The sequence below is a fragment of the Bombina bombina genome, chromosome 8 (genome assembly GCF_027579735.1).
Source record: "Bombina bombina isolate aBomBom1 chromosome 8, aBomBom1.pri, whole genome shotgun sequence".
Lineage (NCBI taxonomy): Eukaryota > Metazoa > Chordata > Amphibia > Anura > Bombinatoridae > Bombina > Bombina bombina.
The window spans coordinates 259,805,663-259,877,751 of NC_069506.1; the positions used below are offsets into that span (position 1 = coordinate 259,805,663).

Genomic DNA, 72,089 nt, shown 5'->3' on the forward strand with positions numbered 1-72,089 from the left:
TGAGACACCGACCTGCAAAAGCTCAAAGGTTTGTGCATTAGTCTGGTGTAGGCAAAGGAACTGCAGCCCTAGGCCTTTTAAAAGTTTTAAGCACTCTTAGCAGCTGAGCCTGTTGAGTCTGTTAGTGTAAGACAGATCAAGTGCATTACTATATTAATAAAATGAAGCAGCAAGCCTATTTTACTAAAAAAAATTAAAAAAATTAAATGATATTAACTTGATAATTATGTACTTTATAATGGAATTATACTGTTTTTAAATGTAAGTGTCTGACAGTGCAGTAGTATAGTGTACTTAAATGTAAGTGTCTGACAGTGTAGTAGTATAGTGTACTTAAATGTAAGTGTCTGACAGTGTAATAGTATAGTGTACTTAAATGTAAGTGTCTGACAGTGCAGTAGTATAGTGTACTTAAATGTAAGTGTCTGACAGTGTAGTAGTATAGTGTACTTAAATGTAAGTGTCGTACAGTGTAGTAGTATAGTTTACTTAAATGTAAGTGTCTGACAGTGTAGTAGTATAGTTTACTTAAATGTAAGTGTCTGACAGTGTAGTTGTATAGTGTACTTAAATGTAAGTGTCTGACAGTGTAGTAGTATAGTGTACTTAAATGTAAGTGTCTGACAGTGTAGTTGTATAGTGTACTTAAATGTAAGTGTCTGACAGTGTAGTAGTAGTGTACTTAAATGTAAGTGTCTGACAGTGTAGTAGTATAGTGTACTTAAATGTAAGTGTCTGACAGTGTAGTAGTATAGTGTACTTAAATGTAAGTGTCTGACAGTGTAGTAGTATAGTGTACTTAAATGTAAGTGTCTGACAGTGTAGTAGTATAGTGTACTTAAATTTAGTAAAGTACATAATTATCAAGTTAATATCATTGAATTATTTTTTAGTAAAATATGCTTGCTGCTTCATTTTATTAATATAGTAATGCACTTGATCTATAACACAATTGACACAGTTCAATATACAAATGCTACTGACTGGGACAATATCTTGAATGTTTTTTTTTAAGTCAAGAAGTATAAAATATCTGTTAGAAGGCAGCAGTATTTACTATAATTTATTCCCCTCATATTAACTGCTGCCTATTGATTCAAGCAAATGTTGTTATGAAAGTAAATTAAGTAGAGCAATAAACTAGAACTTTCCACAGAAGGTGTAGAAAAAAATTAACTTCTCACAAAAACACCTAGAAAAGCACAACTTATTAAAAATATATAAATCTTTAAAATAAGTTTCTGAATTTGTTTCACTTACAAATAAATTATATTAATTAAAAATTGTGTTTAAGATTTTCAGTAAAATATGGTGCTCATAAACAGCTATAGGTTGTAATACAGTCTGCGGTTAAATGCTGCTCAATATCTCAAACACGGACATTATAGAGATTTTAGGAATCAAGAAAGAAAACACTAGGTGGAGATAGGTTGTTTATTATTATTTGTCTGAGTGTACTGTGTTAGCATGCCATTAGCAAGCAGATTATTTCATTGCTTAATAAAATTATTATAAAAGTAAAGCAGCCACCACTATATGGATATCAAAGGTTCATGCTGTGATGCTAGAATATCTCACATCACAGCATGAACTTTTGATATCCATATAGTGGTGTCTGATTTACTTATATAATTTTATTAAGCAATCTGCTAATGCTAACAGCTATTAATAGAGACCATAATTAAAATTTTAGAATATCTCACACAATGTGAGATATTCTTACATATGGTCTCTATTAATAGCTGTTAGCATACGCAGATTGGAAGGTGGAAGGCTGGAAGCAAAAATAAATACATAAATAAGTACTACTTTATCTCCTTGTGCAACAAAAAAAATCTCATCTTTTACTATAAAGCACAGTTAGCTAAGCTTTTATTTCTAGCAAGTGGCATGTTAGATAGTATCTGACAAATATGCTCTAAATACTATCCATAACCAATTTCCTATTTTACATTGAATTGTTGCAGGAGATGTAATGGGTGCCAGTTGCGTTGCCACTGCCAAGTCTCAACTTTAATTAATTATTTATTTATTTTTGCTTCCAGCCATCCACCTGTTAATAAGTGCAAACTGTGCTGTGCAACTGCATATTGAGGTATGCACTGGTTCAGTTATAATTAAAACCTGCCCTGTTGGGGGTACTTGCGGAACGCGGTATATGTGTTTCTCCAGCGTATCATATCTAGTGCCTCACCAGCCTCTGACCTCACCGCACGTCACTGTGCCACAGATGAAGTTAATGGGGCATATTTATCAAGCTCCGTACGGAGCTTGATGCCCCATGTTTCTGGTAAGCCTTCAGGCTCACCGGAAACACAAGTTATGAAGCAGTGGTCTAAAGACCACTGCTCCATAACCTGTCTGCCTGCTCTGATCGAAACACCCTGCTAGTGGCCGATTGGCCGCAAATCTGTAAGGGGCGGCATTGCACCAGCAGTTCATAAGAACTGTTGATGCAATTATAAATGTTGACAGCGTATGCTGTCGGCATTTATCGATGTGCAGCAGATATGATCCCCAATGTCGGATCATGTCCGCTCGCACAATGATAATTCGGCCCCAATGACTTTAACCCTATATTAGACAATCCTGAATCCTGTCATCCTGAGCTGTCACAGATCCCAACACATATCTTATCTTCTCTTGCATCTACTAAAGATATTGCAAATTTAGAAGACAAAATGGAGGATATAGAAAATAGAAGCTGCAGGAAAAAATTCAACATAAGAGGTGTGCCTGAAACTGTTCTACCTAGGGAGTTCCCAGTCTATCTACCTGCTCTATTTATACACCTGCTATGCATTGCTCACCTGCCGCAGGTAATATATTATGGGATTAAGTGCACTGAGCACTTCGGCCTAAACCTCCAGACAGTGCACCACCAAGAGACATTATTATAAAGTTTAAAAACTTTACAGAGAAGGAAGAACTAATAATGGCTTCAAGAAAGAACTAACCCACCAGATTTAGAGGCACAGTTCTACAATTTTATGCTGACTTATCCCAGCGTACGCTTCAGAGAAGAAAAGAGCTATCTCCACTGACAACGATGTTAAGAAATTAGAACATTTCTTATAGCTGGGGCTTTCCTTTTCATCTCACAGTAATCCATAAAAAAAGATGTCTCATTTCCTTGGATACATCAGAAATTCACACTTTCTGCGAATCACTAGGCCTGGATACCCCAGACCTTCCCTCCTCATCAAATTCTACTCCATGCTCAGCCAGAATCTCCATGGAAAAGTAAAAATGGAGTTGGGAGTCAATCCCCCTGAAAATACCTTAAAATACCTACTTCATCGACTACCTTCGACAAGAGGGTCATACAAAGTGCTCCCAGCACTAATCCACCTGCGGCCTCACTGATCTTGGCGAGTCCAATCTTCACAGGACGTTAAATGGTATCCTTTTCCTGTTAATGGTTTGCTAAACCATAAAAGTCAGTTAAGGCTCTAGGCCTTCTACAGTAGATTTACGTTACTTATCTGTCATTTACCCTTACCATGTAAACTGTTGTAGTTTATTGATGTTATGTCAAATGTGTCATGGCTAACCTGGTTATACAAAACTACTCACCACTAAGCATAATGTTTTCAATGCATTTAGTGTATACTGTTATAATTTTAGTGGGCAAAATGGCCATAAGGCTTAACTTACGTTCCCTATTTCCCCCCCACATGCTTAGATAGACACCCTATATAGTATCTATTATCCTTAACCTGTCACTATGACATGCTTACAGTATGGATTTATTTGTAGGGACGCTAGAATTAGCATACTGAACCCAACCTATTTACGGTGACAGTTTTTATAATTTTCATATTTGTTAATGTTTTTTGGTTCAACGTTTTTAATGCTAAGATCTCCTATACATTGGCTACTACAGTATTACTCCAATTTCATGAATACACTGAATAAGCAATATATTACATTTATCTCTCAAAATGTTAAAGGGTTAAACTCCCCACAAAAAAAAGAATTACTGCCCTAGTTGACTTAAACAACAGAAATGCTGATATACTCCTACTTCAAGAAACCCATTTCAGGCCCAACAAAGAACCTAGATATTTTAGTTCCACATACCCCACCCACTACCATTATCATGGGCGGAGACTTTAATTTCCCTTTCAACCCACTAATGGATTTGTCCACCTTCCACATTCCACATAAAACCCTGAAACATATATGGCAATCTTTTACTAACCACCTGCTACACAACACATGGAGATATTTACACCCAACAACAAGAGATTATTCATTTTTCTTGTTTCTTCCCAAATAAAACATACTCAAGCCTAGATTACTTTTTTACAAACTAAACTGGTTTACAATACATCTCTAAATCCTCCATTAGCCACACCGCTTGGTCAGACCACTCAGCGGTAACCTTAACCATATCTTGGCCCACTAAACCAGACTCTCCCTTCCTGTGGTGCCTAGATGATTCATTAATGTCAAACTCAACTACAGTTAAAACAATAACAAACTCTCTATCAGAATTATTTGCCATAAATAACACACCTGGGGGCCCATTTATCAAAGGGCTTGCGGACCTGATCCGATACTGCGGATCAGGTCCGCAAGACCTCGCTAAATGCGGAGAGCAATACGCTCTCCGCATTTAACATTGCACCAGCAGCTCACAAGAGCTGCTGGTGCAACGCCGCCCCCTGCTGACTCGCGGCCAATTGGCCGCCAGCAGGGAGGTGTCAATCAACCCGATCGTATTCGATCGGGTTGATTTCCGGCGATTCCTGTCCGCCTGCTCAGAGCAGGCGGACAGGGTTATGAAGCAGCGGTCTTTAGACCGCTGCTTCATAAGTTGTGTTTCTGGCGAGTCTGAAGACTCGCCAGAAACACGGCCCTTCAAGCTCCGTATGGAGCTTGATAAATGGGCCTGCTGACATCAACCCTTACACCATTTGGAAAACTCATAAATGCTTCATCAGATGGCACTTCATTAAATTAAAGTTGCAACTAATCAAGCAAAAAAAGAAAAATACAACCAATTATCTACTTTACCTTCCAAGCTTAAACACCTACATCAATTCTACCCAACAGATGATCAAACTCTCATTAACTAACTAATAATAGATCCATTTTTACAAGATCTCCTCCACCAACAAGCACAACAATATAACCTATACCTGAATAGGAAATTTCTTCATGGAAAGTAATAAAGCAGGTAAATTGCTAGCACGGCCCTCAGAAAAAAAAACACTATCCACATTTGTGCAAAAACTAAAACACCCAAATTTTCAATGACTACTACATGAAAACATATAACCTACCCAATAGTCATTCTGATCCACACTTTTTAGATCAATGCCACAACTATATTCAAGCAGCTGGCCTACCATCCTTATTCCAAGATATGGTTGACCAACTAGACCAACCCGTAACTAGGGAAGAACTACTAGAATTTATTAAAAATCTAAAAACAGGAAAGAGCCCAGGCCAAATATTTTAAAACATTTAGTCACATGCTGTGCCCCTATCTGCTATCCCTCTTTGATCACATAGATAACAAAGAAACTCTCCCTCCAACCATGTTGGAAGCAAGAATCATGGTCCTCCCAAAACCCGGTAAATCGCCAGACAACCGCACTAACTTTCGCCCAATCTCACTTTTAAATCTTGATATTTAAATAAATGCCAAACTCCTAGCCACCAGAATTAATACATTTCTACCACAACTCACTTAAACCAAGCTGGCTTCATCCCCGGTAGGGAGGCTCGCAATAATACCAACAAAGTTATACAAATATGCAAAGCAGGAGAAACTACAAGTGGTAATTATGGCCATGGATGCAGAAAAGACCTTTGACAGGTTATATTGGCTCTTCCTGTGCTCCACATTATCTAACTTTTCGCATTATATACAGACCCTTCGGCATCCATTAAATTCAAAAATACAATATCCCCAAACTTCCCAATCTGAAATGGCCCAAGACAGGGCTGTCCCTTATTCCCACTACTTGTTGCCTTGGCAATGGAGGTATTAGCCTCCCACATACGAAATAATACTCACATCAAGGGAATACCAATTGGAAACAAGCAATATAAAATCTCATTATATGCAGACAATGTTTTCTTCTCAATAACCTCCCCATTGACCTCAATCCCCACAATCATACACTCGTTAACACTATATGGCCACTACCATTCCAAATTGGAACTGTTAGGTATTGGGGTGGAAAATAAGACACTACAATTTCTCCATAAAACCTACTCTTTATCCATATAAAAAGAATCCATAAAATACCTGGTATCTTTTCATTAGCTGACCACACCATACTCCACAAACACAATTATGTTAGACTGATGTCAGAAATTAAACTCAAATTGACTAAATGGAGTCATAAATCCTTATCATGGTTGGGGCGCATTTCTGCAGTGAAAATGACAATTCTACCATACCTCTTATATCTAGTACACACCCTTCCAATCCCATTACCAAAGTCATATATTCCTAACCTTCAAAACATTTTAAACAAATACATTTGGTCTTGCAAACACGCCCAGAGTAGCCAAAACTACACTATATTGCCTTAAATTGAGCAGAGGTTTAGGGGGTCCCCTGTATAGCGAAAGATAGAATGGCAGCGATCCTTCAGAGAGTGGTAGATTGGTGCTGAAATGTACAAGTCAAAGAGTGCGTGCAGCTAGAACATAAGATCCTCCGAGATAATCAGTTAGGAGGTTTATGCTGGTTACCCAAAGCCACTTGGCCCAAGGTCTCTGAATCATATCCTATTATAGACAAGGTATACCAAACCTAGAACTTCATTCTTAAATCTATGCAACCAATTTCTACAATCCCCTCACCTTTAACCCCTTTTCTCTCGGACGCCTCCCTGCCCTTTGGGACTAGTACTATATTTACTGAAACACTCTCACTAAGAGAAAACATGCCTTACTTTTTTATTTTAAATGGCAATTCTCTTAAAGTGACAGTATACACTAATTTTCATATAACTGCATGTAATACACACTACTATAAAGAATAAGATGCACAGATACTGATATAAAAATGCAGAATAAAACTGTTTAAAAACTTACTTAGAAGCTCTCAGTTTAGCTCTGTTGTAAAGGCAGCTGGAAAGCCCACTGCAAGTGGGAAATAAGTAACTCCCCCCTCCCCCTTCTTTTGCATATGAAAAGACCCTTTACACAAACAGAAAGAAGCTGGAGTAGGTATCTGACAGTATTCTCCTAAAACTTTGGGGCTTGGTTAGGAGTTTTAAAATCAGTGCAATGTTATTTAAAAATAAGCAAAACTATGCATTTTTTTTTTTAAACTTTATGGGCTATATAAATAGATCATCTACAAAACATCTATACAAAGAAAAAAATGAGTGTATAATGTCCCTTTAAGGACATGGAGGATATGATAGAATATGGACAAGGACTATTCACATTGGTGTCCTTACGTTCAGTTCCGCCACATCCTCTCCTCATACCCTGACAAAACAAATATCTCTAGGCAGAGAACAACATTTAAATCTCTGTGTTCTGGAGATGCCCCCACAAGCGGTTCAACCTCCTTAATCTATAAAATACAAATTTCTCAACCCCCTAATCAGTTGCCCTCTTATACCAATAAATGGGACAATGACCTATATTCTCCCCCCTCCAGTAAGGAATGGAATTACATTTTTCTCCAGACTGCCAAAGTCTCAGTTTCAGCAAATATTTTAGAAACTAACTACAAAATTCTGATGCCCTGGTACTTAACCCCCATAGACTAAAATCAATATTTCCCAATGCATCAGATAGATGCTGGAGAGGGTGTTGCAAAGCAGGTACTCTAACACACAATTAGTGGTCTTGCCCCCTGTTAATGCCGTTTTGGTCACAAGTACTAACTGAAAACAATACATTACTCTCCACCAATTTCAGTTTTGACCCTACTTATATGTTGCTTCACAAGCCCATTCCTAAACTTACAAAGATACATGATAATGCCCTACTGATTCTATTAAATATCACAAAACAAGGTTATCCCTAGACATTGGAGCACCCCAGTGATACCCTCACTGCAGGAATGTCAACAACAGGTCCGCTCTCCTTTCTCTTTAGAAAAGTTTTACTATCAGATAACATATCACTTAGACATTTATTTTGGGATTGCCGAACTACTACATATTCAGTTATAAGGCGACCATGACACAATACCACCCTTTCATCGTCCTCTCTCCTTTATATCTGCCTGTGGTTATGTCTACATTCTTTAGCAGGATATAAGCTGTAAAATATCTTATATCTAATATCTAATATATAATATCTAATATATCCAAGAATAGAGATGTTTACTTGTTTATTTATTTATTATTTTTATTTGTATTAGTTTATTCTCTTTCAATGTTATTGCTCTCAATTTGTTGATGCGTTCTTTATGCTTTACTGTCTCACATCAATATGCTACACAGCAACTCTGGCGATGAACATTTTCTCCGGCACCACCATGAACATTATCTAGGACACTTGCCGGTATGTCACCTCATGGACATTGAAATATATTTATAATTTTGGATGTTGTTGCTCTGTATCCAATTATATTTTCAATAAAAAAATAAATAAATGGAAAAAAAGAAAAGAAAAAAATATCCTGTATAAAAAAGTCCACTCTATAGTATATGCAAAAAACATAAGTGTAAAAGTTAAAGATAAATAAAATAAAAATGATAATGGAAAAACATTTTTTGGGGTACTTGGTAATAAGATATAGGGGCCTATTTATCAAAGGTCTTGCAGAGCTGATCCGAAAGTGCGGATCAGGTCCGCAAGACCTCGCTGAATGCGGAGAGTAATACGCTCACAAGAGCTGCTGGTACAACGCCGCCCCCTACAGACTCGCGAGCAATCAGCTGCCAGCAGGGAGGTGTCAATCAACCCGATCGTACTCGATCGGGTTGAATTCTGGCGATTCCTGTCCGCCTCATCAAAGCAGGCGGACAGGGTTATGGAGCAGCGGTCTTTAGACCGCTGCTTCATAACTGCTGTTTCTGGCAAGTCTGAAGACTTGCCAGAAACACGGGCCCACAAGCTCCATTAGGAGCTTGATAAATGGGCCCCAAATTGGTTTTATCAAGTCATTTTAACAATTAAATCTGAAAAGTGAAAAAATGGCCTTATAATATTATGTGTTGGTAATTTTAAATAGAAGATTTTTTGCAACATACTTACATTAGCGTAATGCTTGTAGTAGACGTTATTACTTGTATGACACAAATTAAGACTTGAGTGATGCAATACACACCACCAACAACTCTCTGGGCAGACATGGTGTTTGAATCCTGATCCTTTAGTTACATGTAAATAAGTAGATTTCCAGCCTCCAAGGAAAATTTAAAAGACCTTTATTTTTCTTTTGCAGGGTCATGATTAAGAACCAGTGAGTGGTTTGAAACGTTGTTGTTTGTCTTTTAAATTTTCCTTGGAGGCTGGAAATCTACTTATTTACAGTTATACATTGGGACCTGGCTAGTCCTGCTCCTTGCCACAGGAAAGGAAGAAAGGTGCTGTATCCCATATTACCACCTTTAGTTACACGTAGCATATGTGCATATGCCACTGAAACAATAACAACTTTTACTAGATGTATATTTGCTAGTGGAAGTATACTGCAAAAAAACCCTTCTATTTCAAATTGAAATGCATTCATGCAGATTTTAATTTTGACTTTTCTAACTCTTTGAGTACCTAAAATTTGTGATCAGAAAAATAGTACCTGCACATGTTAAGCATAGGACCATTTTCACTGAAAAAACAATAAATAAATTGCTGCTAATAAAAAATAAAAAAAAAAATATTGTGATCCCATTGAAATGCAAAATGACTCATCAGCAGCTGTTGCATACCAGTGATTATTAAATGATAAATTGTGTTCAAGCTTAGAGTTTAAGAAAGTTGTTTATATTAGCTAATGAGCACTCTATTCTGCAAATAAGTAGATTAAACTGTATCTTTGTATATTATAACTATGATATATTTGCACCATATTTTCATAATGCACTTTCATAATTCAAGGTAAATTTTGTTGATGAAAAATAAGAAGCTCTCAGCCTCCTTAAAGGGACATTAAACACTTTGAGATGAAAATACAAAATGATAAATCATATAAATTAAAAAACCTCTGCAATATATTTTAATTATTTATTTTGTCCACTTTTCTTTTAGTTCCATTCTGAAATTGTGAGCTTTTCAGTTCCTGTTAAAAATGGAAGTGCAGAATACACTTATAATGCACACAGCTATTGGCTGCACAGTCTAGTGACCTATTTATAACTGTCCCTAACTGGCCACAGCAGAGAAGGTAACCTAAGTTACAACATGGCAGCTCCCATTGTTTTATAGACACTATGGGGCCGATTTATCATGGCCCGAATGGGACCGTATACCCCTGTTTTCGCGCCAGCCTTCACCGGAAACAAGAGTTAAGAAGCAGCGGTCTAAAGACTGCTGCTCCTTAACACGTCCGCTGCCTCTGAGGCTGCGGACATCAATCCGCCCAATCTCATACGATCGGGTTGATTGGCACCCCCTGCTAGCGGCCTAGTGGCCACAAATCTACAGGGGGTGGCATTGCACAAAGAATTCATAAGAACCGCTTGTGCTATGATAAATGCCGACAGTGTATGCTGATGATATTTATCGATGTCTGGCAGACATGATCTCTACAGCGGATCATATCCGCCAGACACTTGATAAATTGGCCCCTAAAGCTTTACACTTATTTTGTTATTTAAACAGCTAATAAAACTTTAAAAATACATCTAAATGTTATTCTCAGAGTAATCTTTTCTTTGAATGCATCATTCTATCTAGCATTTATTTAGTGTTAAGTTTCCCTTTAACCCTTTTATAAAAGAATTGTGATGTGTTAGGAGCGCCTAGTGAAAGGCTAGGTCTAAAAAAGGGTATGAACTATAAGTGTCGTTAAGTACACTAGCACAATGAGCCCAAATTGACAAATTTAATATAGCATTTGCTTACAAGTATAATATAACATATAATATCTGCAGATGATAACAAGTTAAAAAAGCTTAAAAGTATATGGATCCATAATACTTAATAAAAACAATCAATGGTGACATAATTAGTAATAAAAAACAATTTAAAAAAGATAAGAGAGATACAAAAGTAATACAGTAAGGTTACTGTATAGTAATATGTATGGATTGGATGTCCTAGGAGACAGCAATGGGGATGGGGTCGTGAGACCAGAGATAAATAGTATATGTGAAAATACCAAATAAAATCCTGTGAACAATTAATAAAAATAAATTTAAAATCAATAAAACCAATAAAAAATGAATAAAGTCTAGGAAGTGGTGGTGTATGAGTCAATTAAGATGTCCTTGTGATCCAAATGTGTAGAAATCCAATGAAAAATAATATGAAGTCTAGAAAATTGTGATGTGTGAGTCTCCTCGTGATCCGAGTGTAAATCCAAAAAATCAAAAAAGTCAAAAAATATCAAAAAATCAAAGAATCAAAAAATATATACTTCAGTGGTAGTGATAATATTCCAACAGTGAAAAATCCAATACAGACAATGTCATAAATCAAACAGTAAAAAACTGTGAGCACTGGTTAACAAAAGTCCATGTGAACAACTTCATAAAAAATACTTGATGTAAAAGACAAATGTCAAAATAAAATTATGTAAAAAAAGTGAGAAGATCCAATCCCTTTGAAAAAAGAAAAGTACAACATAGAGCAGTATTGTTTAAAATAAGTTTTCAAAAATAGGAATAAAACTCACCATATATGCCAACGCGTTTCGGCCCACCAATAGGGCCTTTATCAAGACTTATCTCAGTCTTTTTTAACTTGTTATCATCTGCAGATATTATATGTTATATTATACTTGTAAGCAAATGCTATATTAAATTTGTCAATTTGGGCTCATTGTGCTAGTGTACTTAACGACACTTATAGTTCATACCCTTTTTTAGACCTAGCCTTTCACTAGGCGCTCCTAACACATCACAATTCTTTTAGACTCTTTTCTTGGGTATCTAGAGACCCAATTGTTATAGGAGCTTAGGTCTTGGCAGTTAGCGCCGTCGGATAGATCATATTCTTTAACCCTTTTATGACAGGGCCATTTTGTCTACATCGGGTCTGGAGGGCATGCCTATCATCATAGGGATACCCCCTGACCCAATCCCATAACTGAAATCTTGCAATTGTGTGCACAATCACAGCATTTAAATTTGTCTACATCAGAACAACGTTCAGATGTAGACAAATTTAAATGCCGTGATTGTGCACGCAATTGCAAGATTTCAGTTATGGGATTGGGTCAGGGGGCGTCCCTATGATGATAGGCATGCCCTCCAGACTGCGATCGTATCCAGGAAGCGCCATTGGCTTCAGGACAGCCAAACAGCTAGGACGTTCTATTCCGTCCTAACGACGCTAAAGCGCAGCGTGGTTAGGACGGAATAGAATGCCATTACGGCCTTAAAAAGTTAAAATGGCTACCAAAATACCTTGTGTATTTATTTAGCTTAATTACAACATTTCTCAGAGCAGAGCTGCGCTGCCTGATATTATTCTTAGCTTTTTGCTTACTCTCCACAATCAATTTCTTGCCAATACTTTGTCCTTTGCTGTGGAAAACTGCACACTTGTGCTGATATAATTTTGATATAAATTTGAGAAACACACAGGTGTCATATTTCCATTTAGCTTATTTGTGTATTTTGTATGCTTCACCTATTTTATTACTTCAGGCCATTGGTACTTTACAAAATTTCACAAACTTAAAAAACCCCATTAAATATGTATATTAACGCCAGAGCTTTTTATTCACTTTAAAACAAGCCAAGGAATTCTTGTTTGTCTGTATAAACCTGAAATGTATAGATAATCTCAGTCTATGAAAATTGATTTCATATAAACATATATATTTTCTAATTCTATTAAAATAATATTCAGTTCTTCCAAAGGACCTATGATCCATATTTTTGCAAACAGTAAAGAAACACCACAACTACCCTACAATAGTTACACACAAATACACACACACATATAGATAGATAGATAGATAGATAGATAGATATGAGAACTCATACCATGCAACCCATTTCTTATAATGCATGTTATAAAATACACATCTTAATAAGCAACCATTTTATGTTTAAATATTTTTATTGGATTTTACATATTCAAAGATTCGGTAAGAAAAAAACCAAAAAAAAAAACAAATGTGAACATGAAACAATATAAGGTCTTTTGTCATCATTTATTTTGTCCAAAATATTTATATATATATATTTATATATAAATATTATATATATATATATTATATATTTGCTTATGTTTTCATCGATGAATGCGTGGGAAGCTAATAGGATTACCTAGTCATTTTCCTATGCCGAATCATGAGTTGTGGGGGTATGTGATACTATGTTTTGTGATTATTAAGCATCCAGTTAAACCATATTTTGTTGAACATCTCTTTTGTACCTAAGATCCAGGATGCCGATTCACAGCATGTATGTGGTGTTGATCTTGTTTCTAATCTCTATCCAAAGGGGAACTCCATTCTTCCAGTGTCTTGCTATACACGTTCTGGCTATCATACAAAGTATCCTAATAAGTGTGTTTATAGCATTATCAAACTTCTCTATGTGTTCATCTAATAGAGCCTGTGCTATCGTGAGATGGAAGTTTTCCTCTAGTAGTACACTAATGAGACGTGATAAAGATTGCCAGATTTCCTTGACACCTCTGCACTCCCACCACATGTGCCTGTAAGATCCCTCTTCCCAACATCCCTGTAACACAACCTGCTACTCGGCTTTGAAATGTGTGATGTCCTAATGGGTGTGAGATACCAGTGATATGTTGTTTTTATCGCGTTTTCCCGTAGATCTGCACTCAGAAGGCCTCTGCATATGGAGCTCAATATGTTATTCCACTCCTCAATTTCAATGTTTCTCTCTATGTCTTCTTCCCACCTAACTATGACTCTATTCTTGGTGTTGCTAGAGATGGTCTGTATATCTAAGCACAGCTTGGAGATTGACTTGTGCGTTTTGTCTGGTGAATTATAAATTCTCTATATTGTGGTTTTAGGTTGCCGGGGCGTTCCCTTAATGTATTTGTGTATGGATGTTGATAGCTGTAGATATAGATACCAGTGTAGTTTGTACGGGTGGATAATGTCTTGTAGCTGTGAGTATGTGATCATTTTGTGGTTACTCACCAAATCTGCCACCCTATACAGGCCCTTGTTTGCCCATTTGTCTACTATACTATGAACCTCCCTTGTAAGTAGTAATCTAATTGGGATTAGCAGCGAGTAAGGTGGCAACAAGCCCTCGTGTTTCGGTATGAAAAGCAGATCCTGTTGTCTAGCTTCTGTAATAGGAGATTTATTTGTGTTTTTTTATGTGTTCCCTTATTCCACACTGTATCATCCTGATTCTTTATGTTTTCTACATCTAATTCTAGGGTGGTCCATAAAATTTCTTTAGATTGTCTCCCCATAAGGGTTGTTTGGGAAATTCTGGATGCCCTATTATAATCTACTAAATTTGGTATCCCCAACCCCTCCCAGTTGTCTTTGACGTGTTAATATGGTAGATGAGATTCTCGCAGATTTGTTACCCCTGATGAAAGTCACTAATTCTGATTGAAGTGAGGTTAATTCTAGTGTCTGTATTTTGAGTGGTAATGACCTGAATAAATAAAGAAGATGGAGAAAATTTTTCATTTTGACTGCTGAGAGTCTCCCGTACCATGAGAACGAGTGCTTTCTCCATTTTTGTATGTCTTGCCTAATGGTATTTATCAATGGAGTGTAATTATATTTATGCAGGGGATCCAACCGGGGTGTCAAATTGACACCCAAATACTTTAAGGAGTGTTTTGCCCAGCGGAGGTCAAAGCTTAATTCTATGTGTTTTTTGTAGTTTGTGGCAGAGCCACTGGCAATGCTTCACACTTGTCTAGGTTAATCTTATACCCCAAAATTTGGGAGAATATGTCTAGTATAGAGTAAAGGTTTGGTAAAGAGATAAGCGGTCTGGTAGCTGTCAAAAGAATATCATCCGCAAAGAGGGTTAGTTTGTAATCAGTGTCTTTAATTTTAAGGCCTGTAATATCTGGAGAGAGTCTTATTTTAGCTGCCAGAGGTTCGATACATAAGGCAAATAGCAGGGGCGACAATGGGCACCCCTGTCTAGTGCCGTTAAGGATCGGAAATGGTCTTGATTTATACCCAGAGTATATCACCTGTGCTGTCTGGGTAGAATATATTGCTTGGATAGCTGTATAAAATGGCCCTGTCAGTCCTAAGTGTTGAAGTAGTGTCATCATGTATTGCCAGTCTATTCTGTCAAATGCCTTCTCTGCATCCAACGCTAGGAGCAGAGAAGGCGTTCCTGTTCTATGTAGGTGGTCCATTATATTTAACATCCGTCGGATATTATCAGGGGCCTATCTTTAACAAAGCCAACCTGGTCAGGGTGAATGAGAGATGGCAAAATCGCCTTAAGTCTATTAGCCAGGATTTTAGTGAAAATTTTCATGTCCTGGTTAATAAGGGAGATGGGGTGATAGCTGGAACAAAGTTTGATATTTTTCCCCTGCTTGGGAATAACCGCTATCTTGGCTTGGAGCAACTCTGATGGAATATCATTGCCTTCTAGAATGTGGTTACAGAATTTGGTGATGTGGGGCACTAAGGCCCCCCTGAATAGCTTATAATAGTCCCCAGGGAAGCCATCTGGCCCTGCCGTCTTACCCGGTTTTAACTCTTTGATCACCTGCAAAACCTCAGAATCAGACACAGGGGCACCTAGATGGTCAAGATCTGCTTTGGTAAATTTAGGTAGTTGGGCTTCCGTAAGAAATGTCCCGGTCAATTTATCTATTTTCTCGGACCGAGATACCTTATTATCTTCCCCCAGTTGAGCCAGAAGTCATTCAGTTGCTTAGCTTGCTGGATCGTCTTGTTTGACCTTAAAATAGGCCCTTGGTCTGACGTTATATCTCCTTAGTACATATTTCTGCACGGAGCTAGTCTTTTAGGCGTCCATTCCCTGGTTCCCAGAAGCAACCATTTTAAAGGGACAGTCTATTCAAAATTAAACTTTCATGATTCAGATAAATAATGCAATCTTAAACAACTTAAAATATATTTTGTTGTCTTGGTATTCTTTGTTGAAAGCTAAACCTAGTTAGGCTTATATGATAATTTCTAAGCCCTTGAAGGCTGCCTCTTATCTCACAGTTTTTTTTACAGCTAGATGGTGCTAGTTCATGTGTGCCATATAGATAACAATGTGATCACTCCTGTGGAGTTATTTATGAGTCAGCACTGATTGGCTAAAATGCAAGTCTGTCAATAGAACTGAAAAAGGGCTTAGTCTACACTGCAGAGGCTTAGATACAACTTAATCACAAAGGTAAAAAGTATATTAGTATAACCATGTTGGTTCTGCAAAGCTGGGGAATGGGCAATAAAGGGATTATCTATCTTTTTATACAATAAACATTCTGGAGTATGCTGTTCCTTTAATTATACTCCACAGTAGATAAAGTCAATAGTGCTACAGGTATGACACACATTTAAAAAAAAAAAAAGTTATAGCTAATAATAAAAATAATAATAAAAAAAAGTAAAAGAAAGCTTGCTTATACTGTTATAATAATTTTAATCAGAATCCAGTGAACTTAACATATTTTTATGTGCAATAAAGTCACATGGTATTTTTATGCTTTTAGGGATACATACATACAAAAAATAACAGTCTACTATCACTGTAAAATACAAAGCCAGTCCCTTAACTTCCTCTTCAGTCTACAATGCTATAGCGCCTTAGTTTTGTATTATTAATCATTTACTCTCTAATCTGTACTGTCAGACTAAAAAATAGATTTTTTGACCATGGTACTTTTTCCAGACCACTCCATACCAAACATGTATCTACTGCTTGTGCTTGCTCTTCTGAGTTCCACCGGTAAGTACAATTATTTTGTCAGAAATAATTATGAGAAGTGAAAACTCTTCCTGTTATAATCACAGTATGTACATGATATATTTCAACTGCAGGAAAGCTCTGCTTTGGGATTCATACTATTAATAAAGCTGTCCTTAAATATTGACTTAGGACAACTAATTTATTAATGCATTTAATGTTGTTTTTACAGCATGCAGTACTTTCTAGAGGATAAACGTTTTATTTTTTTATAAAGCAGGATGTTTAATTGGTTGGGTTTTGATGATCTCAGAGGATTCTTCTCCAGGTTTATTATAAATGCAGTTTGAGGACATCTTATTTAGTTCACATTTAATCGTTTAGAAATCTACAAAGAATATTTTGAAGTTTAATATTCATAACAAAAACAGAATTATATAGAAAGAAAATATTTCTTGCAAACTATTGACCTCTCGTTCTATTATCAGAACTTCTGTACAAAGTGCCTTATAAGACTTTTGTGGAAGTTCGTAGTAACACATATTAACCCCCCATTTTTTACAAGGTTTTCAAATGCATTTGTGGCCAACTCCACTGTGGTATTTTTAGCTTGCAGCTTTCCACAAGTTTGTTAGTCTTTTATAGCTTGGCTCTGTAGAAAATACATTTTTGTCTGATTTTAGTAGGATTTCTTGACTTTTTTTTTTGTTCTTGTGCTTTCTCAGTACATATTTATGCAGCTTTTTTCTTTTTTTTATATATATAAAGTTACAAATTTAGCTCATATGACAACATATTTTCTTGAATACAGCAAAAAAAATATGATAATCAGAATTTCTATTGATTATTACAATTCAATGTTTGGAGGTTTTAAAATGTTAAATATAAAACTACTTAAAGTTATTTGAAATGATTATATCTTTGGTAAAGTTCTGTAAAACTTTTGAAAATCTTGTGACATTCTCTTATTTGTTTTTTATGTGTCTTACAAGATTTGTTGTTTTATTGTTTTCTAATCCAATCATTCATTTTCAAATCCAAATACTTCTTGGCTAGAAAAACCAAGCAAAATAAATTCATATGATCATTTTACGTGAGAATCACAGACTGATCTCTGCTTTAACGTAGCACTTTAATGGGTGAAGTGACATTGTGTATATAACTTTAAAAACTCCTTCCCCACTCCTTATCCCTTTATCCTGACCTTATCTTGAACCATTGATTTATCTGAGATCTAGCAGATGCCGCTGTATTTAAAGAAAAAATACTTTGGGGCTATGTTGTCTCTGGTCTGCCTCCATGTTAGTGTCCTTGTGTATAGAACGCTGCATTGTATAACTATCATCTCTGTAAAACTAATTGAAATGAAGATACACAGAAGTGACACTCTGTAGAAGAAGAAAATACAAACATAAAATTCATTGCCATATCAAAACTAGTTATACAATATAATGGTGACATTATATTGTAGCAAGCACTAAAATGCAGCATTTATAAAAACTTCTTTATTAAAGGACCAATCAACACAGTAGATTTGCATAATGTACAAATGCAAGATAACAAGACAATGCAATAGCACTTAGTCTGAACTTCAAATGAGGAGTAGATTTTTTTTCTGACAATTTTAAAAGTTATGTCTTTTTCCACTCCCCCTGTACCATGTGACAGCCATCAGCCAATCACAAATTCATACATGTACCATGTGACAGCAATCAGCCATTCACAAATGCATACACACTTATTCTTGCACATGCTCAGTAGGAGCTGGTGACTCAAAAAGTTTAAATATAAAAAAACTGTGCACATTTTGTTAATGGAAGTAAATTAGAAAGTTGTTTAAAATTGCATGCTCTATCTGAATAATGAAAGTTCAATTTTGATTGAGTGTTCCTTTAAGCAACAAACAAAATACACTGGTATCCACTAGCACAACGATATAGATTAAAGGCAGAAATGATAACTGGCAATGACCTTAAATAGATAAGTGAAATTCATTTTGAACAGTCTCACCTTAGCAGCAAGGCCCAACAGCAGCCTAACGAGCCTCCATGAATCTAGCCCATTGACTGATAAGGAAAACTCCTGAAGCCATATTGGTGTACAAAGACTTTCCCCACAAGCTTATAAGAACCAATGAACACAGTAGAACTGCATAATTGCATGCTCTTTAATTTAATTTTGACTTAAAGGAACATGAAACCCAAAAATTTTCTTTCATGATTCAGATAGAGAATACAATTTTAAACAACTTTCTAATTTATTTCTATTATCTAAACTGTTTCATTCTCTTTGTATCATTTGTTGAAGGAGCAGCAATGCACTACTGGTTTCTAACTGAACACATGGGTGAGCCAATCACAATCAATATATATATGCAGCCACCAATCAATAGCTAGAACCTAGGTTCTCTGCTGCTCCTGAGCTTGCCTAGAAAAATCTTTCAGCAAATGATAACAAGAGAAGGAAGCAAATTAAATAATAGAAGTAAATTGGAAAGTTGTTTAAAATTGTATGATCTATCTTAATCATTAAAGAAAAAATTGGGTTTTCATGTCCCTTTAAGTGTTTCATAAAAAACAGAAAAAAAATCTGATAATAAATAGCTCTTTACCAGATTCTGCTTTCCTTCTCCATAGCTTTAAACACTATTTATTTCTTAGCATGAACCCCTAAATCATTCTGAAAGCAGTTCTAATTTAAATTAGACTATCTTCCCAAAGGGTGAACATCTTGTTCAGTTAAAGGGACAGTCAACACCAGAATTTTTGTTGTTTAAAAGATAGATAATCCCTTTATTACCCATTCCCTAGTTTTGCATTACCAACACAGTTACAGTAATATACTTTTTACCTCTGTGATTACCCTGTATCTAAGCCTCTGCAAATTGCCCCCTTATTTCAGTTCTTTTCACAGGCATTCATTTTAGCCATTCAGTGCTCACCCATAAGTAACTTCACGTGCATGAGCTCAATGTTATCTATTTGGCACACATGAACTAACTCCCTCTAGAGGTGAAAAACTGTAAAAATGCATTCAGATTAGAGGCGGTCTCCAAGATCTAAGAAATTAGCTTATGAACCTCCTAGGTTTAGCTTTTAACTAGAACAAAGCAAAGTTGGTGATAAAAGTAAATTGGAAAGTTGTTTAAAATTACATGCCCTACCTGAATCATGAAAGTATATTTTGAACTTGGCTGTCTGTTTAAGTTGTTGCTCCTGATAGAAGCTATATTCAGCTTTGGGAACTATTGCATTTATTTAAATATGCACAAAAAGCAAATTACTCTTAGAAAAAAAATACAGCTACTGTTTTATTATCTCCTAAAGTTTCCATTTGTTATGGATCTTTATCTTGGTGTCAGAATGGTTCATTAGATAAGAGGATGAATGAATCACAGAGAAAGCAACTAGAATTAACTCACAATTAGATGCCCTATCTGTGTATGTAAGTTTTTTTGTAATGCATAAACATACATTGAAGTCATGTTGTGCCTTTAGTCTACTCTGGGGAAAATTCCAAGTGAGACGCAAACTTTTTTGCGCAATCGATATTGGGTTTTAGCGATCGTTTGCACACAGTTTAATTTGCGCTCGTATTACGAGTTGAAAGTAAATGCGATTGTGTGAGTGCAATCGCAATGTACGCTAAAATGATTACCGCATCCTCAGAGCTGTAGTTAACTGTTTCGCAAAACAAAAAAAGTGTCACAAAACACATTAAAAATACATTAAAAAGTACACTTACACTCATAATAACACCATCGTATAAAAACAAGGTGTTAGAAAGGAAAGCAGGCAAAGGGTTTAACATACACAAACATAGACATATATGCACATTTAAACACAGAAATACATATGTATACATATATAGACACACACACACACACATATATATATATATATATATATATATATATATATATATATATACATATATATATATATATATATATGCCTGTATATATATATATATATATATATATATATATATACTGTATATATATATGTGTGTGTGCATTGTAGCCCTTTGCAGTTAAGAAGATGAAAACATGAAAAAGCATATTTATGCAATATTCATATTTTCATGTTGGGTTTGCGCATAATAGAATATGCGATCGGGCTTGCCTATATAAAAATATGCGATTGGATTAGCGCAAATGTGAATAAATATGTGAGTGGGGTGTTTTTTCCACTTTTTTTCTCTATTGATTTCTATGTGGAAATAGGTAATCTTTTGCGATACAGTCTAATTGCGCTAGAAGTAACCTGTTTGTGCTCTTCGAGTTAGCACGAGAGCGATAACTTTTTACTTTCAACTCATAATACCAGTGCAACCAGAGGAGGGAAAAAAGTTTACTTTTTCCGCTCTAGCGGAAGTGCAAAATACCTCTGAACTTTTAATCTGGCCCTCTGTATTTTAATTTTAATAGTTCATAGAAAGCAAATTGCCATTCTGTTTTGATTAGGAAGTAAGGCAAATAGCAGCACATGACTGATCTATATCAAAAGGGTATGGTTTAGTGCAAAAATTATCATTTAGTTTCTATTTAAAACATGAAAGTCGCAAACTTTCTCTTTTTACACTTGCTTTGTTTTTTTTATATTTAAAGTGAAAAGAACTAATGTTATTTTGTTTGTGGCAAAAATAACTTAAATAGGTGTAGATAATGTCAGAATAAAATGGGAATAAGAAATGAGCATTAGAGATTTATATATCAGGAGAATGTACCTAATAAAGCTTCCTAAATACAGAAAATGCAGTGCTTGATACCTGCTAAAGCACCTTAGGGGTCAATTTATCAAAGGCTTCGCAAGCCTTTCGACCCACTACGGCTGCAGGTTCTCACAAGATCGCTGCTTCCCTAATCTTTCGCCACCTCTAAAGTAGCGAAATTCAATCACCGCGGTCTAGTACAACCAGGGAGATTGACAGCTCCTGTCCCCGCGTGATTGGGTGTGCCCGGACAGGGGGTGGGATTGCACCCAAGCGCAAAATAGCGCTTGTGTGCAATGCTGAATTCCGCCAGTGGAATTCAGCCCGCCAGAGGCGAGTTGCGGTGGACAGGGGAGCGTATGTGCGAGGCGCCCCACTGTCTGCCGCAGCTTGATAAATTGCCCTCTTAGTGTTTCTTGTATCAGTCTCCCTGATTTGATCTCAGATTATTTCTAGCCTTGAAAATAGTGCCAGGCCTAACCTATTGATTATACCAGGACAATGGTTTTGGTTGCTGATTCAGTTTTGCAATGATGGTTGCAATTGGTTGCTGATTCCGTTTTGCAGTGATGTCCCCTTTGGCTCTGCATTTCAGACTCATCGTGATATCAGTTCTTGTAGATTTGTCCTTAACCATATGTTTCCCTTCTAGACCAAAATGGTACTAAGCTTATTTTTTTGTCATAATAACGTGCTGAGAGACAAACTGTCCGTTTACCTTCTCATGCAATGAATTGATTTGCGATTTGGGAAACTACAAAAAGCGTTCTTGTGAATTAATACGCAAATTAAATATATATTAGACTATGTTTTACAGTGCTCTTAGACTGTTGTGAATTAGTCACTATTAATGAAGTAGTATTTAAAGGGAAATAAAAAGTCAAAATTAAACTTTTATGATTCCAATAGAGCATGTTATTTTAGGACTTTTAAATGCACTGCTATTTTCAAATGTATTTCATGCTCTTTGTATCTTTGTATCCTTTGTTGAAGTATACTTAGGTAGGCTAAGAAGCAGCAATGCACTATATAATGCTCAGCTAGCTTCTAGTAGTGCATTGCTGTACTGGAGCTGATTTTATCTATGTGTTTAACCCTTTTGCAACGGTTAAATATAAATCAGTCAATTCGAATCCCTTAGAAAAAAAACCATATCAAATGATTTAGCTACAAAATTCCACTTAGACTTTAATGGTGATCATCTGTTTAAAACCATTAGATATCTTTTTCTAAAGGACTCACCTTATCTTATTTCCCCAACCGTGCAATCACTGCCACACCCTTTCTTGTTCAGGTTTACTCCTACTTCTATTATATACACATAAGATACAGGGGAAAAAGAATATACAAAAAGCATTGTCTTATGTGCCAAGAATGTGCTAAATCATAAAACAAAGCTGTATTTTGTTGCGTATTTATAGTGTTCGCTCTTACTTCTAGTACAGGGGCGATTCTCTGACCGGATCCTCGGAGGAAAAGATTGTCCAGTTCACTCCCAGCCATGGCAAGCGTCAATACTTTATTTTGACCAACATGTCTGTGGTGGAATCCTAATAGATACAAATTGGGTCCTTACAGCTGCACACTGCGAATTGCCGTGAGTATTCATTTAAAATCTATAAATAAAAATAACATGCAAACCTTTTTATCTTTTTTAGTAGACTGTCAATTATAATATTCTTTTCTTGTTATATTAACTTCAAGTTTATATAACTTAGCTTCTCAGATCTATACAATATAAGCAGGTCGATAGTTAAAATAATATAATAAAATAAATAAAATAAAAATTCTGGGCCAGATTACAAGTGGAGCGCAAAATATCGCTTTTGTAAAAGCGATATTTGCACCCCAATTTGTAATACTATCGCATTCAAATATGTACTGGTATGACAAGTTAGGTGCAATGTGAACACAAGGCACTTCCATAGGCTCCAATGGGAGCTTCGTTCTCATGCTGTGAAACACGGCATGAGAACCTAGCGCAGTGAAGGGGGTAAGTCACATAGCGATGGCCAGCAGATTTAAATATATATGTATATGATTATTTACATATACATTCATGTGTTAATATGCCTATATACAATTATTAACACATAAATATAGAAAAATGGGGCATGTGCATTCTACCGAAAATAGGACTGGTCTTCATATTTTTCCAGGGCTGCTTTTTATTCTCAGTCCAGCCCTGTTTACAGGGAACACACAGTCCCCATAGACCGCTATGTAAAGGCCCTTTTCAGTGCCGTTTTTTTTTTTTCAATCACCCAATACCCACCATTTTTAACCCCTAAATACTGCTTAGTGCAGTTTAAAAAAAATAAAAAAATTTGGACCTCACATGTTATTTTGGGGGCAATTGGGGAACATTTAAAAAAATTAACCAGAGGTTTGGCTGGTTATTTATCATGCACCTGTAAACATGCAAATTTGCCTATTTACGGGCACGCAATAAATTAGCGCTCAAATTGTAATTTAGCCCTGCATATGCATATATAATATACCCACAGCTCCTATAGGTTTAATAGTAAGTTTTTTGTTTTGGTCTTTATTAACAATGGAGATTATGTACATATCAAATATATACAGTACGTAGGCTTTCTGCGGGAGTTTCATGGGAGTAAATTGTATTTTTATGGGGAAACATCGCTGAAGTTTCTAATATTCAAAGCACTGTCCTTCATCTTGGATGCACCTTTTCAGCCATATCAGTCTCACCAGCTTTTCAGTGGCAAGAATTGTGAGGAATCTAGTGAATGTACAGTGAAAAGTAATTTACATATCATATGCATTAATTAAACTGTTACTGCATGGAAACCATTTTTTGTTTAAGCAAACACACAGTTTGTGTTGTGTAAACATACTTACATACAATACAGCCCCCCCCCCCCCCCCCCACCAAGACTGCATATAAGTGGCAATGTTTCCCCTGTATGGAGTGTGCTTTTTTGTTCATTTCCTAACCTTGGATTCCAGGAAGGAGATTCTTGAGGTACAACACCCCTCACATTTTTATAGGGTGCACCCGAAAGGACCTTTCTAGAGGTGCTGATGCTGATCCCAAGCTACACTTATAACTGGCAATGTTGTCAGACTTTTGCTGAAACTAAGATCCCTATTATTTCCTATGGAAGACACATCACCACTCATCGGAACAGAGAGGGTCAACCCACTTTCTTTGAATATTTCGCCAGACCTATGGATTGCGAGACTGGTGAGGTCAAAAAGGCAATTTCTTGTGGGTCTGACAATGTATTGATCATCTGTGCCATAATAAAGAGCTGTCAAATAATGAAAAAAAATGTTCAGATTTATTTCTGGAAAGATTTCTTACGTTTGACTCATTAAAATGTGTACACAACAGGATTTTGCAGGAGTTTTCAGAGACTAATACAGAAGCATAAAATAAATAAACAGTCGAAGAGAACATCATCAAAATTGATAAATTTTTGTACTCTATAGAAGTCCATGTAAAACAACATAACCTTAGCAGAGTTGTTAGAGGTCCAAGGAGAGGAACACAGAGCCAAACACAGAAGTAATTGTTTGTGAAAAAGTAGTGGAAACATTACAAAAGCATTTTCAAATACATGCTCAAACATGCTGTACATTTACCGCAGGAACCCATTAAATGAATTTAATACACACATACATGCAATTGTTTGAGTGGTTATTGACTAGGATAAGTAAGGACAGGAAACTGAGAAGGTGAACAAGGGGCGGATAAATAAAAGTTACAGAGCTGAGATGGTAAAGTGTTGGAAGTCAGCGGTACTGAGAATGATACAGAGAGCACTGTCCGAGGCCAAGAGGGTGAGACAAAGGAGACTGTATGAGGTCAGGGGTGTAAGGGGATGATAGAGGCAGAACATCAAAAGACAGATTGAATAATGGTATAACAACGGAAGGGTAAAAGTTTAATAAAAATACTGAAGCTTGTACAGAATTCCTGGCTGAACAGGGGTTAGGAGTAAGAGTAGTGTGGCAAATAGATGTGGACGCTTCTAGATCAGATACTAAGGCAGACAACGTTTTTGAGAAAAAAGATAAGATGGATTTTTCTTAGACTCCAAAGTCATGGACAAATAATCATAATGACCCAGAACAAAAGTATTTCCAAAGTCAGTATGCTGGTACTCCCTGATAGGCATGGGGTCAATGTTTTAGCCATGGTGAGAATAAGGATATTCTTGAACATTCCAAAGTTAATTTTTTTGTTCCAGAGATACATGTTGGCATATCTAAGAAATATAAAACTTTCTTTTTCTCATCTACAAAAAATTATTTTAGTTCATACAGGGGCATATTATGGCCTAGGCCAACAAGGCCGGTGCCTAGGGCAGCAGATTTGGGAGGGGCAGCACATCTGCCCTATCCTCTCTCTAAAAGCCAGTAACACAGTACAGTGAGCGATAAAGTGCAGGCTTTTACAGAGAAGACAAGGCATGTGCGCTGATTAAGGTCGCTCTTCGCAGACAGTGCTCCTTTAAACCATTGATTCATTTAGAGCCGCTGGTATTTTTGCAGTGGAAGCGTTCTTGGTGAGAAACTTGCCCAGGGATATGCTTACAAGGTGATGCTGGAGGAGAAGACCTTGAGCCGAAATGCTGCCTCCCCTTCAGGGGCGAAACTACAGGTGGTGCAGAGGTTCGCAGGTGCGACTGGGCCCCTGAGGGTGGGGGCCCAGCTTAAAAAAAAATAAAAAATTTTTTAATAAAAAACGTTAACCTATCACTGCTTGCACTGATATCATGTAAATGTGTGACATGACTACAGGGATTAGTGTTTCTGTTTTACCCATTGGTGTTTATGTGTGTGTGTATGGTGTGTGTGTGTATGTATGTAACTGTGTGTGTATTTAAGCATGTATGTGTGTTTGTGTATGTTTGTGGAACCAGCAAATACAGACCTTGTTACTACAGCATGGGGGGGCAGGGGGTAAACAGTGTCACTATACAGTACCATTATATACAGTATGGGGGGGCTGGACCATGTCACTGACTACTGTGGTCACATTATAAAGTACTGGGCGGGTAGGGTCAGGCCAGCCATCTCACCGGTACAGTACTGGGGGGTTAAATAGTGTCACTGTGTATATATATATATATATATATATATATATATATATATATATATAAAAAAGCAAAAAGAAGCACTCACTGGATTTTCATCAAAAAGTGACCAGAAATTTAATGTAGTTTGTGACGTTTCGGGACAACAACAGTCCCTTCCTCTGACAAATAAACACTGAACAAAAGCTGCCTTAAATAGGCTCCCAAATACACTCCCCTCAGGTTCAGCCAATCCAGGCTGAATAATTAACCCCTTAATGACCGCAGCACTTTTCCATTTTCTGTCCGTTTGGGACCAAGGCTATTTTTACATTTTTGGGGTGTTTGTGTTTAGCTGTAATTTTCCTCTTACTCATTTACTGTACCCACACATATTATATACCGTTTTTCTCGCCATTAAATGGGCTTTCTAAAGATACCATTATTTTTATCATATCTTATAATTTACTCTAATTCTTTTTATAAAATATGAGGAAAAAATGGAAAAAAACACACTTTTTCTAACTTTGACCCCCAAAATCTGTTACACATCTACAACCACCAAAAAAATCCCATGCTAAATAGTTTCTAAATTTTGTTCTGAGTTTAGAAATACCCAATGTTTACATGTTCTTTGCTTTTTTTGCAAGTTATAGGTCCATAAATACAAGTAGCACTTTGCTATTTCCAAACCACTTTTTTTCAAAATGAGTGCTAGTTACATTGGGACACTGATATCTTTCAGGAATCCCTGAATATCCATTGACATGTCTATATTTATTTTTAGAAGACATCCCAAAGTATTGATCTAGGCCCATTTTGGTATATTTCATGCCACCATTTCACCGCCAAATGCGATCAAATAAAAAAAATTGTTCACTTTTTCACAAATTTTTTCACAAACTTTAGGTTTCTCACTGAAATCATTTACAAACAGCTTGTGCAATTATAGCATAAATGGTTGTAAATTCTTCTCTGGGATCCCCTTTGTTCATAAATAGCAGACATATATGGATTTGGCGTTGCTTTTTGGTAATTAGAAGGCTGCTAAATGCCACTGCGCACCACACGTGTTTTATGCCCAGCAGTGAAGGGGTTAATTAGGGAGCATGTAGGGAGCTTGTATGGTTAATTTTAGCTTTAGTGTAGTGTAGTAGACAACCCCAAGTATTGATCTAGGCCCATTTTGGTATATTTCATGCCACCATTTCACCACCATATGCGATCAAATTTAAAAAAACGTTAAATTTTTCACAATTTTAGGTTTCTCACTGAAATTATTTACAAACAGCTTATGCAATTATGGCACAAATGTTTGTAAATGCTTTTCTGGGATCCCCTTTGTTCAGAAATAGCAGACATATATGACTTCGGCGTTGCTTTTTGGTAATTAGAAGGCCGCTAAATGCTGCTGCGCATCACACGTATATTATGGCTAGCAGTGAAGGGGTTAATTAGGTAGTTTGTAGGGAGCTTGCAGGGTTAATTTTAGCTTTAGTGTAGAGATCAGCCTCCCACCTGACACATCAGACCCCCTGATCCCTCCCAAACAGCTCCCTTCCCTCCCCCACCCCACAATTGTCCCCGCCATCTTAAGTACTGGCAGAAAGTCTGCCAGTACTAAAATAAAAGGTTTTTTTAATTTGTTCTTTTTTTTTTTTTTAGCATATTTACATATGCTGCTTTGTAGAATCCCCCCTTAGCCCCCAACCTCCCTGATCCACCCCCAAAACAGCTCTCTTACCCTCCCCCTCTGCATTATTGGGGGCCATCTTGGGTACTGGCAGCTGTCTGCCAGTACCCAGTTTCAAGAAAAAAACGTTTTTTTTTTTTAAAAAAAAATAGAAATTCTGTAGTGTAGCTTCACCCCCCCTCACAGACAAACCCCAACACCTTAATTGATTAATAAAAAAATACTTTTATTCCCTTTTTTTTGCAATTTTTTTTTAACTTTTTTCTGTAGTGTAGCGGTTCCCACCCGCTCCCTCCCCGTGCACGCGCCCGCCCCCGCCCTTCCGTGCACGCGCGCGTCAGTGCGCGCCCCCGATCACCCACGCCCACGATCCCGCCCCTCCTGCACGTCGCCAAGGCCATCGATGGCCACCACCCGCCTCCAACCAGCCTCCCACCCACCAACGCGGTAAGCCAACAATCTCCGGTGCAGAGAGGGCCACAGAGTGGCTCTCTCTGCACCGGATGGCTTAAAAATGTTATTGCAGGATGCCTCGATATCGAGGCATCACTGCAATAACCGGAAAGCAGCTGGAAGCGAGCAGGATCGCTTCCAGCTGCTTTCCAGACCGAGGACGTGCAGGGTACGTCCTTGGTCGTTAAGGGTATTTTTTTAGAGGACGTACCCTGCACGTCCTCGGTCGTTAAGGGGTTAAACACACCCATATAGTGACCAATGAGAAAACATAATACAAATTGTGCATGTGACTGTTATAACATTATTGAAAAAAATGCTTTAAAAACAAATTCCCTTTGGACCCCAATGCTAGTAGTCATGCCCTCTAATTACAATAAACATCATATGTGGTTATCAATCGTCTAAATGAATGCAAAAAATCATAAAGTCGTCTATTGTTAAATAACCAATCAAACATTGGATTGCAAAACTCGACTTGCAATAGGCTCCAATTCGTCATTCCTCCTACTGCTGATCCGCCCCTTGTTGCCAGGGACGCGATCAGCTGTACGTCTATAGCCATCAAACAAAATACTATGCTACCGATCAGCCCCTTATTGCTAGGGACGCGATCCACGGTACAACTCTAACACTCGAAAAAGACACGCATCACCACACACAGTAGCGCATATACTGCTGAGTTACTTGTTACATGCGCCTTTCTAGATACTATGTAGCCGATCGCCCTGTAGAAAACTATCAAACATGTCAACAAAGAATTGTCCAATGGCAAAGTGCCATGTCGAAAAATGGGCGTATATATAGGAGCGTGCATGCCTCAGTAGTGAATATGCTAATATCTAATACACCGCAATCCAAAAACCAATGGCAAAGTGCCATGACGAAAAATAGGCGTACACATAGAGGCGTGCATGCCTCAATCGTAAATATGCTGACATTCGATACACCGCAATCCAAAACACAAACAAAAACAAAAATCAACAACCACCATGCCACAAAATACACCGATATAAAAGCCCATTGTTCCAATCCCTCTGTACACCAGCAACCGTATCATATATAGCAAAATCGCCATGTACAAATTATCAAGATGTACATAAAGCAAAAAGCAGATATATCTAGTATATCATGCCCTTGAGTGCACATAACTAAACATATAACAAGGATTTACTTCTAGAACACCTCTTTGGTAGCATCATCAATCGTGTTAATCATGTTTAATGTATTTACTTAAAAATTACCATCTATAAATCAGTAAAACAGACTTGGCCAATAGCTATGTGTCTAGCCCCAATGGGCGTGTTATTAACATATAGTGCATAAATAAATGAGCCTATTGCTCGAATCCTAACGTGAATTAACACTTAAATATTGTGTCCATCATACACTCCCCGTGTGTGAAAAAAAGAGGACTGTAAAAAAATTTAAAGAAAATATGGATAATTAGGCATGTGTCTAAATAAGTGAAACTAAAATTATCACCTAAAAGTGCATAAATATACATAATAGTACATAAAAACATATATCCACACATGTTAGCCACAACATGTCTCTGCCTCGATCTCGGGCATCTAGCTACACCCCAAAGGGGGAAACAAGGGGGGGGGGGATATGACAAAAAGGGAACTATATCATATAGGGCATGACAAAACTGCAGAAGGATTCAATAGGAATCGTGTAAACACTCCTTGGAGTGATACACCACACAAACAATACAATTAGAATGAAACAGTTAAAAACAAAAAACAAAAATTGGCGCATGGAGAACTGACAGAGAACAGATATTTCGTGTTGAAAAAATAATCATATCAAAAAGAGCAATTATCCAAGCAAAACCAAGCAAATCTTATAAAATAACAAAATATTTAAACAAAGTAATATTATTATAATTGTCTTAGCCCAAAGGTTGTCTAACAAAAACTTTATAATGTCAAACTGTTTGCTTGAAATCATGGACTCTCATAAATGTTACAGCGGATTATCGTGGACTCTCACAAAAACATAGAATCTCATAGGGATTCCTAAAGAATCATAAAAACAAAAAGCAAAAAGCCAAAATCAAAATTTCACAGAAAACATTGCCATCCAGTCTTTGCCCAAAGGCTATTTAACAAAAAACTCTATAATGTCAGACTATTTGCTTGAAAACTAATTCCCAAGAAAGGGGAGGCAAAAAATAATAAAAAAAGTAAAAATAAATAAAATTAGAAAAATAATAAAAAATAATAATAATAATAAAATGTATGTATGAGATCAAAAACAGGCCAAAAATTATAAAAATAGAACAAAAATTGAATCAAAAAAATTGAATCAAAAAAAAAAAATGAATCGCTGATAATGGACTCATGGACTCTCATATATGTAACAGCGGGATATCGTGGACTCTCACAGAGGCATAGAATCTCATATGGATTCCTAAAGAATCAAAAAACAAAGGACAAAAAACAAAAAGTCAAAATCAAAGTTCACAGAAAACATTGCCATCCAGTGTGGGTATTGAGTCCTCTGGGGTATATAGTCCCCAATTCATAAATCCATCTTGATTCCTTGCGTAATAGAAGATTACCCCTATTGCCTCCTCTCCTAGGGACTGGCACATGGTCAATGAGTCTAAATCTCAAATCATTGACTGAATGTCCCGCCTCCAAAAAGTGTCTCGCCACCGGTTGATCTGCCTTTCCATTCCGTATTGCCAGTCTGATGCTGGATCTATGATTGGCCATCCTGGTTTTGGCATCATCTGTCGTCTTACCAACATAAAACTTGCCACACGGGCAGTTTAATAAATACACAACAAATTTCGTAGTGCAAGTAAGGAAATACCTGATGTTATAGATTTTGTTACTTTCTGGATGGTGGAACTGGGAGCCAGTAAGCATCCCACTACAGGTCACACAGCTGATGCATCGATAACAACCCTTTTTCTTTGTTTTTAACCACGTTTGTGAACCGCCATCAGGGTTAATGTCGGCCTTTACCAAGATATCTCTAAGGTTTTTGCCCCGTCTTAAACCTATTCTTGGTGGTTTCCAATCTTTGAATGGTAAGGTGTTGTCAGCTTCTATTAATTTCCATTCTTCTTTGACCATTCTCGTTAGTGGTACTACTTCAGGGGAATATGTGGTCACAAAAGTCAATTGATTGGTGTTGTCAGATGATGTAATAGCTGCTGTGTCTCCCGTGTTTAATGCTTGAGTTTTCATATCTCGTAACTCATTTGCTTTGTATCCCCTCTGGATAAAACGTTTTGTCATCTCCTGTAGTTGTTGTTCACATGTTGTTTCATCCGTGTTGTTTCTGATTACACGTTGGTATTGAGCCTTGGGGATGTTACGGATAAGGCTAGGTTGATGGCAGCTTTTCGCATGTAATAATGAATTGCGGTCAGTTTCTTTACGGAATAGCGTTGTTCCCAGTCTGTCTTCTACCTTGAACACTCTCACGTCCAAGTAGTCCACACTGTTGTTGCTAACTGTGTGTGTAAATTTAATAGGACTTGCCAATGAATTGAGGTGGTTGATCCATTCCAGTAGACTGTTCTCACTCTCACTCCATATTAAGAACAGATCGTCGATGTAGCGACAATAATGTCTGATGCGATTGTCCTCATAAACTTTCATCAGAACTGACTCGTGTTGAGCCATGAACAAATTAGCAAAAGATGGGGCCACATTTGACCCCATTGCTGTCCCCGAAATTTGTTTGTAGAATGTAGTATCAAACAAAAAATAGTTCTCTGTTAGGCATAGAGTGAGCAGGCCAACAAGTACTTCTTCAGAGGGACCGATATATACCGCTTTTCTTAGAGTCTGTATGACTGCCTTAGTGCCTTCATGATGGGGGATTACGGTGTATAGGCTTGACACGTCTAAGGTGACCAATAAATCTTGGTCGGTGATGTTCTTTAAATTGGTAATCTTAGTAATAAAATCCTGGGAGTCCCGTATATGTGTACGCCTATTTTTCGTCATGGCACTTTGCCATTGGTTTTTGGATTGCGGTGTATTAGATATTAGCATATTCACTACTGAGGCATGCACGCTCCTATATATACGCCCATTTTTCGACATGGCACTTTGCCATTAGACAATTCTTTGTTGACATGTTTGATAGTTTTCTACAGGGCGATCGGCTACATAGTATCTAGAAAGGCGCATGTAACAAGTAACTCTGTGTGTGGTGATGCGTGTCTTTTTCGAGTGTTAGAGTTGTACCGTGGATCGCGTCCCTTGCAATAAGGGGCTGATCGGTAGCATAGTATTTTGTTTGATGGCTATAGACGTACAGCTGATCGCGTCCCTGGCAACAAGGGGCGGATCAGCAGTAGGAGGAATGACGAATTGGAGCCTATTGCAAGTCGAGTTTTGCAATCCAATGTTTGATTGGTTATTTAACAATAGACGACTTTATGATTTTTTGCATTCATTTAGACGATTGATAACCACATATGATGTTTATTGTAATTAGAGGGCATGACTACTAGCATTGGGGTCCAAAGGTAATTTGTTTTTAAAGCATTTTTTTCAATAATGTTATAACAGTCACATGCACAATTTGTATTATGTTTTCTCATTGGTCACTATATGGGTGTGTTTAATTATTCAGCCTGGATTGGCTGAACCTGAGGGGAGTGTATTTGGGAGCCTATTTAAGGCAGCTTTTGTTCAGTGTTTATTTGTCAGAGGAAGGGACTGTTGTTGTCCCGAAACGTCACAAACTACATTAAATTTCTGGTCACTTTTTGATGAAAATCCAGTGAGTGCTTCTTTTTGCTTTTTTATCATTCACCGTACAGCACCCTGGTAGTTGTTGAACGTTGGTGAGAGTGCACATACACCAATTTTTTGCCTATATATATATATATATATATATATATATATATATATATATATATATAGTAATAGGGGGTCAGGCCATCTCACAGACTGTGGGCACAGGGTACCTCCTTTTGCAGACATGTAATCTGATTCACATTTTTTTTCTGTGTTAAATGTAAAAAAAAAAAAAATATGTATTAAATTCACCTTTTTTTGGAGGGGGAAGGGGTGGTGGGGGGGCCCCTTCTTAGATTCTTGCACCTGGGCCCTGTGGTTTCTAGTTATGCCTCTGCTCCCCTTTTCAGCTGTGGTGGGTCTGCAAGCACAGTGCTAATTGCAGGTCTTAGTAACTAACAGACAGGATGCGTCTGTGCACTGCTTAGATCAGCTTGTGATGTCTAATCATAAACTCTCAGTGCTAATGTATGTTAGCTACTAATAGCTAGCTTCCTCTGCATTCATGTGATGTCTAATCATAAACTCTCAGCGCTAATGTATGTTAGCTACTAATAGCTAGCTGTCTCTGCATTCATGTGATGTCTAATCATAAACTGTCAGCGCTAATGTATGTTAGCTACTAATAGCTAGCTTCCTCTGCATTCATGTGATGTCTGATCATAAACTCTCAGTGCTAATGTATGTTAGCTACTAATAGCTAGCTTCCTCTGCATTCATGTGATGTCTAATCATAAACTTTCAGCGCTAATGTATGTTAGCTACTAATAGCTAGCTTCCTCTGCATTCATGTCATGTCTAATCATAAACTCTCAGCGCTAATGTATGTTAGCTACTAATAGCTAGCTTTCTCTGCATTCATGTGATGTCAAATCATAAACTCTCAGTGCTAATGTATGTTAGCTACTAATAGCTAGCTTCCTCTGCATTCATGTGATGTCTAATCATAAACTTTCAGCGCTAATGTATGTTAGCTACTAATAGCTAGCTTCCTCTGCATTCATGTGATGTCTAATCATAAACTCTCAGCGCTAATGTATGTTAGCTACTAATAGCTAGCTTTCTCTGCATTCATGTGATGTCAAATCATAAACTCTCAGTGCTAATGTATGTTAGCTACTAATAGCTAGCTTCCTCTGCATTCATGTGATGTCTAATCATAAACTGTCAGCGATAATGTATGTTAGCTACTAATAGCTAGCTTCCTCTGCATTCATGTGATGTCTAATCATAAACTTTCAGCGCTAATGTATGTTAGCTACTAATAGCTAGCTTCCTCTGCATTCATGTGATGTCTAATCATAAACTCTCAGCGCTAATGTATGTTAGCTACTAATAGCTAGCTTTCTCTGCATTCATGTGATGTCAAATCATAAACTCTCAGTGCTAATGTGTGTTAGCTACTAATAGCTAGCTTCCTCTGCATTCATGTGATGTCTAATCATAAACTTTCAGCGCTAATGTATGTTAGCTACTAATAGCTAGCTTCCTCTGCATTCATGTGATGTCTAATCATAAACTCTCAGCGCTAATGTATGTTAGCTACTAATAGCTAGCTTTCTCTGCATTCATGTGATGTCAAATCATAAACTCTCAGTGCTAATGTATGTTAGCTGTTAATAGCTAGCTTCCTCTGCATTCATGTGATGTCTAATCATAAACTTTCAGCGCTAATGTATGTTAGCTACTAATAGCTAGCTTCCTCTGCATTCATGTGATGTCTAATCATAAACTCTCAGCGCTAATGTATGTTAGCTACTAATAGCTAGCTTTCTCTGCATTCATGTGATGTCAAATCATAAACTCTCAGTGCTAATGTATGTTAGCTACTAATAGCTAGCTTTCTCTGCATTCATGAACCCATGGAGTAAATAGTAAATGGACACTTAAAAAGTTTCATTACTTGAATGATTGTAATTACTGTATGTGGCATGTGAAGGGCAGTGATTGCTTCAAAGTGTATTCTTCTTTTCTTCCCTTCCTATTTCCCTTCTTTCCCTTTCTCCCTGCCTTCCTCCCTCAACTCATTCTCTCAACTCCCTCTCTTCTTTCTCTCAACTCACTCCTTTGCTCTCTTTTCTCCTCTCCCTCCCCACTTTTCTCTTCTCTCTCCCTCCCTTCTTTCCCTCCCTTTTTCTACCCTCCCCTTCTTTTCTCTCCCTTCTCTCAGGGAGAAAATGGTATGAGATGCATGTAATTTAACCCACGTATAAAAGTGTTTTGCTAGCCCATTTTATTTTAAATTGTTATGGGAAAAAAAAAGTACAGACTGACGCCAAAAAAGTATTAGGGGGAAAACAGACCTAAAACCTTTTCATTTCTTTTTTAAGGAGGGGGGGGGGGGGCAGCAGGGTTTTGAGTGCCTAGGGCAGCACAAAACCTAAATACGCCCCTGAGTTCATAACTTATAGCAGTTTATACTATTATACAACAGTAAAGGAAATGCTAAGAAACTATTTATTTATATTATGTTATCTCATATTTGGGACACAAAAAGAGTGCTTTTTGATCTTATTTACAGTTTTCTTCTCTTACGCAGGAGTCTTCAGATTCGTCTGGGGGACCATAATTTAAATGTTTATGAAGGAACAGAGCAGTTTACATATGCTGATAAGATATGCCCTCATCGTGGCTTTAGTAGAATCACTTTTGACCATGACATCATGCTTCTTAAACTACCCTCATCAGTCAACCTTAATGCATATGTCCAGCTAATTCCTCTGGGATGCCCAGCGCCAGATCCTGGGACAAACTGTATTGTGTCAGGCTGGGGAACGCTCACCAGTCCAGAAGGTAAAAGGCTTCTTGTTGATAAGAACTGGTGACTATGCATCAGTTTATTGTAATGTAATATGTTCTCCCTTTGTCATATTCTTCACAAGTTTGCTAGTTTGCAAATAAAGTCTTATTAATATTAAATAACCATTACACTAATACAAATTTAAGCACAAATGATTTAGCTTTGCTTGAATTAATTATGGGTAGCAATAGGGTGGACCACAATCCTTTAGAATAATGTATCTAATGTTTTTCTACAGAAAATCACCATTAACATCTATGGGGATATTTGTAGATAAGTCATTTGATACGTTTTTCTGAACAACCCCAATGTTATTCATACAGAATATGCTTCTGAGCGTATCCTAGTATATTTTAATATTTGCTCTACATATGGTCTAGGACAGTGGTCTCAAACTACTGGCCCCAGGGCCATATGCGGCCCTCAAGATAGTTTCATCTGGTCCACCTTTGTTTAATAGGTAAACCACTAAATTTGTCTGTCAGTTTTTTTTTTAGGGTTCTAAGAGGTGTACATAGTTGATGTTCTAATTAGGGATGGGCGAATGTTTCGCAACATTCGAAAAACGGCACGAATTTTAACACATTCGTTCGTTCGAATCGAATTTCGAATGTTTACATAACATTCTAACATTCGATTTTTGAATGTTCGGTTTCTAATTTTACGATTACATTCGAAAATATTCTTTTCGAAAAATTCGAATTTAGATTGTAATAGTATTTCTAATGCTTTTTCTTTAAATGTAATATTCGAATTATGCAATATTCGAATTCGAAATTTTTTAATTTAGATTGTAATAGTATTTCTAATGCTTTTTCTTTAAATGTAATATTCGAATTATGCAATATTCGAATTAGAAAAATTTGAATTTAGATTGTAATAGTATTTATAATGCTTTTTCTTTAAATGTAATATTCGAATGATGCAATATTCGAATTCGAAAAATTCCAATTTAGATTGTAATAGTATTTCTAATGCTTTTTCTTTAAGTGTAATATTCGAATTATGCGATACACTATTCGAATTCGAAAAATTCGAATTTAGATTGTAATAGTATTTCTAATGCTTTTTCTTTAAATGTAATATTTGAATTATGCAATATTCAAATTTGAAAAATTCGAATTTAGATTGTAATAGTATTTCTAATGCTTTTTCTTTAAATGTAATATTCGAATTATGCAATATTCTATATGGAAACATTCAAAATGATATATTTGTATCTATTATGTATCAATTTACTAGATTCCCGCCCTACCACATGAACTATTGAACTTCTGAATAGTATTTGTTAAATAGAATGTTAAATTCGAAATTTCGAATGTGGACATTCGATATAATTATAAACATTCGAATTCGAAAGAAACATTCGAAAACTGTAAATAACATTCGATTTTCGAATTTTTAAGAATATTCGTTCTTATCGACATTCGGATTTAGAATTTGAATTTCGGTAATAACATTCGTTCTACATTCGAAATTCAAAAATTTACACATTCTCCCATCCCTAGTTCTAATAGGCACTCACAAGATAAATATAAAGACAAATGTCCAGTATAGTCTCCCACCATGACTTTGTTATACAGTTCCAGAATGATCACTTCATCTGGCACTCACAAGATAAATAGACAACTGTGTATGTGTACTTGGGTAAAAGTCACTTCCAGTTCTTAGAATATCCAGTTCTGGAGCACTAACTCAGTTCAAGCGGCCCACATGGGAGAGGAACACTTGGCCAGTGGCCCCCAAATACATTGAGCTTGATACCCCTGGTCTAGAAGCAAAGAAAATAACCCTAGATTTTTTTTACTGCTTAAAACATTGATTTAGGGATTGAGCAGGTGATCAATGTTTAAAGGGAAAGAAAACCCCAATTTTTTTCTTTATGATTCAGACAGAGCATGCAATTTTAAACAACATTCCAATTTACTTCTATTATCTAATTTGCCTTATTCTCTTGGTATCCTTTGCTGAAAAGCATACCTAGGTAGGCTCAGGGGCTGGAAACTGCTAATTGGTGGCTGCACATATATGCCTCTTGTCATTGGATTACAAATGGGTTCAACTAGCTCCCAGAAGTGCATTGCTCCTCTTTCTACAAATTATATCAAGAGAATGAAGCAAAGTTGATAAGACAAGTAAATTGGAAAGCTGTTTAAAATATGTATGTTCTATCTGAATCATGAAAGACATTTTTTGAGTTTCATGTCCCTTTAATTCTCAGGCAAAGAAATCCCAGAACCATTAGTGAGTGAGGTTACTAATTAGTTATGTCGCAAATTGTTTGCCGGCGAATAGTTCCCGGCGAACATAGCATGTTCGCGTTCGCCTTGGCTGGCGAACACATATGCGATGTTCGATCCGCCCCCTATTCGTCATCATTGAGTAAATTTTGACCCTGTACCTCACAGTCAGAATACACATTACAGCCAATCAGCAGCAGACCCTCCCTCCCAGACCCTCCCAGCTCCTGGGCAGCATCCATTTTAGATTCATTTGGAAGCTGCATTCTTAGTGAGAGGAGGGACAGTGTAGCTGCTGCTGATTTAATAGGGAAATCGATAGCTAGGCTAGTGTATTCAGTGTCCACTAAAGTCCTGAAGGACTCATCTGATCTCTGCTGTAAGGACAGCACCCCAAAAAGCCCTTTTGTAGGGCTAGAACATCAGTCTGCTTTTTTTTTTTTTTTCCTGTGTAATCTAATTGCAGTTGCCTGCCTGCCAGCGTGTGTGTCAGGCTCACAGCGTATACTGTACCCACTTGCCCAGTGCCACCACTCATATCTGGTGTAACAGTAGAGTACATTTAAAAAAAAAAAACTTTTTTGACTGTGAAATAATAGCAGACAGCTGCCAGTACCCAAGATGGCCGCCAATAAGGCAGATGGGGAGGGTTAGAGCGTTGTTTTGGGGGGGGGATCAGGGAGGTTGGGGGCTAAGGGGGGATACTACTCCACAGCATATGTAAATATGCTAAAAAAATTTTTTACAAAATAAAACCTTTTATTTTAGTACTGGCAGACTTTATGTCAGTACTTAAGATGGCGGGGACACTTGTGGGGTGGGGGAGGGAAGGGAGCTGTTTGGGAGGGATCAGGGGTGCTTCCAGCTGCTTTCCGGTTATTGCAGGGATGTCTCGATATGGAGGCATCCTGCAATAACCTTTGGTAGCCATCCGATGCAGAGAGAGCCACTCTGTGGCCCTCTCTGCACCGGAGATCGGTGGCTTTCCTCGTTGGTGGGTGGGAGCAGACTTGGGAGGCGGGTGGCGGCCATCGATGGTCCTGGTCATGTGGAGGGGGGCGGGATCGTGGGTGGGGATGACCGGGGGCACGCACGGATGCGCACGCGTGCACGGGAGGGTGGGGGCGGGCGCGTGCACGGGGAGGGAGCGGGTGGGAACCGCTACACTACAGAAAAAGCTGTTATAAAAAATGTTTAAAAAACGCAAAATAAGTAAAAAAAAAAAAACGATCAGTGAGGTGGTGGGGGTTTGTCTGTTGGGGGGGGGAAGCTACACTACAGAAAAAAAACAAACAAACAAAAAAAGCCCTTTTTTTTGTCAAACTGGGTACTGGCAGACAGCTGCCAGTACCCAAGATGGCCCCCAATAAGGCAGATGGGGAGGGTTAGAGAGCTGTTTTTGGGGGGATCAGGGAGGTTGGGGGCTAAGGGGGGATGCCACACTGCAGCATATGTAAATATTCTTAAAAAAAATTAAAAAAAATTTAAAAAAACTTTTATTTTAGTACTGGCAGTTTCTGCCAGTACTTAAGATGGCGGGGACAATTGTGGGTTGGGGGAGGGAAAGGAGCTGTTTGGGAGGGATCAGGGGGTCTGATGTGTCAGGTGGGAGGCTGATCTCTACACTAAAGCTAAAATTAACCCTGCAAGCTCCCTACAAACTACCTAATTAACCCCTTCACTGCTAGCCATAATACACGTGTGATGCGCAGCAGCATTTAGTGGCCTTCTAATTACCAGAAAGCAAAGCCAAAGTCATATATGTCTGCTATTTCTGAACAAAGGGGATCCCAGAGAAGCAGTTACAACCATTTGTGCCATAATTGCACAAGCTGTTTGTAAATAATTTCAGTGAGAAACCTAAAATTGAGAAAAAATTTAAGTTTTTTTAAAATTTGATCGCATTTGCCGATGAAATGGTGGCATGAAATATACCAAAATGGGCCTAGATCAATACTTTGGGTTGTCTACTACACTACACTTAAGCTAAAATTAACTCTACAAGCTCCCTACATGCTCCCTAATTAACCGCTTCACTGCTGGGCATAAAACACGTGTGGTGCGCAGTGGCATTTAGCAGCCTTCTAATTACCAAAAAGCAACGCCAAAGCCATATAAGTCTGCTATTTCTGAACAAAGGGGATCCCAGAGAAGCATTTACAACCATTTATGCCATAATTGCATAAGTTGTTTGTAAATAATTTCTGTGAGAAACCTAAAGTTTGTGAAAAAGTGAACAATTTTTTTTTATTTGATCGCATTTGGCGGTGAAATGGTGGCATGAAATATACCAAAATGGGCCTAGATCAATACTTTGGGTTGTCTACTACACTACACTTAAGCTAAAATTAACTCTACAAACTCCCTACATGCTCCCTAATTAACCCCTTCACTGCTGGGCATAAAACACGTGTGGTGCGCAGTGGCATTTAGCAGCCTTCTAATTACCAAAAAGCTACACCAAAGCCATATAAATCTGCTATTTCTGAACAAAGGGGATCCCAGAGAAGAATTTACAACCATTTATGCCATAATTGCATAAGTTGTTTGTAAATAATTTCTGTGAGAAACCTAAAGTTTGTGAAAAAGTGAACAATTTTTTTTTATTTGATCGCATTTGGCGGTGAAATGGTGGCATGAAATATACCAAAATGGGCCTAGATCAATACTTTGGTTTGTCTACTACACTACACTTAAGCTAAAATTAACTCTACAAGCTGCCTACATGCTCCCTAATTAACCCCTTCACTGCTGGGCATAAAACACGTGTGGTGCGCAGTGGCATTTAGCAGCCTTCTAATTACCAAAAAGCAACGCCAAAGCCATATAAGTCTGCTGTAATGGCATGTCTGGCACACAGTGTTGGGGCAAGGGTCCATCTGACCACTGATACCTGGTCTGCAAAGCATGGTCAGGGTAGGTATATCACCTACACTGCGCACTGTGAAGCGGGCGTAACCCTTACACGTAACCTTTACACTACCTGATTGATACAACATCATACCTGATATTTTAAAGCACGTTATTCCAAACAATTTAGGAATGTTAGGTGATTTATGCCCTTTATGGATTAAAACCAGACTCTGCATCAACTATGTAATTTTCCATGGGAGTTTTGCCATGGATCCCCCTCCGGCATGCCACAGTCCAGGTGTTAGTGCCCTTGAAACAACTTTTCCATCACTATTGTGGGCAGAAAGAGTCCCTGTGGGTTTTAAAATTCGCCTGCCTATTGAAGTCTATGGCGGTTTGCCCGGTTCACCGTTTCGCAAACTTTTGTGGAAGTTCGAGTTCTCCGTTCGCGAACTCAAATTTTTAGGTTCGCGACATCACTATTACTAATACCCACTTTTAATACATTCAGATAGACACATTATTACAGTTAACTATTTGCCACTAGCAAATTTTATATTTATGTACTAATATATTAATCAGAGATAAATAAATGTCAGGTGATTGTTGATAGGATGGGCATATGTTTTGCCATGTTTTCATAAAACAGGGAATGTTGGCCACATTTGTATGCGTTATTCAAAATACAAAGATAATGGGCTAGAATACAAGCGGAGCACTAATTTATCTTGAGCCCGTAAATGGGCAAATTTGCTGTTTATAGGCACACGATAAATAACCAGCAAGTGGCTGGATAAAGTTACCACAAGCTCGCCGTAGCATTTAGCGCTCTGGAATTTTAAAAAAATGTGCCCCAAATTGCCCCCAAACCTAAGTGTTAGGTTCCTTTATGAATAAAAAAATGTAGCATGTTTAATTGTGGGGTGTTGGAAAAAATGGCATTGAAAAGTGCCTTTACATTGTGGTCTATGGGAACTGTGTTTCCTCTATAAGTATATATGTATATGCTTATATACATATATATTTATGTGTTAATATGTGTATAAACACATAAATACATATGCATATATTCATATACATATATATATCACTTTTGCTTCCCATCGCTGGGTGACTTACCCACTTCACTGCTCTAGGTTCTCTGTTATGTCTCACGGCATGAGAACGAGGTTCCCATTGGAACCTATGGAAGCTTGCTCTCGTAGGCGCAAAGCTACTCTGTAATGCGAATGTGAGGTTGCATCCGCATTACACCTAATGAAATACCAGCCCACATTTGCATGCACTGGTATTACTGAGTGGAGTGCAAATATCTCCCTCGCAAAAGGTAACTGCAGGATACACTTATGAACAAAAAAAAATATTTTTAATTTGTTTACTTATTAAAAATAGTCATATTTTACTAATCTCTGGTCTTGAAAAAATGAATAATATTTTCTGAATACAACATAATTGAGTTGTTTTTATTCAATCGCAATTAACAACACAAAACTAAAAAACGTACAGCAATTGGCCTATTCTCAAAAGCACCTTCTCTTTGCTTGCCACTTGTACTTCTGGAGCATCTCTTGTCACTGGCCCTTTTTAACCTTTGTTTTAATATTAGTAGTAGTTAGATGCTAGATTGTTGAATAAGAGTTTGGAAGTAAAAATCCCCATCTCTAATATCCACTACAGCATCTTCCTATCTATTTGTATCCATTTGTATATATGTTAATAAAGTGTAATTGTTTACCCCCTTTTGATACTTACAGTGTATAATTCTACAGTTTCACTTGACTTTAATGTCATAAATCCCTTAATTTTCCCTAATCCCTTTATTACTGTCCAACAGTAGTCAGCAAGTGTTCCATCTAACCTGATATCTTCATTAACAGTAGTCAGCAAGCATAGTAGCATTCCATTTACCCTGATATCTTCACTAACAGTAGTCAGCAAGCATAGTAGCATTCCATTTACCCTGATATCTTCACTAACAGTAGTCAGCAAGCATAGTAGCATTCCATTTACCCTGATATCTTCACTAACAGTAGTCAGCAAGCATAGTAGCATTCCATTTACCCTGATATCTTCACTAACAGTAGTCAGCAAGCAAAGTAGCGTTCCATTTACCCTGATATCTTCACTAACAGTAGTCAGCAAGCATAGTAGCATTCCATTTACCCTGATATCTTCACTAACAGTAGTCAGCAAGCATAGTAGCATTCCATTTACCCTGATATCTTCACTAACAGTAGTCAGCAAGCATAGTAGCATTCCGTTTACCCTGATATCTTCACTAACAATAGTCAGCAATCATAGTAGCATTCCATTTACCCTGATATCTTCACTAACAGTAGTCAGCAAGCATAGTAGCATTCCATTTACCCTGATATCTTCACTAACAGTAGTCAGCAAGCATAGTAGCATTCCATTTTCCCTGATATCTTCACTAACAGTAGTCAGCAAGCATAGTAGCGTTTCATTTACCCTGATATCTTCACTAACAGTAGTCAGCAAGCATAGTAGCATTTCATTTACCCTGATATCTTCACTAACAGTAGTCAGCAAGCATAGTAGCGTTTCATTTACCCTGATATCTTCACTAACAGTAGTCAGCAAGCATAGTAGCATTCCATTTACCCTGATATCTTCACTAACAGTAGTCAGCAAGCATAGTAGCATTCCATTTACCCTGATATCTTCACTAACAGTAGTCAGCAAGCATAGTAGTGTTCCCTTTCATGCCACCATTTCACCGCCAAATGAGATCAAATAAAAAAAAAACGTTACATTTTTCACAATTTTAGGTTTCTCACTGAAATCATTTACAAACAGCTTGTGCAATTATGGCACAAATGGTTGTAAATGCTTCTCTGGGATCCCCTTTGTTCAGAAATAGCAGACATATATGGCTTCGGCATTGCTTTTTGGTAATTAGAAGGCCGCTAAATGCTGCTGCGCACCACACGTGTATAATGCCCAGCAGTGCAGGGGTTAATTAGGGAGCTTGTATGGTTAATTTTAGCTTTAGTGTAGTGTAGAAGACAACCCAAAGTATTGATCTAGGCCCATTTTGGTATATTTCATGCCACCATTTCACCGCCAAATGCGATCAAATTAAAAAAAAAAAACATTACATTTTTCACAATTTTAGGTTTCTCACTGAAATTATTTACAAACAGCTTGTGCAATTATGGCACAAATGGTTGTAAATGCTTCTCTGGGATCCCCTTTGTTCAGAAATAGCAGACATATATGACTTTGGCGTTGCTTTCTGGTAATTAGAAGGCCGCTAAATGCTGCTGCGCATCACACGTGTATTATGGCTAGCAGTGAAGGGGTTAATTAGGGAGTTTGTAGGGAGCTTGCAGGGTTAATTTTAGCTTTAGTGTAGAGATCAGCCTCCCACCTGACACATCAGACCCCCTGATCCCTCCCAAACAGCTCCCTTCCCTCCCCCACCCCACAATTGTCCCCGCCATCTTAAGTACTGGCAGAAAGTCTGCCAGTACTAAAATAAAAGTTTTTTTAAAAACTTTTTTAAGCATATTTACATATGCTGCAGTGTGGCATCCCCCCTTAGTCCCCAACCTCCCTGATCCCCCCAAAAACAGCTCTCTAACCCTCCCCATCTGCCTTATTGGGGGCCATCTTTAAACATTTTTTATAACAGCTTTTTCTGTAGTGTAGCAGTTCCCACCCGCTCCCTCCCCGTGCACGCGCCCGCCCCCGCCCTCCCGTGCACGCGTGCGCATCAGTGCGTGGCCCTGGTCATTCCCGCCCCCCTCCACATGACCAGGGCCATCGATGGCCGCCACCCACCTCCCAAATCTGCTCCCACCCACCAACGAGGAAAGCCACCGATCTCCGGTGCAGAGAGGGCCACAGAGTGGCTCTCTCTGCATCGGATGGCTACCAAAGGTTATTGCAGGATGCCTCCATATCGAGGCATCACTGCAATAACTGGAAAGCAGCTGGAAGCAAGCAGGATCGCTTCCAGCTGCTTTCCACACCGAGGACGTGCAGGGTACGTCCTCAGGCGTTAACTGCCTTTTTTTTGAGGAAGTACCCTGCACGTCCTCGGTCGTTAAGGGGTTAAATGACATCATCCAAGATGGCGTCCCTCGAATTCCGATTGGCTGATAGGATTCTATCAGCCATTCGAATTAAGGTAGGAAAAATCAGATTGGCTGATTTAATCAGCCAATCGGATTGAAGTTCAATCCAATTGGCTGATTGCATCAGCCAAAAGGATTGACCTTGTATTCTATTGGCTGATCCAATCAGCCAATCGGATTGAACTTCAATCCGATTGGCTGATTAAATCAGCCAATCAAATTTTTCTTACCTTAATTCCGATTGGCTGATAGAATCCTATCAGCCAATCAGAATTCGAGGGACGCCATCTTGGATGACGTCATTTAAAGGAACCGTCATTCGTCGAGTAGTCGTCGTGCTGGAAGGATGCTCTGCGTCGGATGTCTTCAAGATGGAGCCGCTCCTCATCGGATGGAAGAAGATAGAAGATGCCGCTTGGATGAAGACTTCTGCCGGTCCGGATGTCCTCTTCTGCTCCGATCGGATGAAGACTTCTGCCCGGATCGGATGACCACTTGTGCCCGGCTGGGTGAAGACGGCTCAAGGTAGGGTGATCTTCAATGGGGTAGTGTTAGGTTTTTTTAAGGGGGGATTGGGTGGGTTTTGGAGTAAGGTTGGGTGTGGGTGGTGGGTTGTAATGTTGGGGGGGTGTATTTCTTTTTTACAGGTAAAAGAGCTGATTACTTTGGGGCAATGCCCCGCAAAAAGCCCTTTTAAGGGCTATTTGTAATTTAGTATAGGGTAGGGCATTTTATTATTTTGGGGGGCTTTTTTATTTTAATAGGGGGCTTAGATTAGGTGTAATTAGTTTAAACTTCTTGTAATTTTTTTTATTTTCTGTAATTTAGTGTGGGGGGGTTGTACTATAGTTTATTTTATTTAATTGTATTTATTTTTAGCTAATTGTTGTTAATGTATTTAATTAATTTAATGATAGTGTAGTGTTAGGTGTAATTGTAACTTAGGTTAGGGTTTACTTTACAGGTACATTTGTAATTATTTTAACTAGGTAGCTATTAAATAGTTATTAACTTTTTAATAGCTATTGTACCTAGTTAAAATAAATACAAAGTTGCCTGTAAAATAAAAATAAATCCTAAAATAGCTACAATGTATTTATTAATTATATTGTAGCTATCTTAGGGTTTATTTTATAGGTAAATATTTAGTTTTAAATAGGAATACTTTAGTTAATAATAGTAATATTATTTAGATTTATTTAAATAATAATTAAGTTAGGGGGTGTTAGGGTTAGACTTAGGTTTAGGGGTTAATAACTTTATTATAGTGGTGGCGACGCTGCCGGCGGCGGATTAGGGGTTAATAGATTTAATAGGCTATGTGGGCTATGGCGGTTTAGGGGTTAATAATTTAGTTATTACTTGTGGTGTGGGCTATGGCGGTTTAGGGGTTAATAATTAGGCTTATTGCGTTGTGGGGGGTTGTCGGTCTAGGTGTTAATACATTTATTATTAGGAGTGAGAGGGGGGATTGCGGATATAGGGGTATACGTGTCGGGCTTATTTTTGGGAGGCGTGTTAGACAGTTACGGGAGATTTAACATTTTTGTTACTTTTCTTAGGCGCCGGCAGTTTCTAAAGTGCCGTAAGTCACTGGCGACCTAGGAAATGCCGGCGCAATATATGTAATGCCCCGATGTGCGAGGTGAAATTACTGTCGAAGCAGGTTTCCACGCTTGCGCCGAAACCTATGCCGTATATCGGATCGTGCCCCCTGTGCCTACAGTCTGTGAGATGGTCTGACCCCTTATTACTATATATAGTGACACTGTTTAACCCACCAGTACTATATATAGTGAGTTAGTGACACAGTCTGTAATCTGCCGGTGAGATGGCGGGCTGACCCTACCCACCCCAGTACTTTATAAAGTGACCACTATAGTCAGTGACATGGTCCAGCCCCCAGTACTGTATATAGTGGTACTGTATAGTGACACTGTTTACCCTCGTCCCCCCTGGCTGTAGTAACAAGGTCTGTAAATTGCTGGTTCCACAAACATACACACAGTCACATACATACATCAACAGATACACATACACAAACACACATAAACACCAATGGGTAAAACAGAAACACTAACCCCTGTAGTCAGAGACAGAGACACTAGTGAAGCATCACATCACACTCACATGATATCAGTGCAGGCAGTGGCAGGTCAACATTTTATTTTGAATTTTTTTTTTTTTTTAAGCTAGGCCCCCACCCTCGGGGGCCCGGTTGCAGTTGCGACCTCTGCACCCCCTGCAGTTCTGTCCCTGCTGCCCTTGTCTAGCAGTTATCAGTGTTTGTTATGTAATTTATTAATATTTATATTATTGTATACAATTATATTGAAAACAAAATATTCTTTCAAACAAAAAATTAGAAATCTTATTGCAGATGTAGGAAATAAAATAAATACAACTCTATAATTAACCAAATGTACCTCTATATACTTTTTTTTTTTAAATCCACAGAAACCTATCCTGATGTACTTCAGTGTGTGAATGTAACAACTGTTTCAGGATCTCAGTGCCAAGAATCATATCCATCTGACAATATAACTGATAATATGTTGTGTGCTGGAGTCATGGAAGGGGGGAAAGATACTTGCCAGGTGAGACTTTTCACATTTTCCGTAAATACATGATATGTCAAAATATAAAGCATAGCATTGTGTTCCTCATTAGCCCTTTCATGTTTTATCAGACTAATGATTAATTTCATTAGTTGGAACATACAACATGACTCACACATAAGAATTGAGTTCAATTTTCCTTTCAAGAAGCTGTTTTTAAAGGGATACTGTACTACATACAGCATTAATTGTGCAAAGTAATTGCATTGAAAATGCATGTTTTAAAATAGTAATTTTGGTAGCACACTGTACGCTGTTTTGCTATATGTACTCCTTGAAAGGTATTTTGAATATTTTTATCTTATCTTATTTGCTGTAGCCAGCTAGAGGCAGTTATAAAGGATCTTCTACAGTGATCAAACAATCACACTGTATCATTTAGCAGAGTTTGTTATTATTCCTCTCTTGAGGCAAAAGAAAGACCCCAATTGTCAACATTAAGCAAAATAATTTAACCCTTTCATGACAGGGCTAATTTGTCTACATCGGAACATCGTTCTGATGTAAACAAATTCAAATCCCGCGATCGTGCACGAGATCGCAAGATTTCAATGATGGGATTGGTTTAAGGGGGCATCCCTATGATGCGTGAGAAGGTTAATCCTAGGCGCCAAACTGTGAGGCTAAGGTTTGCAAAATATTTATTACAACTCAAAGTTCAAAGAATAAAAGCAAAATTAAAATGCGAACCTAAAAATACAATTTAAAATACAATATAAAAAGGCATGGATCCACGCTAGTAACAATGAGGATAAGATTGTGAAATATATATATGTACTATAACAATATACACAGGGCAATTCTGGAATGACAGCAATAACACAAATGTGCTGCAAAGTGACTTGGTGCAATACTCCAAAGTGCTAAAAATGGGATAGTGACAACCAATAAAAATCAATAAAAATCAAAAAACTTTGAAAAATGTCCAGTGTGTAAAAAATGTGTGTTCCAAAAATAAAAGTCAGTGCAAAAAATAATAGTCAGTGCAAGAATAAAAGTTCACAACCTGGGTCCAAAAATGAATCCGCTGGGGTACTCCTATAGGTGTGTATCCAAACAATGTTAGTGTGTTAGCAAGTGTTTGCTATTGATGTCCAGTAAAAAACAAAAACAAAAACAAAACAAGGATTGTTGGTGATGGTGTTGCCAGCCTGAGTAGGCAGATATGGTGATGAAAAGTGCACAATAAAAAAGGGGCACAGTAAAAACAATTCCAAAGGTAAAAAAGTAAGGAAAAAAACCTGTGAAGAGAAAGATAAAATGCAATGTGTAGAAAAATCACAATATGTTCCTCCAATTAAAATAAGGCTTACCAGTGTTGTCTACGTGTTTCGGCCTTCTCTGGGCCTTTATCAAGACTGGTGTGTACTACATACTGATGGCCTTATATAGGGGTTGTATAATTGCAACCGGAAGTGCTTTGATTTAGCCATTTCCGGTTTGGCGAATTTTTATATATATATTCAAAATTGTTAATAAATGAATCAGAAAGTCTATTTCCTATCAGAATTAGTAGATAAAGTGGTGTTTTGTTATTATTACTATTTGGGGAGTCTCTGTTTGTGGTCTGTTATGTTTTTACGAATCCTCCGTATTTCCTATGACGTCACTTCCGGTAGACAATTTCTCATACGGATTTATATTATATATATTATTGTATTCTTTTCAGTCTGTTGTCTTTACTGTTTGTTGTTTTGACTCATATATAATAAGTGGCCGCATATTGAATGGGGTTATACCAGCTTTTTTGTATATATTTCTTATCCGTTTTTGTAGTGTCCTGATTGGTCGTGACGTCAGAGCTGTAGTTAGATCAATAATAAGCAGGACCGCAATGTGAGTCACTAGCGTATAATTCTGTGTGTCCTTAAAATGATCTGTGGGGTGATTCCGTGTATGCCAATCATAGTGTACATGATGGATATTATATTTGGATGGTTATATACTGGATATATCCTTAGAGCGTTAACAATGAACCCTACATGATCAGTATGGTATATAACTAAGAGCTATATTATGAACCCTACCTATAACCATCCAAATATAATATCCATCATGTACACTATGATTGGCATACACAGAATCACCCCACAGATCACAGGTTTTTTTCCTTACTTTTTTACCTTTGGAATTGTTTTTACTGTGCCCCTTTTTTATTGTGCACTTTTCATCACCATATCTGCCTACTCAGGCTGGCAACACCATCACCAACAATCCTTGTTTTGTTTTTGTTTTTTACTGGACATCAATAGCAAACACTTGCTAACACACTAACATTTTTTGGATACACACCTATAGGAGTACCCCAGCGGATTCATTTTTGGACCCAGGTTGTGAACTTTTATTCTTGCACTGACTATTATTTTTTGCACTGACTTTTATTTTTGGAACACACATTTTTTACACACTGGACATTTTTCAAAGTTTTTTGATTTTTATTGATTTTTATTGGTTGTCACTACCCCATTTTTAGCACTTTGGAGTATTGCACCAAGTCACTTTGCAGCACATTTGTGTTATTGCTGTCATTCCAGAATTGCCCTGTGTATATTGTTATAGTACATATATATATTTCACAATCTTATCCTCATTGTTACTAGCGTGGATCCATGCCTTTTTATATTGTATTTTAAATTGTATTTTTAGTATCGCATTTTAATTTTGCTTTTATTCTTTGAACTTTGAGTTGTAATAAATATTTTGCAAACCTTAGCCTCACAGTTTGGCGCCTAGGATTAACCTTCTCACGTATCATTGCTTCTAGGTGATAACTAGGTATCACCTTCCTGGGCCAATAAGGTTTTAGTGGGCGCTGGGATATCTTTGTATTGGCATCCCTATGATGCCAGCCCTAGACCACGATCGCATAATGGAAGCACCGTTGGCTTCAGGACAGCCAAACAGCTAGGACGTTCTATTCCGTCGTAACGGCGCTAAAGCACAGTGCGGGTAGGATGGAATAGAACGTCAGAAAGGCATTTAAAGGTTAACAGAAATGTCATTGCCATTGCTTTGCATAGGTGAATATTTGATGGCAAATAATTTTTTTAGTTTAACGTCCCTTTAATATCCCCAATGGAAAGCTAAAGAGAACCGGTAAGTATATATTTTCATGATAATATCTATATAAATATAGATATTACCTATACAAAATTGTTGATAACAAATATGAGATCTATCTGAATGCAGTAACACTGTGCCAAATACCTCAATCCATATATATATAGGGAAAACCGGAGTGTGTTAAAACTTAATATTATGCTTAATAGAAATGAAATTACACAATGCACTTTACCTTAAATTTGCTGTAAATTTCATATGAATAGGTTTTCCTTTCAGAACAATTAGTGTTTTGAGAATTTAGTTTTATAACTGAGAAAAAACAGTGAGAACTATAGTGCGAAAATGATTATAGAATTGAGATTGAATTTGAGAGAAAATTTCATATAAGCCCATGTTTAGCCTATTTACGTAAAAACAACAATTATGCTTTGTATTTTGTAGATTTAAGAACACATTTCTTGCTAGTTTTGCACATCCAGTGTACTTAAATTACATTTTACGCTGTACATAGTTAATACAATTTATTCCTGTGTAATTTATCTACAAATTTTATGTTTTTTTAATTTTATTTTATTTTATTTTTGAAAATATTAATGCTAGATTTATTTATAGTTTAATCTTAGTTTTTTTTATTTCACAGGTAAGTTTTTATTTATTTTAAGGCATTTATATTGTAACTTTAATTTAAAGTTAGTGGTTGTTAGGTTTAGGGGTTAATAGTTTTATTTTGTGTGTCGAGATGTGAGGTGGTGGCGGTTTAGGGGTTAATAGGTTTATTTTAGTAGTTGCAATGTGGGGGATGGAGGTTTAGGGGTTATTAGGTTTATTTTATTAGTAGCGATGTGGGGGGTTGGCGGTTTAGAGGTTAATAGTTTTATTTAGTGTTGGTGATGTCGGGGGCAGCGGATTAGGGGTATTTAGACTAGGGGTTTATGTTAGGGTGTTAGGTTTTTACATAACCTTCTCGTCTCCATAGACATCAATGGGGAATTAGTTATAGCGATCGCCATTCCGCAACCACAGGTGTGTGTTTTTTTCTAACACTTTTTCTCCTTTGATGCCTAAAGGAGAAAACGTGCACAAGCGTGTAAAGTCAGGAATTGGCTTTTGTGCGGTACCATAATGCACAGCACAAGAAGGTTTTTCTGTAACTTATAATGGCAGTGCTATGGAAAGTGTGGTACCGCTAAATTTTTAGCGTTACTTATGCACCGGGTTTAGCGCACAACTTGTAATCTCTGTGAATTTTTGCTGAAAATGTTTCCACTGCAATGCAGTATACGCCCCTTTGTGAGGCACCCTGTTTTCAGGGTAAAAATTGGCTTTTTATAATTCCACCAGGGAAATATAAGGACTAGCGATTCTTATATAATTAACTGTAAATTAACATTTTATTATTACTTATCTCTTCTACCTTCTCGCCTACACTCCCACTGGGAGTGTACTTTCTTCTGCAGGCTATGTTGACATAGCTTCTTTATAGCCAATACTTAATTACAGAAACTTTCAGTATAGCTAGAGATACCAAAGGCAAAATCAGTTATTTCAGATGCCGATATAAAAGTAATGGAACTTTTTGTAAACAATTTAATACAGTCCAGCAGGTAAAATGGATAAAGTCTAAATAATAATATTTAAATTATGACCTTCACATACAAAGTTCTCACTAGCACTGCACCCTCATATATATCTGCCCTTGATGCAAATATCTCCTACCTGTCCCATCCTCTCTGCCCATGAGATACTTCTCTTCACGTCTCTCATTACTCACATTCATTACTCACATTCATTACTCACATTCATTACTCACATTCCTGTCTACAATACTTTTCCAGAACTGCACCTATTTGTGCCGTTTTTTACATTCCTTAAAATGATATCTGTCCAGGGATCCATATGATCCATATGATCTACAGTAGGACAATTCCTCTCCCCCGATCTCACAAGTATGTCCTTCAGTCTGTAAGCTCACACGTCCACTTGTCCTGCTGATCATCACATGTTCAGGTGGTTTACAGCTAACAGTGACTCACAAGCATGGTCTTCTACTTATGATTCATGCAAATGTCTTTTCATTATTGTATTCTGTTGTTGTGTTGGGTAGTATGTTGACTCTTTATAAAAGAACAATAATAATAATGATAATACTGATAATGATGATAATAGCACCTGTAGTGGGATTCTGCTTTATTTTAACAACTTTATTTAAATGATGCTACTATAACTTAGTGTTTGTTCTAACATAGGGAGACTCCGGAGGACCTTTGGTTTGTGGCTCTGAGCTTCATGGAATCACATCCTGGGGAAATACTCCATGTGGGGAACCCAATAAACCAGGAATATATACTAAAGTCTGCAATTACCTGAGCTGGATCCAAGAAACTATTAGCACAGGAGATTGTGTGCAATAATACTACAAATCTTCCCTGCAAATGCCAAGATCAGCAATAATGGGATAGCTTCAGTTGTAACAGTAGAGGGAAATTATTCTGATTATAAATACAATGTTATTGATATAGGGAAAACTGTGCAACATAAATGCAATACCCAGATGATCTCTGTCACATGCATCATTAAAGACTTAAAAATGAGAAGTAGCCCAAAAAAATACTTATTTTCAAACGTGTATAACAATTTTAGAGTCAATTATGTTTAGAATGTTGCAAATGTACACTAACCATAATCAAAAATGAACTGAATGCAATGCTCAGATTCTTTCTGATGTTTCTTGTCTGACTAATTATTTCTTAATACAAATAAAATATATTTAATTTTCTAAACACATGACAGGAGGGAATCTTTTGCAAGTAAATTGTGTAAACCTGTATGAAACCAACTGGGGGATTTTTTTTTTAAAGAAACATGATTTAGATTAATGATGTGTCAGATAGAGCATAAAACCTAAAGGATCAGTATACAGGTGGCCCTCGTTTTACAACGGTTCAATTTACACTGTTTCAGAATAACAACCTTTTTTCCAGTCATGTGACTGCTATTGAAAAGCATTGAGAAGCAGTGCATTTATTAAAATAGCCAGTTGGTGGAGCTGTCCGCTTGTGTTGCAGCAAAGCCAAGCAAGCTGAAAGTAATCAATTTAACCAGACTTGAGCTATGGAGCAGAATTCAAAGGAACAAGATCTTCCTGTCTATAAATCTGTCCAGATTGAAATGCATAAAAAGAACTGTTTGCAGAAAAATGCAAGTGAAGTCTGTGTTGTGTGATTATTTTATTAGGTTTATAATGCTGTTTAGCATTTAAAGTCTTCATTTCAAAGCTTTAAAAATAATGTATTAGGTGTTACTTATGAAAATTTTGAGAGGGGCCTGGAACCTATCTCCCTCACTTCCCAATGACTTACATTATAAACTGGGTTTCAATTTACAACGGTTTCAATTTACAACCATTCCTTCTGGAACCTAACCCCGGCGTAAACTGAGGGCTACCTGTACTGTGAAATTGTTCTTCCCTTAATGTATTTCCAATGACTTGTTATACCAATTGCAGAGTATAAAGTAGCTGGTTTTGTGACTTGATACTACAGCCTATTACAATAGGTTGAGCTTGCAGGTAACATTCGATCTCAATATGTTCTCACTTTGTGTACACACACTTACTTCTTTATCTTATATTAGTCTGCAAACCAAAGCTCAATACTTAAAGAGAACAATGGAAAATTATAATTTTATTAGTTATTTCTTCTAAACCCCACCAGGAGTGTAATTTCTTCTGCTCGCTGTGTCTTCATTGTCTGTCAAGCCTGGATTTAATACCAGAAACTTTCAGTTTAGGTGTGGATACCTCTGGCTAAATCAGCCTTTTCAAATGCCAAAATAAGGGTAAAGTTATTTCTTCTAAAGCCCACCAGGAGTGTAATTTCTTCTGCTGGCTGTGTCTTCATTACCTGTCAAACCTGGATTTAAGACCAGAAACTTTCAGTATAGGTGAGGATACCTCGGGCTAAATCAGCCTTTTAAATGCAGAAATAAGGGTAAAGGAGCTATTAAATAAACTGCAACAGGAAAAATGGATCATTGGGAACAAATTAAATAGGAGAACATTTTTTTGGGAACTGTCCCTTTAAACAACTTTGCAATTTACTTCTATTATCAAATTTGCTTCATTCTCTTAGCATCCTTTAGTGAAAGAGCAGCAACGCACTACTGGGAGCTAGCTGAATACATCAGGCGAGCCAATGACAAGAGGCATATATATCCAGCCACCAATCAGTAACTAGCTCCCAGTAGTGCATTGTTGTTCCAAAGGATACCAAGAAAAAAAAATGAGATTATAGAAGCAAATTGGAAAATTGTTTAAAACTGCATGTTCTAAGAAAAATGTTATGTGTGTCCCTTGAAGCTTAATGCAATTTGATACTTCACTGGTTTTCAAACCTGTCCTCAGGCCTCCCTAACAGGACAGATTTTGAGGATATCTAACTAGAGCACAGGTGAAACAATCAGCTGATCAGTAACGCATAATTATTCAGTCCTGTCAAATCACTCAATCCCGCCATGTGACACAAGTGTAACCCTGCTGCTTGTAGATATCACACAGTATTACTGGGGAGCAGGAGAACTTGTCATGCAGCAAAATGACTTATTCACTGCAGAACCACATGTGACACAAGAACTACCGATCACACAGTAAACAGATCCTATTCCAGCCTCCTTCTTCTCTGTCTATATTCACCCTCCGTGCTGACGGTTAATACGTTGTAGAGCTGTGCTGTCCTCCAGACTCCTCCCTCCAATCCCTGCCCCGTCAGTCAATTTGCAGGCAGACAGTAACTCCAAGATTTATTAAGGGGTCTCAGCCCCAAGTCGAGATTTAAGATTTATTCTCAAGCATATTCATATATAATTTGCATATCTTACCCAGAATCCTCTGGTACAATGGTTACAGTGTATATAGAGTTTTTCTGGGTAAGGCAAGGGCGGATACTTGCCTAGATGTGCTAAACTATGCAATAATTTCTGTTATTATACTTTTATAAATTGGAGGATTTTAATCTCATTCTTTTATCTCTGCCATAATTTAACCCCTTAACGACGCATGTCGTACAGGGTACGTTTTACACAAGTTTAGGGTTTCAAGAGACTGGAAGCGATCCTGATCGCTTCCAGCTGCTTTCAAGGTATTGCAGTGATGCCTCGATATTGAGGCATCACTGCAATACCTTTTTAGGCACACCAATGCAAAGAGAGCCACTCTGTAGCCCTCTCTGCATCGGCCAGTGATGGTGCCGATCGTTGGTGGGTGGGAGCCATTGTAGGGAGGTGGGTGGGCGGCCCATCACTAGGTAACTACTTCCGGCTGTGGTTGATGCCGGTTGCGCACAGGAGCGCGCGCTGGAGGTGAGGGGCAGGTGCGCGATCTAGCCAGAGACCAATTGCTGGGGGAAAATGTTTTGCGGGGAGAGGGTGGTGGGTGCAGAGGAGGGGTGATCTGGGGGTGATCAGGGGGTGATCTGGGAGGGGGATGGGGTAGGGTATGGAGGGAGGCAGCTACACTACAGAAAAAGTTAGGTTAAAAATAAATAAATAAATAATATTTTATTGCAAATTGGGTACTGGCAGACAGCTGCCAGTACCCCAAATGGTGGCTAATAGTTAGTGGGGGGGAGGGTTAGAGAGCTCTTTGGGGGGGGGATCAGGGAGGTTGGGGCTAAGGTAGTATCCTACAAAGCAGAATATGTTTTTTTTTTTTTTTTTTAATAATTAAAAAATAAAATAAAAAAACACTTATTTTAGTACTGGCAGACTTTCTGCCAATACTTAAGATGGTGGGGACAATTGTGGGGTGGGGGAGGGAAGAGAGCTATTTGGGAGGGATCAGGTGGGTGGGATGTGTCAGGTGGGAGACTGATCTCTACACTAAAGCTAAAATTAACCCTACATGCTACCTAATTAACCCCGTCACTGCTAGGCATAATACAAATTTGGTGCGCAGCGGCATTTAGCGGCCTTCTTATTACCAAAAAGCAATGCCAAAGCCATATATGTCTGCTATTTCTGAACAAAGGGGTTCCCAGAGCAGCATTTACAACCATTTGTGCCATAATTGCACAAGCTGTTTGTAAATAATTTCAGTGAGAAACCCAAAGTTAGTGAAAAAGTTAACGATTTTTTTTATTTGATCGCATTTGGCGATGAAATGGTGGCATGAAATATATCAAAATGGGCCTAGATCAATACTTTGGGTTGTCTACTACACTACCCTAAAGCTAAAATTAACCCTACAAGCTCCCTACAAGCTACCTAATTAACCCCTTCACTGCTGGGCCTAATACAAATGTGGTGCGCAGCGGCATTTAGCAGCCTTCTAATTACCAAAAAGCAATGCAAAAGCCATATATGTTTGCTATTTCTGAACAAAGGGGATCCCAGAGAAGCATTTACAGCCATTTGTGCCATAATTGCACAAGTTGTTTGTAAATAATTTCAGTGAGAAACCTAATATTTGTGAAAAAGTTTGTGAAAAAGTGAACATTTTTTTGATTTGATCGCATTTGGCGGTGAAATGGTGGGATGAAATATACCAAAATGGGCCTAGATCAATACTTTGGGATGTCTTCTAAAAAAAATATATACATGTCAAGGTATATTCAGGGATTCCTGACAGATATCAGGGTTCCAATGTAACTCGCTAATTTTGAAAAAAAATAAAATGGTTTGGAAATACCAAAGTGCTACTTGTATTTATTGCCCTATAACTTACAAAAAAAGCAAAGAACATGTAAACATTGGGTATTTCTATACTCAGGACAAAATTTAGAAACTATTTAGCATGGGTGCTTTTTTGGAGGTTGTAGATGTGTAACAGATTTTGGGGGTCAAAGTTAGAAAAAGTGTTTTTTTTTTCCATTTTTTTCATCATATTTTATAATTTTTTTATGGTAAAGATATGATGAAAATAATGGTATCTTTAGAAAGTCCATTTAATGGCGAGAAAAACGGTATATAATATGTGTGAGTACAGTAAATGAGTAAGAGGAAAATTGCAGCTAAACACAAACACCGCAGAAATGTAAAAATAGCCCTGGTCCTTAAGGGAAAGAAATTGAAAAATGGCCTTGTCCTTAAGGGGTTAAATTAAATATATATCTATATATATCTATATATATATATATATACACACACAAGGTGGCAGCAGAGATCTCATATTGTTAAATCAGAATACACAAAATATTGCTTTTTATCTATAACATGTACTTGTTGACATTGTGGGCAAGATAACAAGTCGTGCGCAACGGACTTTGCGCTAGCACAACAACGATTTTGCAATCCATTTTACTTCCGCTGATATAACAAGTCAGGAGAAATCGCCATTGCGCAATAGTCCTTTCCGCATTAGTCCATAACGAAATCTAGGAGCTCTCGTAAAGTGTTTTGCGAAACTAAAAAGTTTCACAAAACACAACAAAAATACATTACAAAGTACACTTACACTCATAAACTACACTATTAACCCTAAACTGCAATCCCCCCACATTGGAAACACTAAATAAAATTATTAACCCCTAAACCGTGATCCCCCAACATTGCAAACACTAAATAAAATTATTAAAGCCTAAACCGCGATGCCTCCACATCGCAAACACTTAATAAAATTATTAACCCCTAAATCGCAATCCCCCCACTAAATAAAATGATTAACCCCTAAACAGCTGTCCCCCACATCGCAAATATTAAATAAAATTATTAACCCCTAAACCACCATCCCCACATCGCAAACTAAATAAATAAACTAGTATCCCCTAAACCACCATCCCCCCACATCGCACAGTTATAAACTAATGACTAAATCCCCTAAACTAACACTACCTAACAACCCCAATTAAAATACCTATAAATTAAATTAACTATACTAACTACCTTAAAAAAATAAAAACTTACCTGTTAAATATTATTTAAACCTAAGCTTACCCTAAAAAAAATCTAACATTACTTACAAAAAAAATATTACCAAAAAAGAAACCTAGCCTTTACAAAAAATAAAAAACCTAACATAAAAAACTATTATTACAAAAAATAAAAAAATTATAAACAAAATTAGCAGCAAAAAAAAATAAATATTCCTCTTCAGCCTAATGGTAGTTTTTTTTCTAAATGTTATTTTTTTACATTTTTTTTGCAAAAACAAGTTTTTTTTGGTAATATTAGTTTTTTTATTTTTTGTAATTTTTTTTATTTTTTTTAAAGTAATGTTAGCTTTTTTTTGGGTAAACTTATTATATTACATGTAAGTTTTTATTTTTTTAAGGTAGTTAGTATAGTTTTAATTTAATTATGGGTATTTTAATTGGGGTTAAGTTTGGAATTTGTTTATTACTGTGCAATGTGTGAGGGTGGTAGTTTAGGGGTTAATAGTTTATTTATGTCGTTTGCGATGTGGGGGGTGGAAGTTTAGGGGTTAATCATTTATTTAAATACTTTCGGATGTGGGGGGATGGCGATTTAGGGGTTTATGATTTATTTAGAAACTTTGCGATGTGGGGGGGTTTGCGGGGGCTAAAAGTTTTATTTAGGGTTGGCAATGTGGGAGGGATGATGGATTAGGGTTATTAGACTAGGTGCTTATGGTACAGTGTTATTTTTTCCCCACTTTTTTTGTCGGTTTCACAAGTTATTTTTTTTTTACTTTTTTTCCTCCATTGTTTTCTATGGGAGAACACATGCACGAGCACGCCAAAACTCTGTACTCGATTTCTGCGATTCTCAGGCTACCGCTAGTGCAAAAGCACATTTTTTTCAACTTGTAACAACAGCGGATCCCAAGAATCGTAAAAAAACATGGGCTCGATCCGATAAAAATCGTCGCCCGCAAAAGCTGGCGACACCAATATTTGCGCTGGTTTGGCATTACATATACGGCGTAACCTAGAAGTTACGCGCGTATATTTCTGCCGTCACCCGTAGTTTTTTGGGCCATAGGCAGGTATACCAAACCAGCGCAGTTTGGTATCCAATATACAGCGTAAGGACTTACGTGGAGAAAATGGAGAAATCTTACTCCATTTTCACCTTGCCACAAAAAGCAGCCGTAAGAAGCCTTACGCTGACTATTGGAGCCCCGTAACTCCCTAAACTAGCTGCTAAATAAAACCTAACACCTAACGCATGCGCAATGTCTATCTCCCTGTCAACCGCGATCCCCCGCCGCAATCCCTAATAAAGTATTTAACCCCTAAACCGCCGCCATCTACATAAACTAACCCCCTACTGTGAGCCCCTAAAACCGCCACCATCTAACTGATCTATCCCCTAATGTGAACCCCTAAAACCGCCGCCATCTACCTGATCTATCCCCTAATGTGAACCCCTTACACCGCCGCCATTTACCTTATCTATCCCCTAATCTGACCCCTTACACCGCAGCCACCTATATAAAAATTATTAACCCCATAATCTAATCCCCCTTTACCGCCACCAGCTATATTAATATTATTAACCCCTAATCTAATCCCCCTAAAATAATTATCTCTATTACCAGCCCTTAAAAGGGCCTTTTGCAGGGCTTTGCCCCAAAGTAAACAGCTCTTTTGCCCTATAACCTGCCCTCCCTACACCGCCGCCACCTATATTAATAGTAATAACCCCTAATGTAAGCCCCTTACACCGCCGCCATCTATATTAAAATTATTAACCCCTAATTTAATCTACCTACCCCGCCGCCAGCTATATTATCTATATTAACCCTAAGTATATTATAGTTAATATAGTTATTACATTATATATATTAACTATATTAACCCTAATTATATTAGGGTTAATATAGTTAATATAGTTATTATAGTATTTATATTAACTATATTAACTCTATCTAACCCTAACACCCCTAACTAAATTCTTATTAAATAAATCTAATTCATATTATAAACTAAAATATTCCTATTTAAATCTAAATACTTACCTATAAAATAAACCCTAAGATAGCTACAAGATAATTAATAATTACATTGTAGCTATGTTAGGGTTTATATTTATTTTACAGGTAAATTGTTAATTATTTTAACTAGGTATAATAGCTATTAAATAGTTATTAACTATTTAATAGCTACCTAGTTAAAATAATTACCCAATTACCTGTAAAATAAATCCTAACCTAAGTTACAAATACACCTACACTATCAATAAATTAAATAAACTACAAATATCTATCTAAAAATACAATTAAATAAACTAAACTAAATTACAAAAACAAACAAACACTAAATTACAAAAAATAAAAAAAGGTTACAAGATTTTTAAGCTAATTACACCTATTCTAAGCCCCCTAATAAAATAATAAAGTCCCCCAAAATAAAAAAAATTTCCCTACCCTATTCTAAATTAAAAAAAGTTCAAAGCTCTTTTACCTTACCAGCCCTTAAAAGGGCTTTTTGTGGGGGCATGCCCCAAAGAAAACTGCTCTTTTGACTGAAAAAAAAACACAATACCACCCCCCAACATTACAACCCACCACCCACATACCCCTAATCTAACCCAAACCCCCCTTAAATAAACCTAACACTACCCCCCTGAAGATCTCCCTACCTTATCTTCACCACGCCGGGCCGAACTCCTCATCCGATCCGGGTGATGTCTATCAAAGCGGTAAAGAAGAAGTCTTCATCCCGGCGATGTTTTTATCCAAGCGGCAGCAAAGTCTTCTTCCATCCGGCAGCATCTTCCATCAAGCGGCATCTTCAATCTTCTTTCTTCGCTCCACCGACGCGATTCAAGTTCAATCCGATTGGCTGAACCAATCAGCCAATCAGATTGAGCTTGCATTCTATTGGCTGTTCCGATCAGCCAATAGAATGCAAGCTCAATCTGATTGGCTGATTGGTTCAGCCAATCGGATTGAACTTGAATCTGATTGGCTGATTCAATCAGCCAATCAGATTTTTCTACCTTAATTCCTATTGGCTGATAGAATCCTATTAGCCAATCGGAATTCGACGGACGCCATCTTGGATGACGTCATTTAAAGGTACCTAATTCGTCGTTCAGTCGTCGGCCGGGATGGATGCTCCGCGTCGGTGGAGCGACGAAAGAAGATTGAAGATGCCGCTTGATGGAAGATGCTGTCGTATGGAAGAAGACTTTGCTGCCGCTTGGATAAAAACATCGCCGGGATGAAGACTTCTTCTTTGCCGCTTGGATAGACATCACCCGGATCGGATGAGGAGTTCGGCCCGGCGTGGTGAAGATAAGGTAGGGAGATCTTCAGGGGGGTAGTGTTAGGTTTATTTAAGGGGGGTTTGGGTTAGATTAGGGGTATGTGGGTGGTGGGTTGTAATGTTGGGGGGTGGTATTGTGTTTTTTTTTCATTCAAAAGAGCAGTTTTCTTTGGGGCACCCCCGCAAAAAGCCCTTTTAAGAGCTGGTAAGGTAAAAGAGCTTTGAACTTTTTTTAATTTAGAATAGGGTAGGGAATTTTTTTTTATTTTGGGGGGCTTTATTATTTTATTAGGGGGCTTAGAATAGGTGTAATTAGCTTAAAAATCTTGTAATCTTTTTTTTATTTTTTGTAATTTAGTGGTTTTTTTTTTTTTGTAATTTAGTTTAGTTTATTTAATTGTATTTTTAGATAGATATTTGTAGTTTATTTAATTTATTGATAGTGTAGGTGTATTTGTAACTTAGGTTAGGATTCATTTAACGTAATTGGATAATTATTTTAACTAGGTAGCTATTAAATAGTTAATAACTATTTAATAGCTATTATACCTAGTTAAAATAATTAACAATTTACCTGTAAAATAAATATAAACCCTAACATAGCTACAATGTAATTATTAATTATATTGTAGCTATCTTAGGGTTTATTTATAGGTAAGTATTTAGATTTAAATAGGAATATTTTAATTAATAATATTAATATTAGATTTATCTTAATAAGAGTTTAGTTAGAGATGTTAGAGTTAGATAGGGTTATTATACTTAATATATATATAATATAATAACGATATTAACTATATTAACCCTAATATAATTAGGGTTAATATAGTTAGTATATATAATATAATAACTATATTAACTATATTAACCCTAATATAATTAGGGTTAATATAGTTAATATAGCTGGCGGCGGTGTAGGGGGATTAGATTAGGGGTTAATACATTTATTATAGGTGGCCGCGGTGTAGGGGGATGTAGAATGTAAGCAAAAGAGCAGTTTACTTTGTGACAAAGCCCCGCCAAAAGCCCTTTTAAGGGCTGGTAAAAGAGCTGAATTCTTTGGGGCATGCCCCGCAAAAAGCCCTTTTAAGGGCTGGCAAAAGAGCTTTTACTTTGGGGCAATGCCACGCAAAAAGCCCTTTTCAGGGCTATTTGTAGGCTTAGACTTAGGTTTAGTGGTAGGGATAGTTTAGTATTTTAGGGGTTAAATAATTTAATATAGATGGTGGCGGGGTAGGGGGATTAAATTAGGGGTTAATAATTTTAAAATAGATGGCGGCGGGGTAGAGGCTCACTTTAGGGGGTGGGTAAGGTAGATGTTGGCGGGGTAGGGGCTCACTTTAGGGGGTTATATATTTAATATAGCTGGTGGCGGGGTCCGGGAGCGGCGGTTTAGGGGTTAATACATATTTTATTGTTAGGATAGTGAGGGGGGATAGCGGATAGAGGGTTAGACGTGTCGGGCTATGTTAGGGAGGCGTGTTATACGTGTCCGGCTATGTTAGGGAGGCGTGTTAGACAGTGCGGGTGATTTCATAGTCAGGTTTTTTAGGCGCCGGCAGTTTCTAACGTGGCGTAAGTCACTGGCGACGCCAGAAATTTGTACTTACGCAGATTTCTGGACATCGTTGGTTTATCCGACTTACGGCACGTTAGCATCTGACGGCGCCGTATATTGGATAGCTCAAGATGCGAGCTGAAACTGCGGGCAAAGCGGGTTCCCTCGCTTGCGCCGCAAACTACGCCATATATCGGATCGCGCCCCATATCTCTAGCAGCTTTTCGCTAACTGTAAATTTAGATTTACCACATGACTTGTAATCTGGCCCAATATGTTTTGTAATAAAACCTCTCTTTTCATTTACCAGTGTAGTATCCTAAAAAATCTTGAGATTGCTATATCCAAAAAACAAAAAATTATTGCTACTGACTACTGTATATGGCAAAGTAAAAAATGGAAACAAATACAGCTGTAGCCATGGTGTACTTCCATCTAATGCTTACTGGCTGATAGGGACATCCCCTGAAGCTCTATAGGAAGAAGGATACACCTCTACAGCATAAAAATAATACCTAATTTACTTTGTTTCAAGAGCAAGCATTTAAAAAAAATGTTTATATTAAACAAAGAAAGATAAATTTCTACATTGTCCTTTAAAAGGGACATTAAAGTCAAAATTAAACTTTCATGATTCAGACAGAGGGGCCGATTTAACAAGGCCCATATTGCCCCTAATGTAACTGTTTCTGCGTGAGCCTTCAGGCTCACCGGAAACAGGAGTTAAGAAGCAGAGGTCTTAGAACCGCTGCTCCTTAACTTGTCCGCTGCCTCTGAGGCTGTGGACATAAATCCACTGGATCGTATACGATCGGGTTGATTGACACCCCCTGCTAGTGGCCAATTGACTACCAGAACTGCTTGCGCAATGTTAAATGCCGACAGCGTATGCTGTTAGCATTCAGCGATGTCTGGCGGACATGATAAGCTACAGCGGATAATGTCCGCCAGACTTTGATAAATCGGCCCCAGAGAATGCAATCAAAAAATAATAATTGAAGGACATATCTACATATGTGGAGTAGCTTGAACACACATTTAGCACTATATAGCAGCAGTGTTTGCAACAGTGTGTAACATTTTATATATTACACTTAACAGTTTCATCACACCTCAAACACTTGTAGAAGTTGGTTATTGTAGTCGGACAGAAGCCTCTGCAAATGACCAAATGCAAATAAGTAATTGTAAAATGACAGCTTCTTATTCTTGGGGGAGTGTGTACCAGCTCCTGCTAAGCACGTGCACAGCTTGGATACATTTCTGTGATATACAATCTGTGGCTGAGAATGTGATAAAGGGAAGTTTGAAATTTGTCCAAAAAACAATCTGCTGCTAATTTCAAATTTACAGTAAGTATTATTCCATGATGTGAAGTTATTATTTACTTACATACTAAAACTTATTGTTGTGAGGAAAAAATCTTACAGCAAAGTGTTTTAACTGCCAATTTTGAAGTTTGTCCTTCTGCTCCTCATTTGTGGTCTGCCATATCTTTCCTTCTTGCCTACAAGATTTTAATTGCACAATCCATAGAATAACTGCATCAGTGACTCTCTGAAGAACTGAAATGTAACATTTTAGCATTCCCTTACCTCCCAATGTTTCCACAAGACTATCCAGGATAGGGAGTTGATGGCTTAGTCAAAGAGATCCCTGGAGTGGCGTTGCAGCAATGCAGGGGTGGCATTATAGAAAATCAGGATGCAAAATCCAATGTAATCCAACACAACAAACAAACAGGTGTGCACGCCCACAGGTCACTGCAAAAACCTTTGAACGTTTGTATTATAGAAAATCAGGGGATAACTGGGCAGATGTGGGTGGAGCTGGGAAGGAAATGGGCGGATTAAAAGCATGGCCAGTGAGTCCCTGAAAAGCTGGGAATTTTATTACATGTTTCACCACGTGCAAGCAGAAACACAAGGAATACTCTAATCAAGCCCAATATTATATTTTACTCTACAGAATATAGAAAGGAAGCAACTCAGTCCTTTGTGGTTACAATACACATACATTGGAAGCAGAAGAGCTTCATGACTTCTTTTGATATCTGCTCTCCTGCAAATATCCCATTTACTGAAAATGAGCACATATGAGCAGGCTGATAGCTGAGACATATAACCAGGGTAAAAGAAGGAAAATCTCTGTAAGCAGGATATACTTACACACAAAACAACACAAGATAAATGGCACAGTGTGGGAAGATAGAATTGTGATATAATTGTGTATAAATATGCTACTTCATCTTTAAAGAGACATGGAAATCTCGGTGTTCTTTATGCTGTAATCCATATTACAAGTGGCGTGCTGTTTAAATTACAGCAAACTAGTTTGCGCAAATTTGTAGTAACTTATGCTCTGCATATCTTTTATGGGCGGCATGGAGCAGCAATGACCGCTTGTATTACAAGTTGAAAGTAAATGTGATCACTTGAACGCAATCAAAGTTTGGCCAGAGGAAACAGATGCACTAAACTACTCTTTTAACCCCTAAACTGCCACACCCCCACATCACAAATTACCTTACCACTCTATTAACCCCTAAACTGCCACACACCGACATCACAAAATACCCCTCTATGCTATTAACCCCAAACCTCAATGTATAGCACAGCAGTCAGTGTGACCATTTGATACCTGTGACTACAAGGGATACTACCAAGTCCCTTTATATCAAAATATCACTGTGTAGATTAAGTCTATACTAATATTTCAAAGTTCTTGGATAAAATCCTTCAATTAGAAGTCACAAACATGTCCTCTTATCTCAAGGACACAGGTAATTTTTTAAATAAGTGCTGCAGTTTGGAGTTAAGCTCAGATAAATTCCTGTTGTATACAATGGATGAAAAAAGCTTATATATGGCCATCAAGCATGAAACAGGGATTGATGTGATCATTAAAAATGTAAAGATCAATAAGGGCTATTCCAACTCAAAATGCAGCTTTATTGAGGATCTACTAAGATGAATACTGTATTGGAACTATTTCCTCTTTCAGGACAGTTGATATGTCCAAGTAAAAGGTAGAGCAATGGGGTCCAATATTGCCCCATCAAATGCCAATTTGTTTATGAATGAGTTTGAGGATAATGTTTTCTATGAAAACAAAAAGGTTTATTGAGCTAGGTGCTGTATGGTGGGGCTACATAGATGACATTTTTGGCGTATGGTGGGGGGACATTGGATCCCTTAAAGTGTTCATTAAGGAATAAAACTTAGCAGTAAAATGATTATAATTTACAGTTACATACAGTGAGGAGTCCATTACATTCCTTGACACAGTGGTACACAAAAGAGGTAATCAACCAACATTTGACCTCTTTGTCAAGGAAACAGATAGAAACACTCTTCTACACTATAACAGTTTCCATTCTAAGATGTTAATTGACTCTTTGCCGAAGAGTCAATTGTTAAGAGTACAAAGAATAGTAAGTAAATAGAATGGATTGGAACAAAGGCTAGAAGAGATGCAACACAAATTCATAAAAAGGGTTTACTTAAACAAAAAGTAGAGGAAATATCCAATGGAGGAAAGATCATTAAGAACAAAGAGGAAAAAGAAAGAATGGTATTTGTTACACAGTACAGTCATATAAGTAATAATATATCACATATAATTAATAAACATTGGCCTATACTAAGAGATTGTAATGAGTAAATCTCCTCTTTTCAAAATCCACCTTTAACTGCCCATAGAAGAGTAAAAAATCTCAGAGATCATGTAGTCAGTACAGACATAGGACCAGAGAAGAAAAGTATACAAGCATATATAGGGAATAAAAAAACAGGAACCTATAGGCATGAGTTGCAGCTCGATAATTAAGGAAGAATCTTTTTATCATCCACATAATGGAAGGACATTTAAAATCAATGGCTACCACACCTGTGAATTGAAATATGTCATTTATTTAATCAAATGCTCCCTTATTTATTTAGGGAAACAACAAGAAAAATATGGGCTAGATTAAGCCAACATAAATCAAATATTAGATGCAAAAACCTGGAGGCAACACTATCCAAACCGTTTTTTAGAAATGGGACATTAGGTTAGCCAAATAAAGTGGCAAGTAATAGATGACATAGGGCCACAACGCAATAGTATGGATAGGGAAAAATTGTTAAAACAGGGGGAAATGGAGTGGATATATAAGTTAGAAACATTAACACCCAAAGGCCTAAACAAGGATTATGATCTGTCTGTTTTTTTGTAAATGCCAAAAACAAGAATATATATGTATTTATCAAGAAGTTTCCAATAATGTTTGTATAGAATAGCCCCAGATAGCTCAAGTAGTCACACAGTATGCAGTTATTCTTATGTTTTCTATAAAACATTACAATATAAATAATAAGTAGTGATGTAGCGAATTGTTCGCCGGCGAATAGTTCCCGGCGAACATAGCATGTTCGCGTTCGCCGCGGCGGGCGAACATATGCGATGTTCGATCCGCCCCCTATTCGTCATCATTGAGTAATACTTTGACCCTGTACCTCACAGTCAGCAGGCACATTCCAGCCAATCAGCAGCAGACCCTCCCTCCCAGACCCTCCTACCTCCTGGACAGCATCCATTTTAGATTCATTCGGAAGCTGCATTGTTAGTGAGAGGAGGGACAGTGTAGCTGCTGCTGATTTAATAGGGAAATCGATAGCTAGGCTAGTGTATTCAGTGTCCACTACAGTCCTGAAGGACTCATCTGATCTCTGCTGTAAGGACAGCACCCCAAAAAGCCCTTTTTAGTGCTAGAACATCAGTCTGCTTTTTTTTTTCCTGTGTAATCTAATTGCAGTTGCCTGCCTGCCGGCGTGTGTGTCAGGCTCACAGCGTATACTGTGCCCACTTGCCCAGTGCCACCACTCATATCTGGTGTAACAGTAGTGTAGATTTAAAAAAACAACACTTTTTTGACTGTGTTAAATAATAGCAGTCAGTTTCCTTCACACTAATAATAATAAAGGGATTATCTATCTTTTAAAACAATAAAAATTCTGGTGTAGACTGTCCCTTTAAACGGGGAGTTTGGTCTGTCACTGTGAAGCGGGCGTAACCCTTACACTACCTGATCGATACAACATCATACCTGATGTTTTAAAGCACGTTGTTCCAAACAATTTGCAATGTTAGGTGATTTATGCCCTTTATGGATTAAAACCAGACTCTGCATCAACTATGTAATTTTCCATGGGAGTTTTGCCATGGATCCCCCTCTGGCATGCCACAGTCCAGGTGTTAGTCCCCTTGAAACAACTTTTCCATCACTATTGTGGCCAGAAAGCGTCCCTGTGGGTTTTAAAATTCGCCTGCCTATTGAAGTCTATGGCGGTTCGCCCGGTTCGCCCGTTCGTGAACAGTTGTGGAAGTTCGCGTCCGCCGTTTGCGAACGCAAAATTTTAGGTTTGCGACATCACTAATAATAAGGTATTTGGCAATAGTTACAAATATGTATCAATTTAATAATAGAATCAATAGTACCTAATTGGAGTTACAATTTAAGCCCACTAGATGGCAGTGGAGGATTAGAAATTGTGAGATTGGCGCCAAATTGCCTTTAAAGGTTTGTGTGAAACATATGTGAAACATGTATGATTACGGGGGAAACCCCCAAAACGACACAGCTTGCATTTTATCTGTCTGAAATATAGTGAAGGTGTTTAACTAAGGTGCTGTGGACACTTTACAGTGACATAAACCCAAAACTACCACACCTCTACATCGCAAAATACCCACCTATACTATTAACCCCTAAGCTGCCACCCCACTTTGCAAAATACCTTTCTACATTATTAACCCCTAAAACACCACACCCCCACATCACAAAATACCCCTCTAAACTATTAACCCCTTAGCCGCCACACCCCAACATCACAAAATACCTTTTTTTTAACTATTAACCCCTTAACTGCCACACACACACATCACAAAATACCCCTCTACAGTATTAATGCCTAAACTGCCACACTCCTGCATCACAAAAAATACCCCTCCACACTATTAACCCCTAAACCACCACAAACCCCACTGCAAAATACCCACTAACATCTAAACCCCCTAACCAGCCAACCCCTCTAACCTAACACCCCCTAAGTTAGCTTCCCAAAAAATAACCTTACCTTAAAAATAACAAACCAAAGATACCTTTCAAAATAAAAAACCTAACCTTACCTGAAAGAAATAAAATATTACCATTACAGAAAAAAAACGAATGACCAAAAATAAAAAAAACAGTTATGCCTATTCTAAAACCCAACTTAAAAAGAAAAACCCACCCCAAAATAAAAAAAAACCTATAGTAACACTAATCTATAGCAATAGCCCTTCAAAGGGCTTTTTGTAGTGTTTTTTTTAAGTGGGGTTTTAGAATAGGCATACAGTTTTTTTTTAGATGTTAGTGGGTATTTTGCGATGTGGGGATGTGGTGGTTTAGGGGTTAATAGTGTAGTGTGGTAGTTTGTGATGTGGGTGTGTGGCAGTTTAGGGATTGATAGTGTAGTGTGGTAGTTTGAGATGTGGGGGTGTGGCGGTTTACGTGTTAATAGAGTAGAGGGGACTTTGTGGTGGGCTATGTGGTGGTTTAGGGGTTAGTAAGTAGAGTGGAGTTAGAGTGTGAGCGGGAGCAATAATTAGCGCTCCACTTGTGATCTAGCCCTACTTGTATAAATTCCTTTTTACTTTTTTTTAATATATAAAATAATTACCTTTTGCTTGTCATACCCACTCACCTGGCTCCATTCCCCCCCCCCCCCCCCCAAAGGCTGTGTTTTGCAACCAATTAGAAACGTTATCTTCTGAGCATTTATGTTGCAATGGAACAGAAAAACACACATGAAAAAACACAAGTTATACCCTCTTACAAAACAAGTTGTTTCATGTATTTTAAAATTACACCCTGTATTATTTCCTGAAACTCAGTACTGAAAGTGTTTTATGCAACCTTTCTACATATTAAATGTCTCAGCAACAGTATATATCATATTAGGTAGGAGGCTACCTCTAATTTTTATACAGTTTGTCATTTGCACTATACAAAAGCAGTCACCTTAGTTATAGGTTATAGATATTGATTAGACTTTTTTTTTTTTCAATTTTAAAATATTTTATTGAGGATTCAAAGTTACAGATACAGAAAAGGCAAAACAAAAAGTATTGTACATCTCAGGTATATCATATCTGTATGGTACATGAAATATAGAGTGAAATGGCCGCTTTTGGACCACTGAATTATCTTTTGAACGCGCATACAGGGTTTTTTCAGTTTTATATAAGAAAAAAGTTATAGTATTGGTATGGAGTTACTTAATTAGAGTATAAAGTATAGGGAAATAAAAAGAAAAAGAAAGGAACCTCCAACTTGACTGTATTCTTAAAACTCTGTATATACTAACATATAAGGCAATAAGTTTTGTTGTAAACAGAGACAAAGGCATACACTTATCAACTTACTTGCATTCGACGGCACCAATACGCTCTCCTAAGATCGCCTAACATTGCTGCCGCGGACCTGAATACGTTCTCCAAAATTAGCAAAAAAGCTGTCAAAAAGCCACGCACCAAGTACAGTGCGATAAGCAGCGGACTGTTGTTAACTAACATTCATCGATTTCGCTGCTCTTCGGCTTTTCCCCAGCTTTATTGGTACCCTGTCACTAAACACCCACACTATACTATACTGTTTACCCCCTAGAACTCCGCTCTCGGAGCCCACCGCAACTCTAACAAATGTATTAACCCCTAAACCGCTGCTCACGGACCCCGCCACAACTAAATAAAGTGTTTACCCCCTATACTGCTGCTCCCGGAGCCCACCGCAACTCTAATAAATGTATTAACCCCTAAACCGCCGCTCCCGGAGCCCACTGCCACCTACATTATACTTATTAACCATTAATCTGCCGCCCCCTACACCGCCGCTACCTACATTATACTTATTAACCCCTAATCTGCCGCCCCCTACACCGCTGCCACCTACATTATATTTATTAACCCCTAATCTGCCCCCACTACCCAGCCGCCACTATATTAAATTTATTAACCCCTAAACCTAAGTCTAACCCTAACACCCAC

At 37.6% G+C, this 72,089-nt stretch overlaps 1 protein-coding gene across 1 annotated transcript; it reads left to right on the forward strand.

Moving 5' to 3' along the window:
* Positions 1–16,819: 16,819 nt before the first annotated feature.
* Positions 16,820–54,079, forward strand: LOC128638171 (trypsin). The gene is made up of 5 exons (XM_053690034.1): positions 16,820–16,985; positions 23,097–23,253; positions 36,165–36,418; positions 48,076–48,215; positions 53,546–54,079. Exons 1-5 carry the CDS (start codon positions 16,913–16,915, stop codon positions 53,708–53,710), a joined length of 789 nt encoding a protein of 262 aa, XP_053546009.1. The 5' UTR covers positions 16,820–16,912; the 3' UTR covers positions 53,711–54,079.
* Positions 54,080–72,089: the final 18,010 nt, after the last annotated feature.

Excerpts from the sequence above, each read along its gene's own strand:
- LOC128638171 (XM_053690034.1), top strand. The coding sequence starts at position 16,913 with ATGGTACTTTTTCCAGACCACTCCATACCAAACATGTATCTACTGCTT. Across the intron at positions 16,986-23,096 it reads TGCTCTTCTGAGTTCCACCG|TACAGGGGCGATTCTCTGAC; the intron begins GTAAGTACAATT and ends TCTTACTTCTAG. Across the intron at positions 36,419-48,075 it reads AACGCTCACCAGTCCAGAAG|AAACCTATCCTGATGTACTT; the intron begins GTAAAAGGCTTC and ends TTAAATCCACAG.